Raw genomic sequence first — 72,089 nt, 5'->3', positions numbered from 1 at the left:
CCAATAGGGATTGTCCAAAATGGAGAACCCCTTTAAAACTCAATTTGCTTCATTTTATTAAGGATCCACTATATTTTAAAAAGTCTTCTCTAACCCCAAAGTCATCCATACTTGTCAACATCCATAGAAAACATCACAGCCTGGACAATTCCAGAACAGTAAGAAGCTATGTCCGAAAAGTGAAGACAGGATGAGCTTAACCTGTCAGCCACAATCACATCTGACGAGGAACGCTCGTACCTGCTATTAATCGCAATCCCACCGTATGATGACTATGGGGTATTAATTACAGCGACCTGTGCCAGCTCTGGAAAGCAGCCAGACTGCGAAACTGACACCGACTGCGGGCCCGGCACATTCTTCCATGGTTACTACGGCTCCTCTTTTTACAAAGCTGTTTTTGCTTCAGGTTTGAATTTCATGAGTAAAATCCTCGTTATCCCTGATGATGACATCACAAGACTCTGAAATCACTTCTGCCCTTACAAATTAACATTCTTGTTCATGAAAATCCCATCACAAAGTAGACTGGATCTGAGATAATTACTGGATTTGTGGGGAACGGTAGCGATATGGAGGGGGGGGGGGGTTGAGGCATCTACTGTTTCGGGACAGCAGCTAGTATTACGGGGCATATATCTCCATAGAGTGGTGGGATTACTTCTCATTGTTACGTTTCAGACCTTCATAGTTTAAAGGGGTTGTCTCGGGATAGACATTGGTGACATCGTTAGGTCAGACGCGTGGTACCACCACTATCTGTCCTAAGACAATCCCTTCTATCAAGACCAGTTTGTGCCCGTAATCATGGTCCGCGGTTACAGGCATGGCTGGCCGCGGACAGCCACCCGCATTTTACCTCGTCCTCCCATACAAAGTATGGGAGCACGGTCCGTAAAGAGCAAAGGATAGGACATGTCCTATCTTTTGCGGAGGCTTTCTACGGCCCGGACACCTTCCCGCAAATATACGAGGCAGTGTCTATGGTCAATAGAAGTGAATTGGTCCGTAATTGCGGACCGTAATAAAGGATATATTCTACGGTCATGTGCATGGGGCCTTAGTGCGAGACATTTAGTCACTGGAGCAAAAAGTCCTCTCCACTAACCATCTTGGACAATGGTCGTTTGATTGGGGGCCCTTAGTTACTGAGCCCTTAGACACTGCCCATTGTTCTGACCACTGTATCCTGTCTCTCAGCCTGGGAAGAAGACACAGATTTTTATCCCCCTCCCTCTCCATTCTAGAATGGTGCCCATTAAAATGTGTATGGTCATGTATGGACCTGCGTGTGATGGCGGGCAAATGCAGGTCGTATAAAGACTTTTTGCAATGTGCCATCCCTCGTCTATTTCTAAAAGCCGCAATACCCCCGATCAAGCGTGGTGGTCCCTTCGTTCTAGGCATCGATCACGTTCCCAATGGTCCTGGAGGGAAATCTAAGACATTTACATGCCATCCAATTGAACTGCATTAGGCAGCACTTACTATAATACCCAATTTTGGGCATTGACCCCCTTCTCAGATATACAACATGGTGACAACTGCCCCGTATTCTGCACAGCGGTGCCGGAAAACATCTGCTAGCCAATGTTTAAATACAACATTTTGCTGAAAAGCATCATGGTCCTGAAGTTTGGGGACAAAAATACCCCCTCCCCCATTAATATGCCATTTGAATTTACACATAATTGTCCCTGTATCTATAGTATATCTGCTGGACCTGTATATTAAAACTACATTACCAGCTCCCCAAAAATAAATGCCCCCCTCCTCCACCCTGCATTGGCCTCCGGTTCAAAGATGTCACTGTCACACCCCTTCCATTTGTCAGGCTGTCACTTGTGTCTGTGGCGCAAATCAATTACATAGGTAATGTAATAACTCTGGGCCAGACTCCACCATAAACATGCCTGTCATCACCCTCTAAAAAGCCCAACACGTTTATTGAGGTTAAAGGCTGGAAAATGGGGACCCGAGGCTCAGTGACTGACATCCCCTCTATATGGCGCAGAATAATGAATGCGGGGGGGGGGGGGGTGGGCGGAACTAGGTAGGGCAACCAGGGGTTAAATAAGTGATTGTCAGCCGGATACCAGATAAAAGTGAGGACATGAGAAATGCAAAGAATCACATGCCAAAATAGACATTATAGGGCCCAATGTACAGTCTGGACGTTGACTGGCTTCTTAACCCTTCACCTGCTAAATTAAAATCTGCTGAGTGTAAGCTCTTTTGTCTCGGGGGTCTTCCATAGTTTGTGATGGAGCTAGAGTAGAATCAAACTTGGCAGTAGTGCTGTAAATTGCGCAAAGACTAGGCATAGCATTATTACAGAACAATACACTATTGCCACCTAGTGGTCAAATTGTTATGAAATGATGCATTCGAATAGCCTTTTTCTGGCATATCGGTAGTCGGCAGTGAGGAGGGAAGGTGACATAGCAAAATAAAAATGTGGACTCGCTCCAATTGACTACATACAGGGCGGGCTTATTTAGAGGGGTACAACAGACTATAGTCATGGGATATAAAGAAGAAAGTGGCAGAGATTCTTGTCTTTCACGGAGCCCTCAGGCACTTCCCCGGCTCATAGTCTGTCTCTATGGCATGTACAGTACTAGTAATAATTATTAGTCAGATATACGTAATAACTTTGTATCCCCCTCATGAACTATCACCTCCATACACCCTAATAGGACATGTGGACGCCTCACTGTCACATGAAGGATCGACAGAAATAGAAGATGAGAGACAGGTGTTCTCTAAACAAACCTCCCCAAAACATATGGATGGTCCACAGTATAGCAACCCCCCCCCCCCCCCACCACCACACACAGTCTAATTATACTGCACTAATATATTAGAGAAACGCATACGTAGCAACTCCCAAATGTCAGATATGTGCTGCTTCTGAGGTATTTAGCTCATCAGAGAGTTTAATGCAATTGTAACAACCCCTCAGATGTGTAAGTAGGTCTGTAGAGTTTTCAACCTCTGGATGTTAAAAGAAAAAAAAACAACAATAGTGTTTCCCGTTCACTGACAGCAAGCAGAGATCCTGTAAATTATACAAAATTGAAATAGAAAGGAAGGAAATTTATTTACAGGTTTGCACCAATAAAAATCTGCACATTTTGGTGCCGGTCTTAGTAAATCTGGCACAAAGTTTATTAGAAAGTTGCAGAACTTCTCATGATACGTCATTTACATAAAACCAAAAATCGCTTTGTTGTCATTTCAAATAGACAGGACCATGGGAAAATTGTGTGAAAAACATTTTTAAGAAAAAGAGAGAGCGCATAATACAAGACAGTAGTTGTGACTTTAAGGGTTTGTTGCCCTTTAAATCTCAATGCTGGCAATTGTTTTTAGGGCACAGTGTCAGAACTTGTGTGAGTGTCTCCCTGTGACCGGCCGCCACCTGCACCCTCCTCTGTATCTGCGTTCAGAGACCCATTGTCCTGCATTGGCCATGTCCAGCGCAGCTGCAGTATCCCTCGCAGGCTGACGAACGAAGCTCCGATTCATATTTAAAGAGGCAGATGTCACAGAAAGGACCCGTTGTCCCTGCAGCTTTTTATCCGGCTGCAGCACTATACGAGGCTTTGTTAATTTTGTCATGTTAATTAGCGGTTAACAAAATATTGTTATGTAAATAAAAATGTAAACCGATATAAAATTTACCACCTGAGGAGCCCAGACATGTCACATTGTATTATTATATTAAATATAAAATTAGCATTCCCCTTTAAATATATATATAAAAACAAAAAACAATAAGTGCGCCCCCTATTGTCCAAATATTATAAATTAAATCCAGCTGATTCCTGAAAAGCAGAGTGACAATATGGCCACCATTACAGTTCTGACCTTGGTGGTCACCCAGCTTTCCCAGACTGCCTAGTTCTGCAGTGACTTGGAAGCAGGTGATGTAACATAACTGTGCCATTCAGGACTAGAAAGCAGAGTGACAATATGGCCACCATTACAGTTCTGACCTTGGTGGTCACCCAGCTTTCCCAGACTGCCTAGTTCTGCAGTGACTTGGAAGCAGGTGATGTAACATAACTGTGCCATTCAGGACTAGAAAGCAGAGTGGCATTGGTTGCTTTGGGCAACACGGACAGTTTTTCCGGTTTTGTTATTCACTACAGTTTTGCAGAAAATAACTGTGATTAATATAGACATTTACAAAAAAAAATTGGCGGATGATTTGGGACAATTCAGCAGCTCACAAATAACTCAAACCATATACCACACGAGACACTGCCAAGAGCTGGGAGAGACACTCAAAGATCTGCACTCTACTGCACCTTCCTGGTCAGACAGCATCATATGTGATGATATTACTACAGAGGAATCTGAGGACTGCCAGCAACCAGGGAATAATCATGCCCTAATAATATAATAGTCATATTCTTCTCCATAGGGGGCAGTATTATAGTAGTTATATTCTTGTATATAGGAGCAATATTATAGTAGTTATATTCTTGTATATGGGGGCAGTATTATAGTAGTTATATACTTGTATATAGGGGGCAGTATTATAGTAGTTATATTCTTGTATATAGGAGCAGTATTATAGTAGTTCTATTCTTGTATATAGGGGCAGTATTATAGTAGTTATATTCCTGTATATAGGGGGCAGTATTATAGTAGTTACATTCTTGTATATAGGAGGCAGTATTATAGTAGTTATATTCTTGTATATAGGGAGCAGTATTATAGTAGTTATATTCTTGTATATAGGGAGCAGTATTATAGTAGTTATATTCTTGTATATAGGGACAGTATTATAGTAGTTATATTCTTGTATATAGGCGCAGTATTATAGTAGTTATATTCTTGTATATAGGGGCAGTATTATAGTAGTTATATTCTTGTATATAGGGGGCAGTATTATAGTAGTTATATTCTTGTATATAGGGGCAGTATTATAATAGTTATATTCTTGTATATAGGGGGCAGTATTATAGTAGTTATATTCTTGTATATAGGGGGCAGTATTATAGTAGTTATATTCTTGTATATAGAGGGCAGTATTATAGTAGTTATATTCTTGTATATAGAGGGCAGTATTATAGTAGTTATATTCTTGTATATAGAGGGCAGTATTATAGTAGTTATGTTCTTGTATATAGAGGGCAGTATTATAGTAGTTATATTCTTGTATATAGAGGGCAGTATTATAGTAGTTATATTCTTGTATATAGAGGGCAGTATTATAGTAGTTATATTCTTGTATATAGAGGGCAGTATTATAGTAGTTATGTTCTTGTATATAGAGGGCAGTATTATAGTAGTTATATTCTTGTATATAGGGGCAGTATTATAGTAGTTATATTCTTGTATATAGGGGCAGTATTATAATAGTTATATTCTTGTATATAGGGGGCAGTATTATAGTAGTTATATTCTTGTATATAGGAGCAGTATTATAGTAGTTATATTCTTGTATATAGGGGGCAGTATTATAGTAGTTATATTCTTGTATATAGGGGAAGTATTATAGTAGTTATATTCTTGTATATAGGGGGCAGTATTATAGTAGTTATATTCTTGTATATAGGGGGCAGTATTATAGTAGTTATATTCTTGTATATAGGGGGCAGTATTATAGTAGTTATATTCTTGTATATAGAGGCAGTATTATAGTAGTTATATTCTTGTATATAGGAGCAGTATTATAGTAGTTATATTCTTGTATATAGGAGCAGTATTATAGTAGTTCTATTCTTGTATATAGGGGCAGTATTATAGTAGTTATATTCTTGTATATAGGGGGCAGTATTATAGTAGTTATATTCTTGTATATAGGGGGCAGTATTATAGTAGTTATATTCTTGTATATAGGGGCAGTATTATAGTAGTTATATTCTTGTATATAGGGGGCAGTATTATAGTAGTTATATTCTTGTATATAGGGGGCAGTATTATAGTAGTTATATTCTTGTATATAGGGGGCAGTATTATAGTAGATATATTCTTGTATATAGGGGGCAGTATTATAGTAGTTATATTCTTGTATATAGGGGCAGTATTATAGTAGTTATATTCTTGTATATAGGAGCAGTATTATAGTAGTTATATTCTTGTATATAGGAGAAGTATTATAGTAGTTATATTCTTGTATATAGGGGCAGTATTATAGTAGTTATATTCTTGTATATAGGGGCAGTATTATAGTAGTTATATTCTTGTATATAGGAGCAGTATTATAGTAGCTATATTCTTGCACATAGGGGGCAGTATTAGACCAAGAATTTCATACTTACCGGCCGTTGTCTTGGTAACGCGTCCCTCTTTCGGCATCCAGCTCGACCTCCCTGGATGACGCGGCAGTCCATGTGACCGCTGCAGCCTGTGATTGGCTTTAGCCGTCAACTGGACTGAAACGACATCTCGGGAGGCCGGACTGGAGGAAGAAGCAGGGAGTTCTCGGTAAGTAGGAACTTCTATTTTTTTGACAGGTTGCTGTATATTGGGATCGGTAGTCACTGTCCAGGGTGCTGAAACAGTTACTGCCGATCGCTTAACTCTTTCAGCGCCCTGGACAGTGACTATTTACTGACGTCGCCTAGCAACGCTCCCGTAATTATGGGTGCACACACGTAGTCACCCGTAATTACGGGTGCCCCATTGACTTCCTCAGTCTGGCTGTACACCTAGAAATACATAGATCCAGCCAGAATGAAGAAATGTCATGTTAGTAAAACCAATACGCTCCGCAGCACACATAACATCTGCGGACTTCATTGCGGAACTTAGAATCTCTATTGAAGTAAATGGAGAAATTCCGCAACCAGTCCGCCACACGTCCGCAACAACCATTGTATGCTGCGGACACCAAATTCCGCACCGCAGCCTATGCTCCGCAGCGGAATTGTCCGCAACATGTAAACGAACCCTACTAAAAAGCTGTGGAAGGCAATGGAGAAACGGGTGCGCTGCGGATTTCCGCCACGTCTGGCCATGCCCTTAAAGTCCGCTTCTTCTCCACAACATAATGAGCATGCTATGGAGGGAAAATTCTGCACAGTTATTTTCCGCAACGTCTGAACTAAGTTTCCTAAAAATGTATAGCAACAAATGTAAAAAACGGTCGCTGCAGAATTCCACTGCGGACTGTCCGCAGCGGAATTCAACAGCAATTCCGCCACGTCTGAATATGCCCTTATAGTAGTTATATTCTCGCACATAGGGGGCAGTATTATAATAATTATACTAAGCAAAGCTGGACGTGATGAAGGGCTGAGATAGTTTGAAAAGCATAAACAAGTTATTTTCTGTTTGGATATTGATATGTGATGTAATAAAGATATCAATCAGCTACAACCCATTGTTGATGTGCTGGACACAGTTCATTGTTTGTAAATATTTTTTGTAGTATAGTCATGGAGCCTGTCAGCTGATCTCTCGTAGCTAATCAGATGAGAGAGATGTGCTGCTGTGCACACAGGGTGTATGACCTAGGTGCTATTCTTTTCTAGGAGTACGAGCTATATGCTCAATGTGAAATGTTTTGGGTAGGGGCTGTCTGATCTTAACTATACAGGATCATCACAGAATGTTCTGTATATCAATCATTGTCACCGTTTGGATCTCTCGCTCTTGGCTCTTCTCTATGTTCATTGACTTTCTCTCTGTCCGCTCTTCAGCACCATGGTTCCTGGTGACAGCTGCCCCGTCACCTGTTCGCGCTCAGACAGCGCAGCTGTGCCAGTCACCATCCCTGTGATTTCAGAGCATCCAGCGCTGGAAAAACAAAACTCATCACATTTGTGCTGCGGCCTCCAGCTGCCCTCTTCCCTCTCCAAATAGCGCTCTGCCTGCATACATTACACGATGTGTTCTAGACCGCTTCCCTGATTGCCATACAACACGTTATGTAAAATGTCAGGTTTGTTTTAGGGAGCTACTTCAGTCAGATATGACATTTCTCCTACCTAATTAGGGCCATATTTTTGCACATAGGGGGCAGTATTATAGTAGTTATATTCTTGTATATAGGAGCAGTATTATAGTAGTTATATTCTTGTATATAGGGGCAGTATTATAGTAGTTATATTCTTGTATCTAGGGGCAGTATTATAGTAGTTATATTCTTGTATATAGGGGGCAGTATTATAGTAGTTATATTCTTGTATATAGGGGGCAGTATTATAGTAGTTATATTCTTGTATATTGGGGCAGTATTATAGTAGTTATATTCTTGTATATAGAGGGTAGTATTATAGTAGTTATATTCTTGTATATAGGAGCAGTATTATAGTAGTTATATTCTAGTATATAGGGAGCAGTATTATAGTAGTTATATTCTTGTACATAGGGGCAGTATTATAGTAGTTATATTCTTGTATATAGGGGGCAGTATTATAGTAGTTATATTCTTGTATATAGGGGGCAGTATTATAGTAGTTATATTCTTGTATATAGGAGGCAGTATTATAGTAGTTATATTCTTGTACATAGGGGCAGTATTATAGTAGTTATATTCTTGTATATAGGGGGCAGTATTATAGTAGTTATATTCTTGTATATAGGGGGCAGTATTATAGTAGTTATATTCTTGTATATAGGAGCAGTATTATAGTAGTTATATTCTTGTATATAGGGAGCAGTTACATATAGTTACATAGTTAGTACGGCTGAAAAAAGACACATGTCCATCAAGTTCAACCAAGGGAAGGGAAAAGGGAAGGAAAAATTTCTACACATAGGAGCTAATATTTTTTTGTTCTAGGAAATTATCTAACCCTTTTTTAAAGCCATCTACTGTCCCTGCTGTGACGGCTCCTGCGGTGTCTACTGTCCCTGCTGTGACGGCTCCTGCGGTGACTATTCCATAAATTCACCGTTCTTACAGTAAAGAAGACTTGTCGCCTCTGCAGCTTGAACCTTTTTTTCTCCAGACGGAGGGAGTGCCCCCTTGTTTTTTGAGGGGGTTTTACATGGAACAGGATTTCACCATATTTTTTGTATGTGCCATTAATATATTTATATAAGTTAATCATGTCCCCCCTTAGTCGTCTTTTTTCAAGGCTAAATAGGTTTAATTATTTCAATCTTTCCTCATAACTTAGATTCTCCGCGCCCCTAATTAGCTTTGTTGCTCTTCTTTGTATTTTTTCCAACTCCAGGGCATCCTTTCTATGAACTGGAGCCCAGAACTGGACTGCATATTCTAGATGAGGCCTCACTAATGCTTTGTAAAGTGGTAATATTACATCCCTGTCCCGCGAGTCCATGCCTCTTTTAATACACGACAATATCCTGCTGGCCTTTGAAGCAGCTGATTGACACTGCATGCTGTTATTGAGTTTATGATTTACAAGTACACCCAGATCCTTCTCAACAAGTGAATCCGCCAGTGTAGCTCCCCCTAGGACATATAATGCATATGATGCAGTATTATAGTAGTTATATTTTTGTATATAGGAGCAGTATTATAGTAGTTATATTCTTGTATATAGGAGAAGTATTATAGTAGTTATATTCTTGTATATAGGAGCAGTATTATAGTAGTTATATTCTTGTATATAGTGGGCAGTATTATAGCAGTTATATTCTTGTATATAGGGGCAGTATTATAGTAGTTATATTCTTGTACATAGGGGGCAGTATTATAGTAGTTATATTCTTGTATATAGGGGGCAGTATTATAGTAGTTATATTCTTGTATATAGGGGCAGTATTATAGTAGTTATATTCTTGTATATAGGGACAGTATTATAGTAGTTATATTCTTGTACATAGGGGGCAGTATTATAGTAGTTATATTCTTGTATATCGGGTGCAGTATTATAGTAGTTATATTCTTGTATATAGGGGGCAGTATTATAGTAGTTATATTCTTGTATATAGGAAGCAGTATTATAGTAGTTATATTATTGTATATAGGGGCAGTATTATAGTAATTATATTCTTGTATATAGGGGGCAGTATTATAGTAGTTATATTCTTGTACATAGGGGGCAGTATTATAGTAGTTATATTCTTTTATATAGGGGGCAGTATTATAGTGGTTATATTCTTGTATATAGGAGCAGTATTATAGTAGTTATATTCTTGTATATAGGAGAAGTATTATAGTAGTTATATTCTTGTATATAGGAGCAGTATTATAGTAGTTATATTCTTGTATATAGGAGCAGTATTATAGTAGTTATATTCTTGTATATAGGAGCAGTATTATAGTAGTTATATTCTTGTATATAGTGGGCAGTATTATAGCAGTTATATTCTTGTATATAGGGGCAGTATTATAGTAGTTATATTCTTGTACATAGGGGGCAGTATTATAGTAGTTATATTCTTGTATATAGGGGGCAGTATTATAGTAGTTATATTCTTGTATATAGGGGCAGTATTATAGTAGTTATATTCTTGTATATAGGGACAGTATTATAGTAGTTATATTCTTGTACATAGGGGGCAGTATTATAGTAGTTATATTCTTGTATATAGGGTGCAGTATTATAGTAGTTATATTCTTGTATATAGGGGGCAGTATTATAGTAGTTATATTCTTGTATATAGGAAGCAGTATTATAGTAGTTATATTATTGTATATAGGGGCAGTATTATAGTAATTATATTCTTGTATATAGGGGGCAGTATTATAGTAGTTATATTCTTGTACATAGGGGGCAGTATTATAGTAGTTATATTCTTGTATATAGGGGGCAGTATTATAGTGGTTATATTCTTGTATATAGGAGCAGTATTATAGTAGTTATTTTCTTGTATATAGGAGCAGTATTATAGTAGTTATATTCTTGTACATAGCGGCAGTATTATAGTAGTAATATTCTTGTATATAGGAGCTGTATTATAGTAGTTATATTCTTGTATATAGGGGAAGTATTATAGTAGTTATATTATTGTATATAGGGGCAGTATTATAGTAGTTATATTTTTGTATATAGGGGCAGTATTATAGTAGTTATATTCTTGTATATAGGGGCAGTATTATAGTAGTTATATTCTTGTATATAGGAGCAGTATTATAGTAGTTATATTCTTGTATATAGGGGGCAGTATTATAGTAGTTATATTCTTGTATATAAGAGCAGTATTATAGTAGTTATATTCTTGTATATAGGGGGCAGTATTATAGTAGTTATATTCTTGTATATAGGGGCAGAATTATAGTAGTTATATTATTGTATATAGGGGCAGTATTATAGTAGTTATATTCTTGTATATAGGGGGCAGTATTATAGTAGTTATATTCTTGTATATAGGGGCAGTATTATAGTAGTTATATTTTTGTATATAGGGGCAGTATTATAGTAGTTATATTCTTGTATATAGGGGGCAGTATTATAGTAGTTATATTCTTGTATATAGGGGGCAGTATTATAGTACATATATTTTTGTATATAGGGGCAGTATTATAGTAGTTATATTATTGTATATAGGGGCGGTATTATAGTAGTTATATTTTTGTATATAGGGGCGGTGTTATAGTAGTTATATTCCTGTATATAGGGGGCAGTATTATAGTAGTTATATTCTTGTATATAGGAGCAGTATTATAGTAGTTATATTCTTGTATATAGGGGGCAGTATTATAGTAGTTATATTCTTGTATATAGGAGCAGTATTATAGTAGTTATATTCTTGTATATAGGGGGCAGTATTATAGTAGTTATATTCTTGTATATAGGAGCAGTATTATAGTAGTTATATTCTTGTATGTAGGGGCAGTATTATAGTAGTTATATTCTTGTATATAGGGGGCAGTATTATAGTAGTTATATTCTTGTATATAGGGGCAGTATTATAGTAGATATATTCTGGTATATAGGGAGCAGTATTATAGTAGTTATATTCTTGTATATAGGGGGCAGTATTATAGTAGTTATATTCTTGTATATAGGAGCAGTATTATAGTAGTTATATTCATGTATATAGGGGGCAGTATTATAGTAGTTATATTCTTGTATATAGGGGCAGTATTATAGTAGTTATATTCTTGTATATAGGGGGCAGTATTATAGTAGTTATATTCTTGTATATAGGGGGAAGTATTATAGTAGTTATATTCTTGTACATAGGGGGCAGTATTATAGTAGTTATATTCTTGTATATAGGGGCAGTATTATAGTAGTTATATTCTTGTATATAGGGAGCAGTATTATAGTAGTTATATTCTTGTATATAGGGGGCAGTATTATAGTAGTTATATTCTTGTATATAGGGGCAGTATTATAGTAGATATATTCTGGTATATAGGGAGCAGTATTATAGTAGTTATATTCTTGTATATAGGGGGCAGTATTATAGTAGTTATATTCTTGTATATAGGAGCAGTATTATAGTAGTTATATTCATGTACATAGGGGCAGTATTATAGTAGTTATATTCTTGTACATAGGGGCAGTATTATAGTAGTTATATTCTTGTATATAGGGGCAGTATTATAGTAGTTATATTCTTGTATATAGGGGGCAGTATTATAGTAGTTATATTCTTGTATATAGGGGGAAGTATTATAGTAGTTATATTCTTGTACATAGGGGGCAGTATTATAGTAGTTATATTCTTGTATATTGGGGGCAGTATTATAGTAGTTATATTCTTGTATATAGGGGGCAGTATTATAGTAGTTATATTCTTGTATATAGGGGGCAGTATTATAGTAGTTATATTCTTGTATATAGGGGGCAGTATTATAGTAGTTATATTCTTGTACATAGGGGGCAGTATTATAGTGGTTATATTCTTGTATATAGGGGGCAGTATTATAGTAGTTATATTCTTGTATATAGGGGGCAGTATTATAGTAGTTATAGTCTTGTATATAGGGGGCAGTATTATAGTAGTTATATTCTTGTATATAGGAGCAGTATTATAGTAGTTATATTCTTGTATATAGGGGGCAGTATTATAGTAGTTATATTCTTGTATATAGGGGGCAGTATTATAGTAGTTATATTCTTGTATATAGGGGCAGTATTATAGTAGTTATATTCTTGTATATAGGGGCAGTATTATAGTAGTTATATTCTTGTATATAGGGGGCAGTATTATAGTAGTTATATTCTTGTATATAGGGGGCAGTATTATAGTAGATATATTCTTGTATATGGGGGCAGTATTATAGTAGTTATATTCTTGTATATAGGGGCAGTATTATAGTAGTTATATTCTTGTACATAGGGGGCAGTATTATATTAGTTACATTCTTGTATATAGGGGCAGTATTATAGTAGTTATATTCTTGTATATAGGAGGCAGTATTATAGTAGTTATATTCTTGTATATAGGGGCAGTATTATAGTAGTTATATTCTTGTATATAGGGGACAGTATTATAGTAGTTATATTCTTGTATATAGGAGGCAGTATTATAGTAGTTATATTCTTGTATATAGGGGCAGTATTATAGTAGTTTTATTCTTGTATATAGGGGCAGTATTATAGTAGTTATATTCTTGTATATAGGGGGCAGTATTATAGTAGTTATATTCTTGTATATAGGGGCAGTATTATAGTAGTTATATTCTTGTATATAGAGGGCATTATTATAGTAGTTATATTCTTGTATATAGGAAGCAGTATTATAGTAGTTATATTCTTGTATATAGGGGGCAGTATTATAGTAGTTATATTCTTGTATATAGGAAGCAGTATTATAGTAGTTATATTCTTGTATATAGGAGCAGTATTATAGTAGTTATATTCTTGTATATAGGAGCAGTATTATAGTAGTTATATTCTTGTATATAGGGGGCAGTATTATAGTAGTTATATTCTTGTATATAGGAGCAGTATTATAGTAGTTATATTCTTGTATGTAGGGGCAGTATTATAGTAGTTATATTCTTGTATATAGGGGGCAGTATTATAGTAGTTATATTCTTGTATATAGGGGCAGTATTATAGTAGATATATTCTGGTATATAGGGAGCAGTATTATAGTAGTTATATTCTTGTATATAGGGGGCAGTATTATAGTAGTTATATTCTTGTATATAGGAGCAGTATTATAGTAGTTATATTCATGTATATAGGGGGCAGTATTATAGTAGTTATATTCTTGTATATAGGGGCAGTATTATAGTAGTTATATTCTTGTATATAGGGGGCAGTATTATAGTAGTTATATTCTTGTATATAGGGGGAAGTATTATAGTAGTTATATTCTTGTACATAGGGGGCAGTATTATAGTAGTTATATTCTTGTATATAGGGGCAGTATTATAGTAGTTATATTCTTGTATATAGGGAGCAGTATTATAGTAGTTATATTCTTGTATATAGGGGGCAGTATTATAGTAGTTATATTCTTGTATATAGGGGCAGTATTATAGTAGATATATTCTGGTATATAGGGAGCAGTATTATAGTAGTTATATTCTTGTATATAGGGGGCAGTATTATAGTAGTTATATTCTTGTATATAGGAGCAGTATTATAGTAGTTATATTCATGTACATAGGGGCAGTATTATAGTAGTTATATTCTTGTACATAGGGGCAGTATTATAGTAGTTATATTCTTGTATATAGGGGCAGTATTATAGTAGTTATATTCTTGTATATAGGGGGCAGTATTATAGTAGTTATATTCTTGTATATAGGGGGAAGTATTATAGTAGTTATATTCTTGTACATAGGGGGCAGTATTATAGTAGTTATATTCTTGTATATTGGGGGCAGTATTATAGTAGTTATATTCTTGTATATAGGGGGCAGTATTATAGTAGTTATATTCTTGTATATAGGGGGCAGTATTATAGTAGTTATATTCTTGTATATAGGGGGCAGTATTATAGTAGTTATATTCTTGTACATAGGGGGCAGTATTATAGTGGTTATATTCTTGTATATAGGGGGCAGTATTATAGTAGTTATATTCTTGTATATAGGGGGCAGTATTATAGTAGTTATAGTCTTGTATATAGGGGGCAGTATTATAGTAGTTATATTCTTGTATATAGGAGCAGTATTATAGTAGTTATATTCTTGTATATAGGGGGCAGTATTATAGTAGTTATATTCTTGTATATAGGGGGCAGTATTATAGTAGTTATATTCTTGTATATAGGGGCAGTATTATAGTAGTTATATTCTTGTATATAGGGGCAGTATTATAGTAGTTATATTCTTGTATATAGGGGGCAGTATTATAGTAGTTATATTCTTGTATATAGGGGGCAGTATTATAGTAGATATATTCTTGTATATGGGGGCAGTATTATAGTAGTTATATTCTTGTATATAGGGGCAGTATTATAGTAGTTATATTCTTGTACATAGGGGGCAGTATTATATTAGTTACATTCTTGTATATAGGGGCAGTATTATAGTAGTTATATTCTTGTATATAGGAGGCAGTATTATAGTAGTTATATTCTTGTATATAGGGGCAGTATTATAGTAGTTATATTCTTGTATATAGGGGACAGTATTATAGTAGTTATATTCTTGTATATAGGAGGCAGTATTATAGTAGTTATATTCTTGTATATAGGGGCAGTATTATAGTAGTTTTATTCTTGTATATAGGGGCAGTATTATAGTAGTTATATTCTTGTATATAGGGGGCAGTATTATAGTAGTTATATTCTTGTATATAGGGGCAGTATTATAGTAGTTATATTCTTGTATATAGAGGGCATTATTATAGTAGTTATATTCTTGTATATAGGAAGCAGTATTATAGTAGTTATATTCTTGTATATAGGGGGCAGTATTATAGTAGTTATATTCTTGTATATAGGAAGCAGTATTATAGTAGTTATATTCTTGTATATAGGAGCAGTATTATAGTAGTTATATTCTTGTATATAGGGGCAGTATTATAGTAGTTATATTCTTGTATATAGGGGCAGTATTATAGTAGTTATATTCTTGTATATAGGGGCAGTATTATAGTAGTTATATTCTTGTATATAGGGGCAGTATTATAGTAGTTATATTCTTGTATATAGGGGCAGTATTATAGTAGTTATATTCTTGTATATAGGGAGCAGTATTATAGTAGTTATATTCTTGTATATAGGAGCAGTATTATAGTAGTTATATTCTTGTATATAGGGGCAGTATTATAGTAGTTATATTCTTGTATATAGGGAGCAGTATTATAGTAGTTATATTCTTGTATATAGGAGCAGTATTATAGTAGTTATATTCTTGTATATAGGAGCAGTATTATAGTAGTTATATTGTTGTATATAGGGGCAGCAGTATTATAGTAGTTATATTCTTGTTTATAGGGGGCAGTATTATAGTAGTTATATTCTTGTATATAGGGGGCAGTATTATAGTAGTTATATTCTTGTATATAGGAAGCAGTATTATAGTAGTTATATTCTTGTATATAGGGGGCAGTATTATAGTAGTTATATTCTTGTATATAGGAAGCAGTATTATAGTAGTTATATTCTTGTATATAGGAGCAGTATTATGTTAGTTACATTCTTGTATATAGGGGCAGTATTATAGTAGTTATATTCTTGTATATAGGAGGCAGTATTATAGTAGTTATATTCTTGTATATAGGGGCAGTATTATAGTAGTTATATTCTTGTATATAGGGGGCAGTATTATAGTAGTTATATTCTTGTATATAGGAGGCAGTATTATAGTAGTTATATTCTTGTATATAGGGGCAGTATTATAGTAGTTATATTCTTGTATATAGGGGCAGTATTATAGTAGTTATATTCTTGTATATAGGGGGCAGTATTATAGTAGTTATATTCTTGTATATAGGGGGCAGTATTATAGTAGTTATATTCTTGTATATAGGGGCAGTATTATAGTAGTTATATTCTTGTATATAGAGGGCAGTATTATAGTAGTTATATTCTTGTATATAGGAAGCAGTATTATAGTAGTTATATTCTTGTATATAGGGGCAGTATTATAGTAGTTATATTCTTGTATATAGGGGCAGTATTATAGTAGTTATATTCTTGTATATAGGGGCAGTATTATAGTAGTTATATTCTTGTATATAGGGGCAGTATTATAGTAGTTATATTCTTGTATATAGGGGCAGTATTATAGTAGTTATATTCTTGTATATAGGGAGCAGTATTATAGTAGTTATATTCTTGTATATAGGAGCAGTATTATAGTAGTTATATTCTTGTATATAGGGGCAGTATTATAGTAGTTATATTCTTGTATATAGGGAGCAGTATTATAGTAGTTATATTCTTGTATATAGGAGCAGTATTATAGTAGTTATATTGTTGTATATAGGGGCAGCAGTATTATAGTAGTTATATTCTTGTTTATAGGGGGCAGTATTATAGTAGTTATATTCTTGTATATAGGGGGCAGTATTATAGTAGTTATATTCTTGTATATAGGAAGCAGTATTATAGTAGTTATATTCTTGTATATAGGGGGCAGTATTATAGTAGTTATATTCTTGTATATAGGAAGAAGTATTATAGTAGTTATATTCTTGTATATAGGAGCAGTATTATAGTAGTTATATTCTTGTATATGGGGGCAGTATTATAGTAGTTATATTCTTGTATATAGGAGCAGTATTATAGTAGTTATATTCTTGTATATAGGGGGCAGTATTATAGTAGTTATATTCTTGTATATAGGGGCAGTATTATAGTAGTTATATTCTTGTATATAGGGGCAGTATTATAGTAGTTATATTCTTGTATATAGGGGCAGTATTATAGTAGTTATATTCTTGTATATAGGGGCAGTATTATAGTAGTTATATTCTTGTATATAGGGAGCAGTATTATAGTAGTTATATTCTTGTATATAGGAGCAGTATTATAGTAGTTATATTCTTGTATATAGGGGCAGTATTATAGTAGTTATATTCTTGTATATAGGGAGCAGTATTATAGTAGTTATATTCTTGTATATAGGAGCAGTATTATAGTAGTTATATTCTTGTATATAGGGGCAGCAGTATTATAGTAGTTATATTCTTGTTTATAGGGGGCAGTATTATAGTAGTTATATTCTTGTATATAGGGGGCAGTATTATAGTAGTTATATTCTTGTATATAGGAAGCAGTATTATAGTAGTTATATTCTTGTATATAGGGGGCAGTATTATAGTAGTTATATTCTTGTATATAGGAAGCAGTATTATAGTAGTTATATTCTTGTATATAGGAGCAGTATTATAGTAGTTATATTCTTGTATATGGGGGCAGTATTATAGTAGTTATATTCTTGTATATAGGAGCAGTATTATAGTAGTTATATTCTTGTATATAGGGGCAGTATTATAGTAGTTATATTCTTGTATATAGGGGCAGTATTATAGTAGTTATATTCTTGTATATAGGGGCAGTATTATAGTAGTTATATTCTTGTATATAGGGGGCAGTATTATAGTAGTTATATTCTTGTATATAGGAGCAGTATTATAGTAGTTATATTCTTGTATATAGGAGCAGTATTATAGTAGTTATATTCTTGTATATAGGGGCAGCAGTATTATAGTAGTTATATTCTTGTTTATAGGGGGCAGTATTATAGTAGTTATATTCTTGTATATAGGGGGCAGTATTATAGTAGTTATATTCTTGTATATAGGAAGCAGTATTATAGTAGTTATATTCTTGTATATAGGGGGCAGTATTATAGTAGTTATATTCTTGTATATAGGAAGCAGTATTATAGTAGTTATATTCTTGTATATAGGAGCAGTATTATAGTAGTTATATTCTTGTATATGGGGGCAGTATTATAGTAGTTATATTCTTGTATATAGGAGCAGTATTATAGTAGTTATATTCTTGTATATAGGGGCAGTATTATAGTGTTATATTCTTGTATATAGGGGCAGTATTATAGTAGTTATATTCTTGTATATAGGGGCAGTATTATAGTAGTTATATTCTTGTATATAGGGGGCAGTATTATAGTAGTTATATTCTTGTATATAGGAGCAGTATTATAGTAGTTATATTCTTGTATATAGGGGCAGTATTATAGTAGTTATATTCTTGTATATAGGGGGCAGTATTATAGTAGTTATATTCTTGTATATAGGGAGCAGTATTATAGTAGTTATATTCTTGTATATAGGGGGCAGTATTATAGTAGTTATATTCTTGTGTATAGGGGGCAGTATTATAGTAGTTATATTCTTGTATATAGGGGCAGTATTATAGTAGTTATATTCTTGTATATAGGGGCAGTATTATAGTAGTTATATTCTTGTATATAGGGGGCAGTATTATAGTAGTTATATTCTTGTATATAGGGAGCAGTATTATAGTAGTTATATTCTTGTATATAGGGGCAGTATTATAGTAGTTATATTCTTGTGTATAGGGGGCAGTATTATAGTAGTTATATTCTTGTATATAGGGGCAGTATTATAGTAGTTATATTCTTGTATATAGGGGGCAGTATTATAGTAGTTATATTCTTGTATATAGGGGGCAGTATTATAGTAGTTATATTATTGTACATATGGAGCAGTATTATAGTAGTTATATTCTTGTATATAGGGGCAGTATTAGGGCATGACCACACATGGCGGAATTCCTCCGCAACTGTCCGCATCAATGCCGCACCTAATCCGGGTTGCGGATTACGGCTGCGGATCTGCACAAAATGTGCAGAAAATTGATGCGGACTAGCTGCTGCGGACTGCGGGAAAAGTGCTTCCCTTCTCCCTATCAGTGCAGGATAGAGAGAAGGGACAGCACTTTCCCTAGTGAAAGTAAAAGAAATTCATACTTACCGCCCGTTGTCTTTATGACGCGTCCCTCCTTCGGCATCCAGCCCGACCTCCCTGGATGACGCGCCAGTCCATGTGACCGCTGCAGCCTGTGCTTGGCCTGTGATTGGCTGCAGCCGTCACTTACACTGAAACGTCATCCTGGGAGGCCGGACTGGAGACAGAAACAGGGAGTTCTCGGTAAGTACGAACTTCATTTTTTTTTACAGATACATGTATATTGGGATCGGTAGTCACTGTCCCGGGTGCAGAAACAGTTACTGCCGATCGCTTAACTCTTTCAGCACCCTGGACAGTGACTATTTACTGACGTCTCCTAGCAACGCTCCCGTCATTACGGGAGCCCCATTGACTTCCTCAGTCTGGCTGTAGACCTAGAAATACATAGGTCCAGCCAGAATGAAGAAATGTCAAGTAAAAAAAGCAAGACGCATCCGCAGCACACATGACATGTGCATGACAGCTGCGGACTTCATTGCGGAACTTTGAATCTCCATTGAAGTCAATGGAGAAATTCCGCCATGAGTCCGCCACTGCTCCGCAACAGACAGAGCATGCTGCGGACACCAAATTCCGCTCCGCAGCCTCTGCTCCGCAGCGGAATTGTACGCATCGTGTAAACGAACACTGCTAAATTAAAGTGAAAGTCAATGTAGAAACGGCTCCGCTGCGGATTAACGCTGCGGAGTGTCCGCAGCGGAATTTAAGTGCAATTCCGCCATGTGTGAACCCGCCCTTATAGTAGTTATATTCTTGTACATATGGAGCAGTATTATAGTAGTTATATTCTTGTATATAGGGGCAGTATTATAGTAGTTATATTCTTGTACATAAGGGCGGTAGTACTGTAGTTATATTTTTGTCCACACGGGAGATGTTGTGGGCTATACCTGCGGTCACACTTTTACACAGTCTTTGGCAAATAACATGGGATTGTCTTGATTGGATGCAATAGTAACACATTTTCAGTTATAGGTATTCACATGTTTTGGATAATAACAAGAATGTTTCCTTCTTAATCTTGAAAATTAAGATCTCGAAAATCTTGAGGAATTGAAATAGAAAGTATATTTTTCCCATGTTTTCTAGTGATGGCATTTCGCTAGGATGTGCCATCACTTTATGATTGGTGGGTGTCTGACCTCTGGGACCCCACTAATCCTGAGAATGATGGGGAGTCCCTTTCACTGTTTTTGTGCTCGTAGTGGCGCCTTGGCCGGGTTGGCACAGTCGGGTGGTCGGGTGCTCGGCTGTGCAGGTAAAACTTAGGTGGGTGCACAGCACTGCGGCCCCATCAATCTCAGGATTGGTGGGGTTCCATATGTCGGAGTCCCACTGATCATAAAGCGATGGCATATCCTAGGGATATGCCCTCACTTTATAAGATAACAGCCGTTGTAAATTCACTTTCCTTATAGAATATTTTTTATGTGGTAGGAATCTATAACAACGTTCATCCTGAGCCTCCTAGTTACAAAGGCAGTGCAATAGGAAAGAGAAAGATATGGAGAGCCACAGGGCATGCTGGAAGTGGTAGAGCATGCTGGGAGTTGTAGTTTTACAACAGCTGAAGAGCCAAAGGGCATGCTGGGAGTTGTAGTTTTGCAACAGCTGGGGAGCCACAGGGCATGCTGGAAGTGATAGAGCATGCTGGGAGTTGTAGTTTTACAACAGCTGGGGAGCCACAGGGCATGCTGGAAGTGGTAGAGCATGCTGGGAGTTGTAGTTTTACAACAGCTGGAGAGCCACAGGGCATGCTGGAAGTGGTAGAACATGCTGGGAGTTGTAGTTTTACAACAGCTGGAGAGCCACAGGGCATGCTGGAAGTGGTAGAGCATGCTGGGAGTTGTAGTTTTACAACAGCTGGAAAGCCACAGGGCATGCTGGAGGTGGTAGAGCATTCTGGGAGTTGTAGTTTTACAACAGCTGGAGAGCCACAGGGCATGCTGGAGGTGGTAGAGCATTCTGGGAGTTGTAGTTTTACAACACCTATGCGCAACAGGTTGGAGTTCATTACTTTATAGACTCTCAGTGTGATCTCCTGACTTGTCTTTATGGCATTTTTGGTTGGACTTCCCCTTTAAATCTTGCTATAATGTGCTGGGCTCTCACCCCCTCACATGTGACCATTAATATCTGTTTTCTCTATTTGTATTGGGTCTTTACATTAGTAAAACCTCCGAGTGTTCGGCGTTTTATATTAATTCATACAAGATGTGAGTCCGGGGAGCTGAATGACTGCGGCTGCTTTTCTCTGCAGGGATGTACATAAGCGATTTGATAATTGTCCCTCTGCCAACGACCAGGCTTCCACCTCATGGCGGGCCCCATACTGACAAACACTCAGCGCCCATGTGTGCCAGGATACGGGAAATCTATCCCTGTGTTTATTCTAACACAAATGTGGGATGGCGCTGGGCCAGAGTAAAGCCCTGACTACAGAATGCCATATATACTGTCCCCGCTGCAAACATCTGAGCCGGTATACATAGAACGAGCCATGTCAGGGACCACGTAAAGCGCTGCGGTGGTTTCACGGTCACATGGTTAACCCTTTATGGGCTGGATGCCACAAAATACCTCAGCCGATGTAGCAGTGCTGAGATTATTTACTGTAATAGAGCTAAGATTTTGCATAACTCATGGGGTTTTCCTTGACAAAAAACAAATAAAGACTCCATAGATCCTTTAGGACGAGGCTAGTTTTGGACTTTAAAGTAAATGTTCCTCCTTAAAGATTTTTTTGTTTTTTATCTGTACGGATTCAAAATGATATTATCATGACTGTCCTAATATATCTTTATAGCGGTCGGAGCTCCATTTTCTGATACAGAGCTCCAAATCGCCTGCATAGGTATACAGTGAAATTATTACATTCTGACTGCCACCACTAGGGGGAGCTTAGGAGCTTGCTGCATACTGATTATACATTAAAGTGTACGTATACTTTTTTGACATGTCAGAAGTTTTGATCAGTGGGGGGATCCGAGCACTGAGACCCCCAATAATTGCTAAAACGAAGCGGCAGAAGCGCTCAGGTGACGCTTAATTTCGGATTGGCTCTGCTCGGCTTGCCTCGGAGCAGTGTACAGACTGATAGACTTTCTATTGAGCCTGTACACCGCTCTGAGGAGAGCCGATCAGAAACGAAGCGGCACACCGTTCACCAAAACGCTTCTTCCCCTTCATTTTAGCGATCGGTGGGGGTCTCCGTGTTCGAACCCCCACTGACTGAAATTGATCGTGATGGAAAGTGGTCCCTTACGAGTATTTACACTTGGAGATGATTGTAAGCGACGATCGAAATTAGTCGAATCGTATGCATTTTCAACGCATATAAAGGCACCTTATGATTTGCCATTCAGGAATCTGGGAAAGCTGGGTGACCACCCCTCTAGCGGTGACTATGTTTTTCACCCTGCTTTCCCTAAAATTGTTGAACATGTTAAGGGTGTATTCACACACCACAGTTACGCAAAATACACCCTAATAGAAGACAACGACAGGGCAGGTCCCAACGCCACGCGCCAATCGCCCTGATATGGTATAAGGTGAGGCCTGATAAGACAAGAGGAAACCCGTAAGAATGGGGCCTGGCAGAGCTGTAGCTGCGGGGCTGATAAGATACCGACCATTGTCAGGAGCTCTGCCCCCGCACAATCACAGGATGATAGGAGTTCCTCCCCACAGTCCCACAACTATCTGCTCTTCATTATTAAATCAAAGACTCTTTACTCAAACAAGGCCGAATATGAGGGAAGAAAGACCAGATGTAGCGAGCACTCACCCTATAAAACCCCAACTCCTGGATTTATCCTCCTGGGAAATTTTAATCAGCAATTTCTTACTTTTTTTTATCTGTTTCTGGGAACTTGAATGGTAAAATTATACATCGCCCGCCCCCCTTAAAGGGTTAACTAAACTTTAAAAAAAACGTTTGACATGTCATAAGTTTTGATTGGTGGAGGACGGAGCATTGAGACCTTTACCGATCACTAAAGTAAAGCGGCAGAAGCGCTCGGGTGAGTTTTGTGCCGCTTTGTTTCTGATCGGCTTTCCTCAGAGCGGTGTCCGGACTCAATGGAAAGTCAATCAGCTCGTACACCGATCGCTCGGCTTTCCATGAAAGCCAATCAGAAATGAGGTGGCGCAGCACTCACACCAGCGCTTCTGCCGCTTCGTTTTAGCCATCGGTGACGTTCTCAGTGTTCGGACCCCCAACAATTAAAACTTCTGACACGTCACTATGACATGTCAAAAGTTTTTTTTAAAGTTTAGTTACCATTTAATTAGGCATATGTGCCAGTCAAAAGCCAAGGAAAAGTGCGTAATAATTGATATGATGGTGGTCACCCAGCTTTCCCAGTGGGGAGTGGCCAGAGGATGGAGAGCAGGAGATTTGTCATTTAGGAGTCTGGGAAAGCAGAATGACAACTTCTGGGATGGTGGCCTGAGCCTGGAAAATATCCTTCTTCCCCCTCAATGTCAACCTCACAAGGATCCCAGAAGCTGAGATATTAGGGGCTGTTTAATGGGTCAACACAAATCCATTTGTGACTCCTTGATCTGCAGAGCTGCTATTCTGCTTGTCAGGGAAAGAAATATGACTGTTGACCACAGGTTCTTTCCATGTCACAGACAGCTCAGGTACAGATATTCCAGCAAACAGCTCCTCGTACCTCAGCTTCGTGGACTCCTGTGAGTGCGATATAGAGGGAAGAAGGGTATTGTGGTAAACCCCATTTATGCAGAGGTTGGGAAACTGGACATGTATCCTTACATAACTAGACAGATTTGTCATTTAGGAGTCTGGGAATGCTGGATGACAACCTCTGATGGTGGCCTGAGTCTACTTAAAGCCTGACAAGGATCCCGGAAGCTTAGATATGAGGAGCTATTTGGTAGGTCAACACAAATCCATTTCTGACTCCTTGAGCCCACAGAGCCGCTATTCTGCTAGTCAGGGAAATATGACAGGTGATCACAGGTTCCCTCCATGTGATCACAGGTTCCCTCCATGTAAGGGTATGTGCACACACACTAATTACGTCCGTAATTGACGGACGTATTTCGGCCGCAAGTCCCGGACCGAACACAGTGCAGGGAGCCGGGCTCCTAGCATCATAGTTATGTACGATGCTAGGAGTCCCTGCCTCTCTGCAGGACAACTGTCCCGTACTGTAATCATGTTTTCAGTACGGGACAGCAGTTCCACGGAGAGGCAGGGACTCCTAGCATCATACTTATGTACGATGCTAGGAGCCCGGCTCCCTGCACTGTGTTCGGTCCACTACTTGCGGCCGAAATACGTCCGTCAATTACGGACGTAAATAGTGTGTGTGCACATACCCTAACAGGCAGCGCAGGTACAGATAATGCAGCTGTGGTGAACTGGACATGTTTTCCAACAAAACTAGGTAGATTTGTCATTTAGGAGTCTAGGAAAGCTAAATAACACAACGGCCATATTAGTTGTCACCCAGCTTTCTCAAAAACAGATAAAACAAAATCGTCAGATTACAATTTTCAGCTTAACAGAAGAAGACGACTCAAGGATTCAATTATAAGAAACTGGTCTAATCTGTGGCTCTCCAGCTGTTGTATAACTATAACTCCCAGCATGCTAGTAGTTGTAGTTTCACATCGACTGTAGTCACAGGTTAGAGACGATAATAATCTATTAAATGAAGGGGAGCGATTATGATAATTGGGGTATATTGAGGAATTGCGCAATTCCCTAATCAGAGGCGTAAGTTGAAGCTCCTGGGGGGCCCCAATGCAAAATTGTAGCATCCCCCACCTACCTACCATGTGCCATGTATAATACTGGTGTCTTCTTGTGTGGCACCAGGGCTCAGGGGCGACTTCTACCTCTGCACCCCTTATAGCTCCACCACTGTCCCTAATATACATTGGTGCCCTGGAGTTCTGCTTGGAGGACAGAGGGTCAGGGCTCGGACACAGGTCCGTGATTGACATTGTTGGGTTCGCAGTCCCTGGCTTGAGTTGGCAGCTTGGCCCAAAAGACCAGGAGGCATCACACAAAGAGAAGCTGATCGAGCGCCAGGCACCTGATACTGGGGCGAACGTATCTGTGCCTGACTGGAGTTCAGCGGAATAATCACTTGGCTGCTCTGTAAAGCCCCTTCTTGTAGTCTGGCCAGCAGCCCCGGGGTTAATGGTCTTACAGAAATGGCGATGGCGACAGCTGCACTTTCCACGGGATGAACTCATGAACAACTGTTGGGAATAACTTTATTGAAGCAGCGGTAAGAGCAGCCGTCTGCAAATGAGGAGTAGATGTGGGTCACCGCCCGGACCACGGGGTGCCTAAGGGATGTCAGCCCCTCCATGTAGAAGTGGTGGAGGGGGTCTACTGTTATGGGGTACTGACCCATGGTACCAAATATGTCCAATTTGCTGATCCGTAGAATTACAAAGGCCAAATCGCCAATCAGATATACAGCAGATCGATTCACCCATGCCAGGGGGTTAATCAGATTGGCAAAACTAATATCAGATCACCCACATTCAAAAATTAAAGGGACCACAGCACTTAATTGACCGTCAAACCCTTTCCCTCAAATGCTAATCTCTGACACAAGTCTCGTATTCTGTACACAGCCCAGCAGCTCTTCAGTTTCTAAATCTTCTGTTAAAAGGAGCACTCCAAGCACAACTGATACACTGGGTTATGCTTAGTGCAGGACCTGAGGGGCGGAGCTTGACACAAGGGTTCCCGCATTGGTGTTCATTGAATCTGTGTCATGCTCCGCCCCCTCAGGCCCCGCACTAGGCATAACAGAGTATATCAGATTTTCCAGGGTGTTCATTTTACTGACATGTAAGATGATGAGTTTAAGCTGGACTTCCCCTTTAAAGCCTAAGCGTATATTCACACAGTGCAGTTTTGGTGCAGTTTTTGAAGCAACAACCAGGAGTGGATCGTGATGGGAGGGTAAGTATATAGGAGGCCTCAAAACTCCTGACCGGTCGATATAGGGGTGGGAAGGGCATTGTATACTGATGTTTGATTCCTCTGGCGTGGCGGTCGCAATTGCCATTCTCTTCTCTGAGTGACGGCTCTAGCGGCCAATCAGGAGACCTCTAGAGCCGTCATTCTGAACAGAGGCGGGGCTTTAGGAGCACTTTCACTTTAAGTCCCGCCTTAGTGGCACTTGCGATCGCATCACCTGGGAATTAAGCAACAAAGGATATGTTTTCAATGCCATCCCCCTCCCCTTTAGGTTCAGTGCCACCCCCTCCCCTATAGGTTCAGTGTCATACCCCTCCTCTATATTGCTCTGTCAGCAGAATTGAGGCATCAAAACTTCTGACAAGTTCCCTTTAATCCACTCCTGGTTGTGGCTTCAAAAACTGCACCGAGACTGCACTGTGTGAATCTACACTTGCTGAGTCTTCTTAAAACCTGACAATTCAGATGTAACTGCAGTCAAGCCCGCCTCCCCCTCATGTCACCCAGGAAGCTGAGATAGGAGGAGCTGTTTGATGGAGTCAAAACAAATCCATTACTGACCCTGCATGGGGAAGAAAAATCACCGGTGACCACAGCGATCCCTCCATAATCACAGGAAAAGCCTAAAGCCCAGTGTGAAGACCCTACAAACAGCTCCTCATATCTCAGCTTCCTGAGTGTGATATGAAGGGAAGAAGGACAATGCAATGAACTCCACTAACTGGCAGACAATGAGGGTGATCCCGGTCCCTCAGCTTGGAGATGTTGGAGTTCGGACCCGGTCATCATTTCTTTCTTGTAGTATTTGTGTAATATCTGTCATTGCTGTGAGAACATCGCAGACAGCAGCGCCCCCCAGTGTCCGTGCACCATATTAACATTTAGGCTATGTTCACACGCTTACTAAAAAAAACGTCTGAAAATACGGAGCTGTTTTCAAGGAAAAACAGCTCATGATTTTCAGCCGGTTTTTTTAGCAACTCGTGTTTTTTGTGCCGTTTTTTATGGCCGTTTTTGGAGCCGTTTTTCTATACAGTCAATCAAAAACGGCTCCAAAAACGGCTGAAGAAGTGGCATGCACTTCTTTTTTGCGGGCGTTTTTTTTATGCGGCCGTTTTTCAAAACAGCCGCGTAAAAAAACGCCACGTCGGAACAGAACGCCATAATTACCATTGATATCAACAGGCAGATGTTTGGAGGCGTTCTGCTTCCGATTTTTCGACCGTTGTATGCCCGAAAATAGCCCGTGTGAATATACCCTTACAGAGAAATAATACTTCGGGTCGGGGTCGGAATTATGTTTCGTCCGCGATGGCCGCTTTCACCGTGGTCCACGTATTAATCTTGCGATGGCAAAAAACTGGCGCAGTCGTCAACATAAAATCAAAAGTTGTCTCTATAAAGCAGTCACCTATTGCGCCACATTTACCATCCCATTCATTGGCGCCCAGAAATGGCGTACACGTGAATCTAGTCCCGGCTGCCCTTTGCCGGTTCTAGCTGCGCCAATTTTTTTTCAAATTGGGTAATTAGATTCTTGGTGTAAGTGGGAATAGCGAGGCGGGGTGTGACGTGGAGATTTGTACCAGCTGTTAACCCTCTCAGCGCTGACGTGACCTAAGGAATGTGGGGGTGGGGGGTACATAGGAGGGTCACATGTCTGGTGTGGTGATGCAGGAAGCCTGTCACATGGGACAGGGCCCATTTAGCAGCGTGAAATCAGGCGAGTAACGGGCAGCGACATGTGTGTGTGACACAAGTGCTCCCCAGCGACCGCTTCACCTGCTGCTGCCCACGACGGGGGAAAGTTTCCCTCCTTTTTTTTTCGGGGCCAGATGTCCAGCGTGTGAGACCGGCCAAAGACGCTAATAAAAATATAATGTTCCTATAAGGGCAGAAGTCGCGTAACATCCGAGCGATTGTCCGTCGTCATTTAAATAAAGTTTGATTATTGTATAATGAAAAGTTTGCCTACTTTCTAATATACTTTGGGGCAGATTTACTGACGCTGTTTAACCCCTTTAGGACCGGACGATTTTGGGTCTTTAGGACAAAGTATCTTTTTTCATCGTCGCATTCCGAGAGTCAAAACGTTTTTATTTTTGCGCCGCTGTAGCTGTATCGGCTTGTTTTTTGCGGGACGAGTCATATTTTTTAATGCAGTAAGAAAAAAATATCATTTCCATCATTGTTGTTTTTCTGTTTTTTGGTTTTTTTTTACGCCGTTCAACGTCCTTTTAAAATAACATGTTGACTTTAGCAACCGGGTCGTTACGCTCGTAACCGTGTGTCGTAATGGGTTAAGATTTAGACAGCGTAAATTTAGACCAGTCATAACAGACGAGGCGCCAAATTCATCACAGTAATGCACGCTGTATGATCAATTTGGCGCATTTTTCTAGACCTGATAGACGCTTTTCTCTTCCCCTCTTGGTTGACGTAGCTTTCAACTATTTTGTTGCGCCAATATTGCCGCGTTTTCAGCTGCACACCGTTTCCGCAAAGCCACACCCCCTTTTCTAGACACTTTTAAAAAGTGTCTAGTGAGGCGCAACCATTGGTTCTTTTTGGCGCATAAATAGGTCTAAAACTTGATGCATCATTATGCGCTAGAAATGCGGATTTTGGCGCATTTTACGTCAAGGTCTAGGCGCAAATATAATAGTAAATCTGCCCCTTTGTGTTTTAATTAATCAAGAACCCTGCTTGATGTCAGTGAATGGGAACATTCTTGTGTACATCCAGAGGCTGAAAACCGGTCCTAAGTCTTTGTTCACACCTGTGTCGGGGCTTGAGTTGTTCTCCTCCGTCAGAGGATCGGAACAATTGAAAGCCGGAAGCGACGATTCTCTTGAACCACGGACACCACCGGTGGCCGACGGAAGCCATTGATTTAAATGGGTTAATGGAACTCGGCGCTTCCGGCATTTTTGTTGTTCTGCTCCTCTGACGGAATGTCGAACGCAGATGTGAACAGGGCCTTATACTTGTCACAGCTGAGGATTTGTTACAATTGTAATCAGTCTAAACACTGGTCTGTGTCTTACCTGCACTGATACATTGTAACAAACTGGACAGGAGAGATATTTGTGCTGCTGATGTATTTAGCTTACCGGAGATTGGATACAATTGTAGCAAACCCTCAGCTGTTATAAGTATTAGGTCTTTGCAGGTTTTCGGCCTCTGGATAGAAGCAGTGATATTGATAATGGTGAGAAATTGAAACACAAAGTATATTAGAAAGTTATCATTTGCTATAAATTCTCCATCTTAGTCACCTGTCAGAGCTGACAGCTACCACAACTGTGTGACAACCCCGTAACATTGCTCGGAGGAATGAAAGCAATGTTAATCAGCATTGTCATGGTCCCTAATGTAATGCAGTCCCTACAGAATACTCCGTACACAACGTGTTCATTAACAGCTGCCGGCAAGTGCCAGTGTATCAAGCCTGACACCTGCTGGCCACTCTAGGTAATGCAGATTCACAACTGGATTACAGTCTTTCCGATGCAGTAGTTGTGCGGCTTGTATTTTAATTCCTTGCTATTTTTCAAGAGCTCTGCTTTCTTTCAATGGAACCTGAAACCCAGCTCTGATCGTGTCCTGCTCACACAGAAACAAGGTTCTTAAGGCCGGGTTCCCACGTAGCGTAAGCGCTGCGGAATTCCCGCAGCATTTACAGTAGCAGCAAGGAGAATGAGATTTAGAAAATCTCAGGCCCTCGCTGCGGAAAAAATGCAAGCGAAAAACTTCATAAATGGACCAGCGGTGCAGATTTTAAGACTCGCAACAAATAGCCAAGTGTTGCAACTTTTGCGGCGGAATCGTAGCAGAAAAAAAAAAAGTTTATGCTTACCACCCGGGCGTTGTCATAACGACGCTTTCTTCTGTTCTTCTTAGACTGGATTCACACGAGCATGTTCGGTCCGTAAAGGACGGAACGTATTTTGGCCGCAAGTCCCGGACCGAACTCAGTGCAGGGAGCCGGGCTCCTAGCATCATAGTTATGTACGATGCTAGGAGTCCCTGCCTCGCTGCAGGACAACTGTCCCGTAGTGTAATCATGTTTTCAGTACAGGACAGTAGTTCCACGGAGAGGCAGGGACTCCTAGCGTCGTACATAACTATGATGCTAGGAGCCCGGCCCCCTGCAGTGTGTTCGATCCGGCACTTGCGGCCAAAATACGTTCCGTCCTTTACGGACCGAACATGCTCTTGTGAATCCAGCCTTAGGGTATGTTCACACGCCTATTTTCGGGCGTTCTTTTCCGACGGGCCGTTTTTTTACACGGCTGTTTTGAAAAGCGGCTGCGTAAAGAAACGGCTGTGAAAAAGAAGTGCAGGTCACTTCTTGGGACGTTTTTGGAGCCGTTTTTCATAGACTCTATTGAAAACCGCTCCAAAAACGGACGTAAAAAACGCAGCGAAAATCTCGAGTGGCTTAAAAAAGCCGGAAAATCAGGATCTGTTTTCCCTTGAAAACAGCTCCGTATTTTCAGACGTTGTTGAGTTTGCGTGTGAACATAGCCTTACAGGTTGGCCTCCTGGGATGACGTTTCATCCCATGTTACTGCTGCAGCGTCATCCCGGGAGGCCGAACTGCACGTCAACAGAGGAACACGTTGCCATGACTACGGCCAGGGTAAGTATGAACGTGTTTTTTTCCTATTGCTGCTTTCCGCTGCGGAAGTTCCTCCCCAAAAACTTCACCACAACGTAGTGCGGTTTTTCAGACGGAATGTGCTGTGGGTTCCAGGTCAGATACGCTGCGTCGTTTTACGCAGCACATCAGACCCATGGGAACCCGGCCTAAGAGTGAGCACTCTTAAAGAGTCAGTTGGACATGGTTAGGATGTCTGGACGTAAACTGGAGTGTTTCCAATTACTGACAGCAAGCAGAGATCTTGGAAATAGTAAGGAATTGCAAAACAAAGTATATTAGAAAGTTGCAGAACTTCTCATGATTGAGCTTTATTTACATAAAACCAGAAAACTGCTTTAGGGTTTATTCACATGTTGCGGTCATAGTGCGGTTTTTGAGCAATTTTTACAAAATTGTGGTAAAGCCATTGCGTTTTAGTAAAAATCGGTGCAAAAAAGGCCATACGACTGCGACATGTGAATAGATCCATAATGTCCCATCACGCGGTAGAGCGCAGCTGTGAATATACTGTCAGGCTCCGCCCGCTAGAACAATGTAATCCGTTATTATGGGGAGGGGGAGATGACGAGTTGCTGATGGTTTCTAATCCGTAGATTGTGTCCGATCGTAACAAGATGGCGGCCGGTAATTGATTCAGCATGTCCAGGTGGCGACTCTGTCCAGGATGATGGGAGGCTGACGGCTTCTCCACACGCTGAGAGACGGTTAAACTAACACTCAGCCGCCACGTCCTGGAGTCTGCGGGATTTAGACGACTGCTTTTCATTTGTGCGGTAATGATTCTGCTCGAGACAAATCCAGAGACCAGCGATTGTCCGAGGATTGACATTGCTGGACTCACGTAGATCCGGTATATTTACACGCGGCAGGCTTGTTGCAGAAATTCTCAGACTAAGGCCGGATTCATAGGGGCGCTGCACATCTCGGACATAAAAAACGGCTATTTTTCACGCTCGAGGTACATCTGGGCTCTGCGCTGCGGGACGCGTTATCACACCCCCCCCACCCACCCACAGACTAGAGTATGGAGAGATACGTGAAGCGTGAAAAAAATGGGACAAATCCTATTTTCTCTCGGACCCTTGACACGCTCCATTGAAACAACGGCCGTGTGAATAAGGCCTAAAAATCAGTTACATTCATAATGTGCGTCCATCACATGACCATGTAACGAGCCACACTCCTGTGTCCATCACATGACCATGTAACGAGCCCCGAACCTGTGTGTCCATCACATGAACATGTAACGAGCCAAGCTCCTGTGTCCATCACATGAACATGTAACGAGCCGAGCTCCTGTGTCCATCACATGAACATGTAACGAGCCGTGCACCTGTGTGTCCATCACATGACCATGTAACGAGCCATGCACCTGTGTCCATCACATGACCATGTAATGAGCCATGCACCTGTGTGTTCATCACATGACCATGTAACGAGCCCTGAACCTGTGTGCCCATCACATGACCATGTAACGAGCCGTGCACCTGTGTGTCCATCACATGACCATGTATCGAGCCGTGCACCTGTGTGTCCATCACCTGACCATGTAACGAGCCGTGCCCCTGTGTGTCCATCACATGACCATGTATCGAGCCGTGCACCTGTGTGTCCATCACCTGACCATGTAACGAGCCGTGCACCTGTGTGTCCATCACATGACCATGTAACGAGCCGTGCCCCTGTGTGTCCATCACATGACCATGTATCGAGCCGTGCACCTGTGTGTCCATCACATGACCATGTATCGAGCCGTGCACCTGTGTGTCCATCACCTGACCATGTAACGAGCCGTGCACCTGTGTGTCCATCACATGACCATGTAAAGAGCCGTGCACCTGTGCATCCATAACATGACCACGGACAGAATTTTATCCACTGAAAGTAAACAATGAATGTTCCTAAGGAATCACAGCAAGCAGAGATCTTGAAAACCGCGAGGAATTAATACAAAAAGTATATTGCAAAATTGTATAACTTTTATTTATCCAAAATAAAATATCATAAATTTACTGAAACCGGACAACGCCTTCAAATAGCAAAGTTCTCCCAGACTCCCGGCAGAGCAGGCAAAAGGCAGTTGAGAGCCACCACTCGGGGGTGGTAGTTGCATATGTATTCATATCGCTCGCATTCAATAGGAGCTGTTTAGATATGTATGTAGTGAGCTCCCCCTAGTGGCGGCTGCAGACTGTCAGAATCTCATCATTGTATTCTATAGCTGCCTGAAGAGACGCATTCTGCTGGCGATGTTTATACTGACGCTGTTTATGTCATTGTGGCTGTTATATTGGGGTGTAGGCTGCACTGACGGGGGAGGTTTACTAAGAAATAAAAAAATTGCATTTCCAGTATCCACAAAATTGATTCTTAAAAGTAGACAAGTAAAACATGCCGAGCAATTCCCTGATATACATTAATGATTAAACATTGGATAATAGGGGAGAGCACAGCAGAAAGGAATATGTCATTGAGCCACGTCAAGAGCCGGGACAATCCTCTGAGCTAAACACATCCGCAGCACAAATATCTGTCCTGATAGTTTGTTACAATGTATCAGTGCAGGTAAAATAACTCAGCTTGAAGTCCAGACAGGTCTGTACAGGGTTTTCAGCCTCTGGATGTAGACAAGAATGTTCCCATTCACTGACAGCAAGCAGAGATTGCAAAAATGTTGAGGAATTGAAACACAAAAGTTTATTTATTCATGGAAATGGAGAAGAAAGTCAGCCGGGCATGAGGCGGAATCCGAGGTGTGGCCTTGTAGGGTCCGACCAGCCGCTCCAGGGAGGGATATTAACCCTTTATGGTCATTATAAGTCTCCGCTGGACGCCGCCATAGCTCCCACATAGGCCCTTACCCAGCTATCCTGGCAGTTATTGCAAAACTACTACTCCCAGTAGGCTTTCGGGGAATACTGGGAGTTGTAGTTTGGCATCAGCTGGGCAGCCACCGGTTGGAACATGGACCCTCATTAATAAATCGGTCCCCATTTCTCGCCGTCAGGTTTCCACTCCCCGGCCCGGTCCTCAGTCACAGTCCACCTGTGACACTATGATAATCCTTACGGTGCTTGCAGGGCTCCCGCGTACCCCATAAATTAGGCCGAGGTTATTAAACGTCAATGCTGGTGAGCAGGAGAGGGGTTGTGGGACCAGGGACAGCTGACGCGGATTAGCTCTTTATTAACACAGCACGTCTTCTCCCAGGATTTACAGGGACTTATTGGGACGTTACTATTACAGCGGGGACGAGGGGGCCGCCTTCTCCCCCAAGAATAAAATCCAATATCCACAGATCCCTTCTAGGGTTTAATCTCTCGCTGCTCATTCCTGATCTTTGCCCCATGCACATTCCTGGTGTCCATTCCCACTAAGATTAAAACAATATATAAGTCCTTGAGTCGCTTTCTTAAAAATCCCTTTCAGCTGTTTCTTAGTCCTCCTATCTGTTTCTGGGAAAGCTGGGTGACAACCAATATGGCCGCCATTACAACTTCCACACCCTATCTGTCCAGTAATACTTCCATACATCCAATATTGCTGTATAACTGGGCAGAATTGCCGTTCAGGAACCTAGAAAAGCTGGGTAAAAACAATCATGGCTGCCATTAGAGGGCACACACCCCAGCGTCCTGACCGGCAGACCTGCCTCGTTGTACGTTAATACATCCCCCCCCCATTGCCATATTGCTACATAACTCAGTAGAATTGCTGTTCAGGAATCTAGAAAAGCTGGGTAACAACCAGAGAGCTCACACACCCTAAGGTCTGGAAATCTGCCTAGTAATACATTCTTACATCCACCATTTTCATATCACGGCATAACTAGGCAGAATTACCATTCAGGAACTTGGAAAAGCTCTACCAATATGATGCCAGTACAGCTCCCCAAATTTATTGTCACCCAACTTTCCCGGCTAACAACACAAGATCTACCAAGTTGTACAGCAATATAGAAACACGTTCAGGACTCTAGGAAATCTGTGTGACAACCCTGAATACTATTCATCCGTTTCTTCTTTTTTCCTGTTTCTGGGAAAGCTGGGTGAAAAATATGGCCGCCATTACTTACACAAATATCAGCTTCCCGTTGCCACCACTAGAGGGCGATCTGTTTGTCAATCCTACTCAGGTCAATAGGAGCCATATACAGATCGCCCTCTAGTGGCAGCAATAGGCAGCTGAGATTTCCACAAGTGTGTGGTGGGGATTGAGGAACGGTGCTCTGTACTAAAGTAACGAATTTAGGATTTAGCGGTTGGCAGGCGCTTTCTGTGTCCTATCGGGGAAACCGCTTTGTGCTGCGGTTGCTACTAATGAAAAGCAGCCGGTAATGTCTCAGGACGAGAGATTTACGGCAGCGAGGGCACATGGGCACCGCTCACCGGCAAATCGCCCAGTTTGTAATGCCGCGCTGTCTCCTGGTCCTTCACCTATTCCATCATTTATAACACTGGGGAATGGAGATCTGACCGCGGTAATCTACGGAGGAAGTCATCACATATAGAATGGATGTTTCTCGCTATTACGATGGCCGGGATATGGGAGGATTGAAAGCAGGCGCTAGCATATAACACTGCAATATTATACAGAGTCGCAGTCCACACTGCTCTGTTTCTCTACTGCTTTCCCTGTGTGTCAGTCTTTACTGTAATTCTAGCATTCTATTCACAAATCAGAGACAAGGATAAGCAGCGCTAGAAGTCCTGCCCATAGAGAAGTGGCTATACAGTGCGAGGAATTGAAGTAAGATGAATCAATTCTTGTCAATAAAACTTGTGATTATCTTGTGACTATTGCCCTGCGGATCTCCTCTGCATAACAGTTCAAAATAGTTAAGGGTACGATTTTGTGGTGCCCACTGCGGCCTTCAGCTATATAGAAGTGAGGAGGAGTCAGGATGCTGTGCAACGTTGTTACCTGCACCCTGTACTGATTCAGCTTTCGGGTTGTGCAGCGCCATCCACATTCCCCCATGATAGGGCTAGCCAGATTGGCCCCATATTAGTGCTGGCCACATGCCCCCTTGATTACGCCAGGAAAAATGGCTTCCATATCATTGCCAGCCACTTACCCCCATAAAAGTGCCAGCCAGATTAGCCCCATATCAGTGCTAGCTTTATGCCCCCATAATAGTGCCAGCTAGAGTGGCCCACATATTACTGACAGCCACTTACCCCCCATAAAAGTGCCAACCAGATTATTCCCATATTAGTGCTAGCCACATTCTCTCATGATAGTGCCAACAAGGACGGCTTCCATATCAGTTCTAGAAACATGCCCCCATATCAGTACCAGCCACTTAACCCCATAATTTCACCAACCAGAATGGCCTTATATTAATGGCAGCCACTTACCCCATAATAGCACCAGCCAGAGTGCCCCCATATCAGTGTCAAAAAATATCCCCATAGTAGCACAAACCAGTGTCCCCATATCAGTGTTAGAAACATGCCCCCATATCAGTACCAGCCACTTACCCCATAATAGCACCAACCAAAATGGCCCTATATTAATGGCAGCCACTTACCCCATAATAACACCAACCAGTGTCCCCATATCAGTGTCAGACACATATCCCCATAATTGCACCAACCAGAGTGTCCCCATATCAGTGTCAGCCACATATCCCCATAATTGCACCAACCAGAGTGTCCCCAAATCAGTGTCAGCCACATATCCCCATAATTGCACCAACCAGGGTGTCCCCATATCAGTGTCAGCCACATATCCCCATAATTGCACCAACCAGAGTGTCCCCATATCAGTGTCAGCCACATATCCTCATAATTTCACCAACCAGAGTGTCCCCATATCAGTGTCGGGCACATACCCCCATAATAGCATCAACCAGAGTGTCCCCATATCAGTGTCAGCCACATATCCCCATAATTTCACCAACCAGAGTGTCCCCATATCAGTGTCGGGCACATACCCCCATAATAGCACCAACCAGAGTGACCTCCATATCAGTTCCAGCCACATCCCCTCCTAATAGCAACAACCAGAGTGACCTCCATATCGGTGGAGATCTGAGACCCCCATAATCGCGGGGACTGGGAGGTTTTAGACGTGTTTGCACAGCTTCTCCTCACTGTTTTGTGGAGGGATCATGTGAAAACACGTCTGTGCACTCCAGATAGAAGAAACTCCTGTGACTACTTTACACATGTCAGATACATGTAATGAAACGGTGGTCACCCAGACAGGAAGTCAGCTGGTTGCTAGGCAACCTGTAATCACACCCCCTACAGAATACACTAAGGGGAGGATGAAGACGAGAAATAAACAGATCCTGCTTAGTGATGTCACGCTGATCCCGCTGTGAGCCCCGCCGCTGCTGAGGTGGAGTTACACTTTAATTACTATCACAAATCCCTGCTAAAGCTGCAGCAAATATAACGCTGGATTTTTACTTGTACTTATAAGTCGATAAAAAAAATAACCTGAGTATTCAGTGTAATCCGGCGCGGAAAGACACAGGACGCTTTATCACAGTGAATGGACTGTCTCATCTCCTACGTATGTCCCCCTCCCCCATAGCTGTGCCCGCTCCTGTGTGAGGTGACGCAGCGTCTGCGCGGTATTTATAACCAGTCTGATGAGGTCACACAGACACAATGACCGATCCCGGGAGACGGCAGACAGGTCACCACCCGCTTATACCCACTTCATCAAGTCCTGACGTCGCCCTCTGCCCAGTTCTAGTCCCACATTTTTTTATATCTGTTCCTGGGAAAGCAGAGTGACACAACCAATATAGCTGCCTTCACAGGAGATTCCACCCAGCTTTACCAACATCCGGAATGGCAAATATGCCTAGTTATACAGATAAACATCCCTGTGCCCACATTATATCATCATAATAATAACATTTACTGCATTGCTGCCCATCTGGAGATGCCCTCACCAGCAGACCCAGGAATCTAGGACCGAAATCTCCCTCTATTCTCGTACTCGGACCAACATTGTTATGGAGACACTGTGGATGTGGCTCTCACTGTCATGGTAGTGCTGTGGCTGTCACTCTAATCGAGACACTGTGGTTTGGGCTCTCACTGTTAAAGGGGTATTGTGGTGTCACTGTCGTGTCATTGTTATGGGGACACTGGTTCTCATTATTATAGATGTACTATGGTGCCACTGTTATGGGGACACTGTTGCTCTCTGTTACAGGTAGCGCAGTCGCTATCACTGTTATGGGGACACTGTTGCTCTCTGTTACAGGTAGCGCAGTCGCTATCACTGTTATGGGGACACTGTTGTTATTATTGGGGCACTGTAGCTGTCACTGTTATGTGGAATCGGTGGCTCTCACTGTTATGGGGGAATGTCGCCACCATTGTCATGGGGATATTTGTAGCTATTACTGTTATGGGGTGACTGTCACTGTTATTGAGGACTGTCGCTGTCATGTGGGCACTGAAGCTATCACTGTTATGGAGGTACTTTAGCTATCACTGTGATGGGGACACTGTCACTCTCTGTTATAGGGAGTGCTGTAGCTGTTACTGTTATGGGGGTATCTGTGGCTCTCACTGTTATGGAGGTATCTGTGGCTGGCACTGTTATGGAGGTATCTGTGGCTCTCACTGTTATGGGGGAATGTTGCCATCATTGTTATGGGGATATCTGTAGCTGTCACTGTTATGGGGGTATCTGTGGATCTCACTGTTATGGGGGACTAGTTGTTACTGCTATAGGGGACTAACACCGTCATGGGGATATCTGTAGCTGTCACTGTTATGGGGGTATCTGTAGCTGTCACTGTTATGGGGATATCTGTAGCTGTCACCGTCATGGGGGTATCTGTAGCTGTCACTGTTATGGGGGTGTCTGTAGCTGTCACTGTTATAGGGGTGTCTGTAGCTGTCACTGTTATGGGGGTGTCTGTAGCTCTCACTGTTATGGGGGTGTCTGTAGCTGTCACTGTTATGGGGGTATCTGTAGCTGTCACTGTTATGGGGGTGTCTGTAGCTCTCACTGTTATGGGGATATCTGTAGCTCTCACTGTTATGGGGGTATCTGTCACTGTTATGGGGGTATCTGTAGCTGTGACTGTTATGGGGGTGTCTGTAGCTGTCACTGTTATGGGGGTGTCTGTCACTGTTATGGGGGTATCTGTAGCTGTCACTGTTATGGGGATATCTGTAGCTGTGACTGTTATGGGGGTGTCTGTAGCTGTCACTGTTATGGGGGTGTCTGTCACTGTTATGGGGATATCTGTAGCTGTCACTGTTATGGGGGTATCTGTAGCTGTCACTGTTATGGGGATATCTGTAGCTGTCACTGTTATGGGGGTATCTGTAGCTGTCACTGTTATGGGGGTATCTGTAGCTGTCACTGTTATGGGGGTGTCTGTCACTGTTATGGGGGTATCTGTAGCTGTCACTGTTATGGGGGTGTCTGTCACTGTTATGGGGGTGTCTGTCACTGTTATGGGGGTGTATATAGTTTACTGTGTCTTACACGGGGGGTTTCTCTTTGATTTCACAATATTGGGGGGCAGGCTGGTAGATGCAGTGTTATGAGTAGATCAGTGCCCCGTCAGTGACTGGCGCGGGGTCATAGAACTGACGTGCCAATAATCACCATCAGATTTCATAACAAGCTGCAATGTGTCACACAAGAGGCCGCAGATAAATCTCTCACAAGCCGGAACAGCTGACAATGTGCCCCAGATCCCCCGACGACAGCTGGCGCGCCTGGCACCGTGTCACCCTCTATCCAGTGCCCGGCTTGTGTGCGCCGCGGTTCAGCTTCACAGCGATATCCCCCAGGACGCAGGGAAGAATCCGCGGCGCGTTGTTGATGGACAGCGGCAACAGATGAAAGTCCAGACCAGTAACAGCTCGTGTTTCCATACCGAACCCGTCATGTACGAGCGCCACAGACCACGCGCTAATCAACCCCAGCAAATACACTCAGCTTTCCCAGATCCCTGACAGGCAATGATACAGGAGAGGGGGTGCACTGCTGCCTATCAGGTGCCTGGGAAAGCTGGGTGACAACCCCTGTGAGGGGGACATATCAGTTGTCTTACCAGAAACAGATAGAACTAAGAAGCTGCTGAATATGACGACCATTATAACTCCCAGCATGGCACCCAGCTTTCCTAGAGTCCTGAATGGCAAATCTGTCTGTCTATTCAGCGATTTGGGACTGTTTCTCTGCAGAAACAAAGCAAATCCGCAGGGGCGCAGTTATGGGGGTGCAGGGTTAGTCCGGGCCCCGGTACATGAGGGCCCTCCACCATGTAGGACACCAGTATTACAGAGGGTAGGTGGGGGCCATGGTACAGATTTTGCAGCGGGGGCCAGAAACTTCACTTTACGCCAATCTAGTAGACTTCGCCTATAATGGCGGCCACTCAGCTTCCCCAGGAAGAGATGTAACTAAGGAACAGCCAAAAAGAAGACGATGAAATAAGTTTCCTTGGCCATTCTTGTAATTGAAGCCGGTCTGGATCCCCCCTCCCTCCCCCTTTCGACGCTGCTTAGATAGTTCCGTAACTGGCAATATTACAGACGCGACTGATTAGACGAACAGCGATGGCGGGGGGGGGGAAGGGGACCCCATAAATCCATTTTTTTTAGGAAAAGGCAGGAAACCCCTTTAAGTTAGTGACCACCAATATGCCTTTTCACGTTCGCCTAGTCTAAGTCCTGCAGGCGGGAGCCGGGGCTCTGATGACAGCCGGGGCTCTGATGACAGCCGGGGCTCCGGCTCCAACACCCGCGATCGAAGTTTAATTCGATTGCGGCCGTTTAAACCGTTAAATGCCGCCGTCAATAGCGTCCGCGGCATTTAACTTGTTTACAGAGGGAGTGCGCTCCCTCTGTCACCCATCGGCGGCCCGCAAATGCAATCGCGGGTCTCCGATGGGGTGTCATGGCAGCCGGGGGCCTGATAAAAGCCCCCAGGTCTGCCCTGGGCATATGCCTGTTAGGATGTGCCGGATTTAGATTTACACTGACAGGCAATAATGCTCTGGTATACGAAGTATACCAAAGCATTATAGCAGCGATCTGAAGATCGCACAGTAAAGTCCCCGAGTGGGACTAATGAAATAAATAATAAATGTGAAATAAAAATGACTAATAAAAATGACAGTAAAAAAATAAAAGTACACATATATGGTATCGCCGCGACCGTAATGACTCCATTAATAAAGTTAATATGTCATTTAAACCGCAAGGTGAACACCGTAAACAAAAAAACGCAAAAAACAATGGCGAAATTGCAATTTTTTTCCATTGCCCCCCAAAAAAGTCATAATAAAAATGAATCAATAAGTCCCATGCACCTCAAAACAGCACCAATCAAAACTACGTCTCGTCCCGCAGAAAACAAGCCCAAAAAATCACAACATTGACGGAAAAATAAAAAAATTACGGCTCTTGGAAAGCGACGAGGCAAAATCAAAAGTCGTAAAACATAAAAAACCTCTACATATGTGGTATCGTCGTAATCGTACCGACCCATAGAATAAAGGTAACATGTTATTTACGCCGCACAGTGAACGGCGTCAATTTAAAACGCATAGAACAATGGCGGAATTTCAGTTTTTTTTCTAATCCCCCCCCAAAAAAAGTTAATAAAAGTTAATCAAAAAATTATATGTACCCTAAAATGATGCCATTAAAAGTACAACTAAAAAAACAAGTCCTCATACAGCTATGTAGACGAAAAAATAAAAACGTTATATCTCTTTGAATGCGACTATAGAAAAACGAATAAAAAAGCTGTCATTAGGGCCTAAAATAGGCTGGTCACAAAGGGGTTAAGTCCTAATAATAAATGACTTATACGCCCAACTCTTCAACCTGTAGCTGCTGAGGAACTACAACTCCCAGTATTTCCTGACATACATGCAGGGAGTTGTAGTTTCAACAGGTTGCAGGTCACTAGTGCCCCAGCATCCTCGCATGTCATTTCAGTTTATACACGGCAGAGGGCGCTCTGTCCCCCCCTTCTTCTGCGCAGGCATCTGTTGTCACGGCAACGTAGCCGGAAGTGCGTCACGGCTCGGAAACGGAAGACCGGCGAACCGCGAAATTTCATCTGAAAGGTGAGAGGGAAAGTGATGTGACCGGGACAGGGAGGGCCGGGGCCCGGGAGGTGAGCGCCATGCACGGGGTCGGTGGCACTGCTCTGTATACACTCACCACTGACATGTTTGCTGGTGTAGCAGCTTAGCTATACAGGGGTACTACAAGTCCCAGCAGCCGGGTAGACGCTCGTTTATAGGTTATTGCCGCATGCTGGGGCTTGTAGTTCTACAGCAGGGGGCGCTAGAGGTGTTATGTCCGGGTTCTCCTGATAATTGGCGCTCTTATCGATAACCACATGATGGTCTCCGGGTGATTCGCGTCATTCGGAGACTTTATAGAACGACCCTAAAAATGGATCCACGATCGGATGAGTGTTTTGCACGTGGCGCGTCTATCCGTAGCGGTTTATTCTGCTATGTTCTCGTGTCCAGCGGGCAGCAGACTGTTTGTTCCGTTTTTCTGGCAGGCGCCATTCAACAATAAACGGTCTTCCCCCGGCAGGCGGTCAGTTTGAATCTTCCGCGTTGTCCGCACTACAGACCGGGTTTTATAGGGTGAATGTTACACCACGAGTTCGGGCGTTTGCCTGGGTTATCTCGCGGCGTTGGTTCGGCGCTAACATAGACGTTGATGCCCGCCGGTCCAAAGGAAGTCACAAGGGGCGTTCCCTCCTACAAATCGCCCTCCCCCGGCCACAACCACCAGAACAGATTTTTATATATAATTTTTTTTTGTATCTATTTCGTAGCCGTCACCATGAGGTCTGGAGGCGAGGGACCCTGCGGTGAGAACACGTCCCAGGAGGCCGCCATCCCGGAGGAGAGCGTAATAATAATCAGCGATGATGAAGCCGATGTGTCCTTGGGGCTGGGGAACTCCGTGCTGTTAATAGAAGACCCGAACGGTGAGGACTTGGGGGTCGTTCCGCTCCTTTGTACCTTTAAATCTTGATTTTCTGGACAGTGGCCATTTTTAATCGCTTCCCGACCGACCACCGTAAAGTCACGTCGGCGCTTGCTGGGCTCTGTGCAGCGCCGACGCGAATTCACGGTGGCTGGTAAAAGCGCGATCCGGGTGTCTCAGAGTAGCGCTGACAACCGGATCGCGCTGTGAACCCCTGCCTGTGGTTCCGGAGAAATGATCGGGACCTGATTGGTTCAGGTCCCGATCATGTGATCGCAGGGAAAATTTGTTGTAGCAACGAACTGGAAAGTTTGTTGCTACAACAAACTTTCCCGGGGACCGATTGCGGGTGCTGCCGTCGGTTATAAGGCAAAACCGGAGGTCATACAACAGCCCCCAGGTCTGCCATGCACGGCAGCCTATGAGAACCAGCCGGAGGCCGGTCCTCATATTCTTCCTGTCAGTGTGAGGCCTCATTTACACGAGCGTATTATACGCGCGTGCTTTTCACGCGTGTCGTACGCACCTATAATAGTCTATGGGGCTGTTTAGACGATGCGTGAATTTTGCGCTGCGTGAGTGCGTTGCGTAAAACTCACGACATGTTCTATATTCTTGCGTTTTTCACGCAACACGCACCCATTGACTTCAATGGGTGCGTGAAAACAACGCATGCCACACGGACGGTCCTGCGTTGCATGCGCGAAAATCACGCAAGAGCTGTCAAAAGGATGAATGTAAACAGAAAAGCACCACGTGCTTTTCTGGTTACAAACATCCAAACGGAGTGTCAAATTAGAGATGAGCGCCCCGAACTTCACCGGGTTCGGCCGAACTCGTTTTGACCGAACCCGGCAAAAAATGTTGGGGTACGCGACGTCAGGAGACAGTCACTGCCCACGGTGCTCATAGACTTAAACTGTTTCAGCACCATGGACAGTGACTTTCGATCACAATATACATATACGTGTAAAAAAAAACAGAAGTTCGGACTTACCGATAAGTCCCGGCTCCTTCCTCCAGTCCGACCTCCCGGGATGACAATTAAGGCCAAGTGACAGCTGCAGCCAATCACAGGCCAAGCACAGGCTGCAGCCAATCACAGGCTGCAGCGGTCTCATGGACTGCCGCGTCATCCTGGGAGGTGGGGCCGGATGACAAGAGAGGGACGCGTCACCAAGGCAACGGCCGGGAGACCGGACTGGAGGAAGCAGGCAGTTCATGGTAAGTTTGAACGTCTTTTTTTATTCACAGGTTGGTGTATATTGTGTTCGGCATTCACTGTCGAGGGTGCTGAAAGAGTTACTGCCGATCAGTTAGCTCTTTCAGCACCTTGGACAGTGACGGGCGTTGACTGGCCTCATCTCTATGATGGCGGCTGCGCGAAAATCACGCAGCCGCGCATCATACACGGATGACACACGGAGCTGTCAATTGCCTTTTGCGCACGCAAAACGCAGCGTTTTTTTGCGCGCGCAAAACGCACACGCTCGTGTAAATGAGGCCTGACTCTCAGCGTCGCACTGACAGTTTATAACACGTTACACTACCCAGGTCTTATAGCGGCGATCAGAGCTGCAGGTCTACAAGTAAAAAGTAATAAAAATGTTTTGTAAAAATAAGTTACAAAAACAAAAAATTCTTTTTTACTATAATAAGTCTTTTATTATAGGATGAAAATGTTAAAAAAAAGTAGACATATTTGGTATCACGGCGTTCACAACGACCCCAACTATAAAACTATAATATTATTCTTCCCCCCGCACGGTGAACACCGTAAAAAAAATAATTAAAAAACAAAGTCAGAATCACTAATTTTTGGTCGTCAACCCTCCAAAAATATAGAATAAAAAGTGATCAAAAAGTCGCACGTACCCCAAAATAATACCAATATAAACGACAACCCGTCCCGCAAAAAACAAGCCCTTACACCGCTTTTTTTGACTGAAAAATAAAAAAGTTACGGCTCTCAGAATACGGGGACACAAAAAATAAAAACCCATTTACATCTGGTATCGCCGTAATCGTATCGACCCGCAGAATAAAGTAAAATGTAAAAGCAAAAAATGGATCAGTCCTGAAAGGGTTAATTAATTTCGCCGTACTCGGGAGAAATTGCGCTACACGTGTTGGGCGACTTTTTCTCCTTTATCCTTTGTGAAAATGAAAAAATGCAACATTTTAATGGAAATAATGTTGATATTAATTTTCAGGCCTAATTCTAATAAATTCTGTGAAAGACGTGTGTGGTCTAAATACTCACTATATCCCTAGATAGATTCCTTAAGGGGTGTAGTTTCCCAAATAGGGTCACTTGTTGGGGGTTTCCACTGTTTTGGTACCGCAGGGGCTTTGCAGACGCGACATGGCACCCGAAAACCATTCCAGCTAAATTTGAGCTCCAAAAGCCAAATATTGTTCCTTCCCTCCTGAGCCCTGCCGTGGGTCCAATCAGCAGTTTATTACCACATATGGCGTATTGCTGTAATCAGGACAAATTGCTTTACAAATTTTGGGATGATTTTTCTCCTTTATTCTTTGTAAAAATTACATATTTCTATGTTTTTTCAGAAAACAGTAGATTTTAATCTTCACTGTCTAATTCCACTAAATTCAGCAAAAAAAACTAGGGTCAAAATTCTCACTATACCCCTAGAAAAATTCCTTGAGGGGTGTAGTTTCCAAAATGGGGTCACTTTTAGTGCATTTCCACTATTTTGGCACCACAAGAGCCCTTCAAACCTGACATGGTGCCTAAAATAGATTCTAAAAAAGGAGGCCCCAAAATCCTCTAGGTGCTCCTTCGCTTCGGAGGCCGGGGCTTCAGTCCATTATCACACTAGGGCCACATGTGGAATATTCCTAAAAACTGCAGAATCTGGGCAATAAATATTGAGTTGCATTTCTCTGGTAAAACCTTCTGTGGTACAGAATTTTTTTTATTACAAATGAATTTAAATTTGTAAATTTCCCCTCTACTTTGCTTTAATTCCTGTGAAACGCCTAAAGGGTTAATAATCTTTCTGAATGCTGTTTTGAGTGCTTTTAGGGGTGCAGTTTTTAATATGGGGTGATTTATGGGGACTTTCTAATATATAAGGCCCTCAAAGCCACTTCACAACTGAACTGGTCCTTGTAAAAATCGCCTTTTGAAATTTTCTTGAAAATGTGAGAAATCGCTGCTAAAGTTCTAAGTCTTGTAACGTCCTAGAAAAATAAAAGGATGTTCAAAAAACGATGCCAAACTAAAGTAGACATATGGGAAATGTGAAATAGTAACTATTTTGTGTGGTATTACTATGTGTTTTACAAGCAGATACATTGTTTTTCACAAATTAGCAATGAATTTATTGACCAAATTTTTCCACTAACATAAAGTACAATATGTCACGAGAAAACAATCTCAGACTCGCTTGGATAGGTAAAAGCATTCCAGAGTTATTATCACATAAAGTGACACGTCAGATTTGAAAAAATGAGCTTGGCCCTCAAGGGGGTAAAGAGGGATTCGAAGGCCTGCGGGGGGTTGTAGTTTTGTATCAAAAAGACAAACAGTTGTCGTGTCATACAGTAGGTTGTCACCTCCTTAAAGGGTAACTAAACTTTAAAAAAAAAAAAACTTTTGATGCGTCATAAGTTTTGGTGGCAGTCCGAGCGCTGAGACACCAACCGATCGCTAAAACGAATCGGCGGAAGTGTTTAGGTGAGCGCTGTGCCGCTTTGTTTCTGATCCGCTTTCCTCGGAGCGGTGTACAGACTTTCTATAGAGCCCGTACACTGCTCGGAGGAAAACCGTTCATAAATGAAGCGACACCGCTTCCTCTGCTCTGTTTTAAAGATCGGTGGGATTCTCCGTCCTCGGACCCCCACCGATCAAAACTTCTGACATGTCAAGGTTTTTTAAAAGTTTAGTTACCCTTTAAAGGAACTCTGCTGGAGACTAAAGCTGCGCCAAATTAACCCCAGTGGCGTACGAAGAGAAGTGTGTCAAAGTGGGATACGTGGTGTGCGCTGGTTTTGTGTCAGGCTGGGTTCACACGACCATGTTACGTCCGTAATGTACGGAACGTATTTTGGCTGGAAGACCCGGACCGAACACACTGCAGGGAGCCGGGCTCCTAGCATCATAGTGATGTACGATGCTAGGAGTCCCTGCCTCGCTGCAGGACAACTGTCCCGTACTGTAATCATGTTTTCAGTACGGGACAGTAGTTCCACAGAGAGGCAGGGACTCCTAGCATCGTACTCCTAGCCCGGCTCCCTGCAGTGTGTTCGGTCCGGGTCTTCCAGCCAAAATACGTTCCGTACATTACGGACGTAACATGGTCGTGTGAACCCAGCCTCAGACACTTTTTGCGCTTTCCTCAATAGTACCTAGAAAAATAGGAATGGCTGACGAGTCACCAAATTTTATTAACTGGGTGCGCCCAATTTTTGGGGCACAGCATATTGGTGTCGAGTATGCCGGCCATGAGGGGGAGCAAAGAACAGGAAACTTTATTTTCCTATGTGCTCCGTTTTATAAAATTTGGTGCAATTTGCACCTTTTTGGCCGTCTGATAAAATGGTGCATTTCCTGACACTATTGATAAATCTCCTCCAATAGGTTGCAGAAAGGGGGGGGGGGCTTAGGTTGTGACGGCCCCCGGTGCGTCCGTTATTACAGAGTTCTCCTTTAGAGAGGTATTCCCATCTGAAACATTTATGGCATATCCACATGATCATGTCGTCTGATATGGGGGTCTCAGGAACGGGATTCCCACTTATGTCAGCAGATTGGGGGTCCGTTGACACCCTGCTCTGCCCTCCAAAGAGGAGACCATGCTGCCCTCTCTATGGTAGATTATACATATGTGCAAGGTCTCCTCCTCTTTGGTGTGCAGGATCGGGGAGCAGGGGACCGCCGTTCTCCCACCTATCAGACATTTAGGACCTATACCGTCATTATGCCATAAATGTCCCAGATGGGAATACCCGTGTAGGTTTAATTGCGGCCCTTTGGGGTGGTGTCGTTTGACATTGTGGCCCTCGGACCTGTAGAGGTTGTGCACCCCTGATCTTACCCCACTCGGAGATCTTCAGTAACTTCCTTTTTTTTTTTTTTTTTTTTTTTAAATGTTTCCTTCTTTACTTTCAGAGGATTCAATTTTACAAGAGAAGAAAACATTAGAGGTTGTGGATGAAGAACTTGCCATAACCTTCAGCAGACGGGCGAATGTGATGCCCCATGCCAGATACGACTGTTCAACGCACGCCTTCAAGTAAGGAAGAGCCGATCACCGGCGGGGCACCACGTGGCCCATTCACTGATCACCGGCGGGGGCACCACGTGGCCCATTCACTGATCACCGGCGGGGCACCACGTGGCCCATTCACTGATCACCGGCGGGGGCACCACGTGGCCCATTCACTGATCACCGGCGGGGGCACCACGTGGCCCATTCACTGATCACCGGCGGGGGCACCACGTGGCCCATTCACTGATCACCGGCGGGGGCACCACGTGGCCCATTCACTGATCACCGGCGGGGGCACCACGTGGCCCATTCACTGATCACCGGCGGGGGCACAACCTGGCCCATTCACTGATCACCGGCGGGGGCACCACGTGGCCCATTTACTGCGCCCTGTAACTCTCGCACTTGTTTCTATCTCTTTTAGCCGGATGGAGCAGGAGACTCAGGTCCCCGTAGAGAAGAACGCCAGCTTCTGTGACGAGTGCTACTGTTACCTGTGTGACAAGCCCGCCTCTGAGGTATAGCAGCGGGCACATGGTGACGTGTATATACCCAACAGGCAGCTGTGTTATGAAGAGCGTTGCCCCTTTAAAAAAAAATAAAAACCGCCTGTAAATCAGTCCTTAGGTAACCTTGTATATCAAATTCTGTCCAGATATTTCTCAGTGATCAGGGAGAGCTGGGTGACATTAAACATGGCTGCCGTTACAGCTACCAGAGGAATGATCACTCAGCTTTCCCAGATACGCTATGCAGGATTTCGGGAAAGCTGAGTGGAATCTAGGAAATTGCCCCATATACAGCTGCCTGTCGTCCCTTTAATCTCTTGTAACCTTCTGTGTTTTGTGCTGATCTTGCAGCTCATTAACCTGTTCTTCCCCATTAGTGTTCATACTGGTCAACCATCGGATCTTGCCACTGCAATGCCCACAACAAGAGCAAATTCTGGAAGGATCAGAGAGACAACGCCCTGGTTGGAGTTCTCACCATATTCAACCTGGATCTTACGGAGATTGACACGGAGATGAAGGAGGGCGGTCAGTGCACGTTCTGCCTCGTTTATGACACCGGTAGAGAATGAGTTAATTTTGCTGTTGTTGCAGTTTTCCTTTTTCTTCTAGGAAACAAGTTGCAGCTCTTCTTGTTGGCGTTATTGCCGGTGTACCACAAGTATTTAGCGGGCACGTTGATGACGCGTGAGAGCATGCATGGATGTGTCTGCGCCTGTCATAAAGAGAAGGTGGCGAACGCCAAATGTAACCCGTGCTCCATGAATCACGTGCCAGTCAAATTTCACAGGTAATTACCACCACACTGTTTTGTGTTACCTGCACGTTTGCTGGTTTAAAGGGGAAGGGCGCCTAATTCACTGAAGAGCTGAAAGTTTTGTATTACAATTAGCCTCAAGATTTGGAATGGATCTTGTCGCAGCTCCTGAGGTGGGGGGGGGGGGCTGTCGCAGCTCCTGAGGTGGGGGGCGTTTACATTGCCAGGTCTGAGTTCACGTCTATAATGATCTACAGAAGAGACCCGAGCATGGCTGGTCCCTGTCGCTGGTTTATTGTGATCCGCCTACATTTGCTGTGATATAGAATATAAGTGTATGTGGTTGGCCAGGGCTGTGGCGCCACCTTGTGGCCCAGCCATTACTGTGTTTGATCGCCAGTGAACCGTTTCTTACTCGAGTGTTTTGTATCATTGACGTGTCTGCTGAATTGTCTGTCTCGTTTCCATTGCAGTTACGCTGACGTGCATAAGATGGTCACTGACTATTTAAATCAGGTCGACGAGGAGAGTCCTAAGGCTGCCGCAGTTATGTTGCTTGGCACCGCTAAACAGCTGGTGTTTCATAAGGCAATACCTAAGTAAGTGCCGCCTGTCAGGGATGACTTTGAGGATAAGCGTGTAAGAGAACCTTTAAAGGTGTTTCCCGAGTCATTTAAAAAAAAATTGGCCCAGATCAAAGTGACGCAAAAAAAAAAGTCCCATTGGTCAACTCGCAGAGCGCTGCCTGTTCCGGTTCTCCCCGCCGCTGTTTATTGACATAATTGCAGCGATGGTATGCCTGTATACCCACATGATCGCTGCAACCAATCACTGGTCTCGTGGATATACGTCACAGGATCGCTGCAGCTCTATGTCAATACACAGCGGCGGGGCGGAATGGATCGGCGGCTCTGGATCGTCTGGGAACTGTGGGGTAAGTTATTGACCCCCCCCCCCCCTCTCTCATTTAAGTTTGATCAGCTCCTCATCAGATTTATCACTTTTCGGCCGTTTCATGTTTTACTGTCAATATTCTGAATATTAATCTGATGTTTTCCTTCCTCTATAACAGCCCATTTACCTCGAAAGATTCAGTTGCAAATATTAAAGCGTCGTCTGTTGTGTTGATGACGAGGTAAGTCGTATGAGAGGGTGTGAAGTTTATTCCACCCAGATCACCTCGTGTAGGTCTGAAGGCTTTTGCCGTGTTCGTTGAAAAATTAACTTGATTAAGGACTTGAAGTTTATAGCCGTGCCTGTGTTAAAGGGGTTGTGCAGGATTAGAAGGACATGGCTGCTTTCCTCAAAAAACAGCGCCACACCTCTCCACAGGTTGGGTGGGGTATTGCAGCTCAACATCATTTGCTTTATTGGCGCTGAGCTGCAATATCGGGCGTAGCCCCTGGAGAGGTGTGGCGCTGTTTTCTGGAAGGAAGCCGTCATGTTCTTCTAACTCTTTAACATTGTGGACTTTGAAACTATCAATGTTTGATCGGTGGGGGATGACCTCAGGGACCCCGGCGATCCACACACTGAAGGGGCCCTTTCACTGCTAACATAGGCACAGCTGCTTGTACGGACGATCCACTAATGATTGTGTGTATTTTCAGGATCGTGTCCACTCTACAAAGGCTGCTGGTCCTGAAGGATTATCCGAAAACTCTTTTTGACAAGTTTGTCATCTTCTTCCAGTCTCTTCCGCTCCCCCCACACTTCTACGGCTTTACATCCAGGTAAGTCTCTGTGTACACGGGATACAAAAACCTCTGGCGCTGATCTGCACCTCTGCGGCTGTGGTGACACAACTGTATCTGACTAGAGATTTTCTCCATTGCTTGTTTTGGGCTACTTTAATGGGTAATGGGCAAGTTCTGCTCTCAGGACGTCTTCGTATGTTTTATAAATGTTGTTGTTGTTTTTTTTGCTTTTTTATTTCCAGCTTAACTGGTTGAAGACGCAGGACGAGAATACTGAGCCTGAGCGGCGGGTGTGACAGCATGCCGGCACGATCCGGATCAGGGCAACCGCTGTAATACACAGCCACAACCCCGCTCTAACGGCGGAGAGAAGAGAAACCTTTTCTCACGGTCGTTAGCCCCTTGAATGCCGCGATCAAAGCGAGTAGGGAGACTCCCCTTTGATCACGTCACGTGAAATCACTGTGACGCGATTGGGGCCCATAACTTGTATGGCAAGACTGCCCAGGGTCCATCGAAGGACCCCAGGGCTGTCTGACCATATTCCCTGTTAGGGCATATTGAGGTATGTATACAATTAGTACACATGCCAATGTACCGGTATACAGATATACGCCAGTACATTCAAATAAAAAAAATCAACATGAGAAATGGAATAAAAAAAAAAAAAGTAATGTTAAATAAAAAAATCTGTAAAAAAAACAGAAATGCACATTTTTACAATTTAATAAACTTTACAAATTATAAGTCCCAAAACATGAAATAATATATGTATATTTGTTGTTGCCACGAACGTAACAACCTGTACAACAAATGTATAACGTTATTTCTGGTGATAGGTGTATAAAATAAATCCATTGAAACTGCTTTTTTTTTTATTCTTTTTGCCAAAAATCTAACAAAAAATGATCCCTAGATAAAGTACAACTCGTCCCTCCAAAAAAACATATCTCGTACAACTACGTCGTACAAAAAATAAGTTATGAGCGCCGAGACGCAAAGAGGGAAATCTAAAAAAAATTGTTCTGTCCTTAAAGGGAATGTGTTGCCAGAAAAACATGGTTTTTTTTTAAAAATTAAACATTTAGTGTGTGGGTGATTAAACATTGTTCAAATTTTTTTTATTTTTTTCACGAGTCAGGGAATAGTCAGGAAATATTATAAATTAATTCTAATTTATAATACTACCCATTTTTGGTCACTAGATGGAGCTATTCCCAAAATTGCAGCATTGCAACAATGGGTTAAAAGCCCTCGCTCTAGTGAGCTCTCAGCATCCCCCCCTCCTTTATCCTGGCTAGTGCCGGGATAAACGAGGGGTTTGAACGGTGTAACCTCCTACGCTGTGTGTCGCCATTTTTTGAGCTAACACACAGTGTAGTAGGTTTACATACAGTAGTAAACACACACGAACATACATTGAAATCTCTTACCTGCTCCTGCCGCCGCGGCTCCCTCCGGCCCGTCCGCTCCATTTGCTGCCGCTGGTCCAAGTGCACAAATCCGGAAGCCGCGACCGGAAGTAGTAATATTACTGTCCGGCCGCGACTTCCGGTCCACAGAAAAATGGCGCCGGACGGCGCCAATTTCGAATTGGACTGTGTGGGAGTGGCGCATGCGCAGTTCCCACACAGACGCCGTACACTGAAGTCAATGGGACGGGAGCCGTTCGCAGTCCCTATGGGACTGTGGCTGCCGTATTCCATGTCTGTATGTGTCGTTAATCGACACAGACAGAAATGGAACAAAAAATGGCAGCCCCCATAGGGAAGAAAAAGTGTAAAAATAAGAAAAAGTAAAACACAAACACACAAATGAATATAAACGTTTTTAATAAAGCACTAACATCTTTAACATATAAAAAAATAATTTGTGATGACACTGTTCCTTTAAAGGGAATGTGTCGCAAATGAAACCTTTTTTTTTTTAAGTGTCGTTACTTATTTCTATTATATTTTTTACGTTTTTTGCTGTATTTTTTTTTTTTTTTCCGGATGGTGGAAAGTATTAAAAATTAAATAAGAATTTGGCATGTTTTCCAATGTTGGCCACCAGAGGGAGCACTTCCCAGAATTACAGCAAGGTGAATAAGGCAAAGCAACCTGACTCACAGCTACTGTAAATGTGGGAGGGAACCTCACCCCCCTCTCACAAGCCAGGTAAAGGTGTCTTCAAATTGCTAAGCAGTGTCCGGCAGCCATATTGGGTGTGATTCTGCAGCTGGCAGAAGTTCTAGGACACACCAAAAGGCTAAGTGTATGTTCACACGCTCACTAAACAAAGGGAAAACCGCTCCTGATTTTCAGCCATTTTTTAATCAAACTCACGTTTTTTAACGGCTGTTTTTGGAGCTGTTTTTCTATAAAGTCAATGAAAAACGGCTCCAAAAACGTCCCATTTTGGTCGGGCGTCTTTTTACGTGCCGTTTTTGGAAAACTACCACGTGAAAAACGCCCTGTCGGAACAGAACGCCGTATTTCCCATTGAAACCAATGGGCAGATGCTTGTAGGCGTTCTGCTTCCGATTTTTCAGCTGAAAACATTGTGTGTGAACCTACCCCTAGGGTATGTGCACACACTAACTGCATTTACGTCTGAAATGACGGAGCTGTTTTCAGGAGAAAACAGCTCCGTCATTTCAGACGTAATTGCTCGTACTCGCTTTTTGCGAGGCGTCAATTACGGCCGTAATTTGGAGCTGTTCTTCATTGAATTCAATGAAAAACTGCTCAAATTACGTCCCAAGAAGTGACCTGCATATAATGTATATAAGTGTCCTGCACTTCTTTGCCGAGGCTGTTATTTTACGTGCCGTCTTTTGACAGCGGCGCGTAAAATTACAGGTCGTCGGCACAGTACGTCGGCAAACCCATTCAAATGAATGGTCAGATGTTTGCCGACGTATTGGAGCCGTCTTTTCAGGCGTAAATCGAGGCGTAAAACGCCTAGTTTACGCCTGAAAATAGGTTGTGTGAACTCAGCCTTACAATGATGAAAGTGAAGTGAATGACTTTTCAGTTGACCGGTTCACACGCCGTGTATTTGACATTTTTTTTTTTTGTTGCACATTTTACGTGCAAAAAAACCACATAAAAAACGCTTGATTACACTTGATTTTGCGTGTTTGGGGGATGTGTGTGTTCTCGCCGCTGATTCTTCAAAACAGCTGATAAGCGGCTATGAAGTATCAGCGGCGCCCGTGCACACTCCGCTCTGCCACACACACACGGGAAAAGTCTTAAAGGGGTCGTCCAGGAAAACATGGCGCCGCACCTGTCCTCAGGTCGTGTGTGGTATTACAGCTCTGTCCTATTCACTTCAATGGAGGTGAACTGCAATACCAGACAAAACCTGAGGACAGGTGCGGCGCTGTGTCTCCAATCCGGACACCCCTTCTGTCCTGAGATGACCCGACGGGGGAGGCGGGTGTCAGAGCCACCCACCGCCATCACCGCAGACAGAACCACACAACTACGGCATGAGGGCAGGGCTTGTCCTGAGTGCACTGTCTCTTGTTATGGACAGAGTTATAGTCACATGAACCCCGTCTGATAAACCGGTAACCTAGGTCCGATCACATGACAGAGGGGGTCACCAAAAATCCTGTGCACCCTCAGCCCGTCCATCCAGCCCTTTCCTGGTTATATCTGCGTCTGGGAAAGCTGGGTGACCACCATTACCCCTCATACTGGAGTGTGTTTAGGGATGTGACTAATGAACCTCTTCACACTCCAGTAGGAGGGGTAATGGTGGTCACCCAGCTTTCCCAGACCCCTGAACAGTAAATTTCTCTAGTTGTCCTGAGACTGTTTGGGGATGTGACTAATGAACCTCTCAGTCTCAGCACAACTAGAGAGATTTATCATTCAGGGGTCTGGGAAAGCTGGGTGACCACCATTACTCCTACTGGAGTGTGTTTGGGGATGTGACTAATGAATCTCACACTCCAGTAGGAGGGGTAATGGTGGTCACCCAGCTTTCCCAGACCCCTGAACGATAAATCTCTCTAGTTGTGCTGAGGCTGAGAGGTTCATTAGTCACATTCCCAAACAGTCTCAGCACAACTAGAGAGATTTATCGTTCAGGGCTTTCCCAGTACAATTTCATCGTGTGTCCTTCACACGAGGGAGGGGGGGGGGGCCGTTTCGGGGGGGGGGGTCACGAGAGCGGGGGTCTGTGAGGTAGAGAGTGGGACATGCAGAGACACACATCTTACCTGCAGTGCAGCTGGTCTTCAAGATGGCGCCTGCTCTCTCCCTGCAAACAGCTGCTCTGCTCTGTGTGACTCTGACCTGCGTCTGCGCAGGACAGAGCCATAGTGCAAAGTCAATGGGACGGCTCCCGTTCATTGACTCCTATGCACTGGAGCTGCCGTATTCCATCTCTGTATGTGTCGTTAATCGGCACATACAGAAATGAAAAACAAAATGGCAGCCCCAATAGAGAAGTAAAAGTTAGAAAAAAGTAAAAAACAAACACACACATAAATAAAAGATTTTATAATAAAACACTAAATGCAAATTGATATCACATTTTTTTTTTTTCGTGACACCTTTCCTTTAAGGCTAAAATTGGCCGGCCCTTAAGGGGTTGACGGCTCCCACGTGTGGAAACGAACCCCATAAATAAGGATAATTCAACAAACTAAACCAGAGGAAAATAATCCACATAATACACCGTTGTGAACGTCTGCAGGGAGTAAGGAAGATTCATCTAGATCTATGCAGACGTTCTTCTATGTGGATTATTTTCCTCTGGTTTCTTTTCTTCGTTGAATTATCCTGATTTCTGGGGTTCGTTGCTTCTGCATAGTTTGTCTTCTGCTGACGCTGGAAATTTTTTTTTTCTTCACCAGCATGAACGTTATCCGATGGGACAACTGTTTATTGACGTCTGTGTTAAATGGTCAGAACGTGACGGGGATCCGAACAAACAAAGGCAAAAAAGAATTCCTGTGGGAAGCGCTGCCTGTGGTGCAGTCCAGGGTGAAGAGGCTCGAGGATGAGAAAAGGTTAGTATTTAAAGGGGTTCTCTGCTGTGAACAACACCTACCTGTTAGAACGATCCCTGGACAATAAGCGGATCGCGGCTGTAATCTTTGGGAATTCTGTCAGTAAGTGTCCAATTTCCCTGGAGCGCCACCACACGGGAGGTTAAAGGGGGGGTTACTGGGCGGTTTTCCATGCTCATGACCTATCCACAGGAGGTCATCAGTATATGATCAGTGGGGGTCAGACACCTGGACCCTGCACCAATCGGCTGTACTGGCTGCCTCTGGGCACCGGATGTTATCCAGGGTATGCAGTGTTGGAAGCAGAAGGCTCCGTGCACTGCATAGTGGTTGTGCTGCAGTCCTGCAACTCTGCTCCTATTCACTTGAATTATGAGCAGAGCTGCTGTACAACAGCACGGCCGTTACCCTATGACTGGAGTCATCTGCTTCCGGAATGGACTTTCAGTGCCCAGAGGCAGCTGAAACATCTGATTGGTGCAGGGTCCAGGTGTCTGACCCCTACTGATAATATACTGATGACCTCCTGTGGATAGGTCATCCATATGAAAAACCCTCCCGTACCTTGACAACCCCTTTAAGTATTACACAGTGTTCATTCATATCAATGGGTTGTCTGTATAAGACCGGACGGGTCCTCCAGCGAGAGACGCTCTTTGTAACCGCTCTACCCTCTTGCCGAGAGATGAAGATCCCGAACAGAAGAAGACCCCCCCCCCCCCCCCCGTATGAAAATGGGTTTTTCTAAACTGAACATTCGCTTTATAGGACATTCTTAACAAGTATCAGTATCCATTACAGATTAACAGCAGAAACCTACTGGCTCCAGCTGACTATGGTGGGCATGAGACCACCTCCTTAAAGGGGTTTGCAAATAATTATTTATCACCTATCCACAACTACTATACATGTCCTTTTACAGCATATGTATAGGTGGCGGACCTCCACCCAAAGAACGGCTCTTCCTCTGGAAGACGACTGGCCCATGTATTACACGAAGGGTCCGTTGATTACAGTGTAGTCATGTAATGCTTAATTTGCTGCAGAGGTAACAGTGGGAGCCCCCATTTAGCTCTTCTTTGTTCCTGGGGCTACACACAGATTTCTTGGTCGGCTGCAGTTGCTTTATTTTTAGGCTGGGGCTACATGGCGACTTCGGCTGTAAAACAGATCGCAAGGCTAAAGTTTGCCGTCACCTACTGGCTGCACCGCAGATAATTAAAGGGCGTGTGGTCGCTTTAGGACACGCAAATTACCGCAACACGACAGTCCCAAGAAGTCTAGCAGTATTCCTTGTGACTGGTGTTGCGGCAACTTGTGGGTCGCAAAGCGATCACGTTCATTTTGACTACCTGTGTCGCAGCCAAAGTCGCCTTGTTGCCCTAAATCATAACAGATTGAAGTCTATGATGATACTTGGCCGCTCCTGACGGGTGACCTCTGTTTCTGTCCTCTAGTTACAGGCAGTTGGTGCGCTATTTGAATGCGGTGCGGTGTTCGGAGTATGCCGGGTAAGTCTCACGTCCGGCGTCGCGCTGTTCTTTAGGTGCTGATTGCAGTCTGTCCTTTTATAAACCGTTCCTCTGTATATTGCAGGCTGAACTCCCTGAAGCAGAAATTGTGTCTTTATATGTGTAAATGTGGAGACTACTCGTCAGCCGCCAATTCACTCCTGACAACAAAGGGGTTACAGGGCAGCATCTCCAAGTTCTTCACTCCCGCTCTCTTGGAACTCCACCTTGCCATGCTGCGAACGAGGAGTTGCCCGCCAGGAAACAAGCTGGAATTGTCAGATGTATGGGTACCGCAAGAAGGTGGGTGATTAAACCTAGCTGTGGGCATGAGGTGACTGATGCTGATCTCGGGTAATTGGGAGAAGGTTTGTGGTCGGTTTAGACCTGAAAATCAAGCATGGTGCCCTAAGAGTGGGCACTCAAGTGGTTGACCACCTCACCATTCACATTAGATTGCTGTGCCCTCCAACCTTCTCATGTAGTTAGTGTGATGGGTTCATGTGTGTAGAGGATTGCGCCCCTGGTGACTGCGTACCTCCCCTCTGCTCACACAAATCGTAACCCATAGCAACTACTCGGAGGTCGGTTCTCGTTTCTTGATTTGCTCTGAAAGAATGAAAACTGAGCTGTGATTGGTTGCCATGGGCTACAAGGCCAGGTTAGACCGTTTAGATAAATGACGCTCCCTGGGGACAATTTAAGACTGGCGTTTTAAACGCCAGTCTTAGGGCCTCTTCATATCTGCGTCAGGGTTTACATTGTTGTGCTCAGTTGGAGCATACCAACGAAAAAACACCGGAATTGGCGGTTCCGTTGCATGACTGACACCATTGACGCCCAACAGAATCCATTGACTTTAATGAGTTCTGTGGGGTTTGCGTCAAGGTATCTGGTTTTACTGGATAAAAGTGCAGCATGCTACGCTATGGTTTCGGTTTTTTTGGGCTGGATCTATGACGGAGGCCCCTAATGGAGCAGATGCGTACAGACCCTTAATCTAAAGAAAGTTGGAGTAAGATGCGCACAAGGAGGAGCATCTCTGGCTATCCGTGCTCTAGAAAAATGAATACCTTTCAGCTATGAGCTGGAGTAGATTTGCGCTATTATTTACGCCAGTTTTCTGACGTAAATTAGATGTATCGGGCCACTGTGACCCCGCCCCTCATACTAAGTCACACCCACTTTTTCCAAAGTAGACCTAAAAATAGAAAAGTCGCAAAGTTTTTGTGCAAGCGGTAATTATTTTTTTTTTTTTTAGGCCGAGAGCTTCATAAATTCCCCCCACTGTATATAGGATTTCTTTTTCTCCCACTCCTTGTGTTGACGTTGGTGTATTACTGGCAGCGCAGTTCTCCTCTCTACTAAACCTGCTTCTTTGACATTTGTTCTCTGTCAGGTTTGCCGTTGAAGAAGGGGGTTTTACTTCGGACTGCACTTCGAGTACTTTACTGTAATAACAACCTGTTTCAAGAGGTGAGTCGTTTACTATTGATCGTGACAGTAACCAATGAACAGTTTATATGTGGTGTAAAGATTTAGGCTCGATCTACGTCTGTGGCTTCCGTTTATAACTGGAGCCAGGGTGCAGTGCCGGAGCCATCGCACCTGATTACCAAAGTCGTTTCCTTAAAGAGTCTCTCTCTTGTACATGATGTGATCGGCGCTGTAATGTAGATTACAGCAGTGTTCTTTATTTAGAAAAACAATTATTTTTGACGGAGTTATGACCTATTTTAGCTTTATGCTAATGAGTTTCTTAATGGACAACTGGGCGTGTTTTACTTTTTGGCCAAGTGGGCGTTGTACAGAGAAGTGTATGACTCTGACCAATCACTTCTCTCCATTCATTTACACATCACATAGTGATCTAGTTAGATCACTATGTGCAGGCACATTTTTTTTATGTCTATTCACAATCCTGACACTTCAGTAACGTTTGTGTGAGATTTACAGCAAGGCAAGCGTAATCTCGTTTTAAATGACAGTTTGCAGCGTAATCTCGCCAGATTACGCTTGCTGTGCTGTAAATTTCACACAAATGTTACCGAAGTGTCAGGATTCTGAATAGACATCACATCCTGGCTGGTAGTGATCTCTATTTACTGTCTGGACACTTGAGTAACGTTAATGTGTGAGTATGTGGCTGCACATAGTGATCTAGTAAGATCACTATGCGCTGTGTAAATGAATGGAGAGAAGTGTATGACGCTGATTGGTCACTGATTGGTCAGCGTCATACACTCCTCTCCACAACGCCCACTTGGTCATATAGTAAAACACGCCCAGTTGTCCATTGAGAAACTCATTGGCATAAATCTAATATAGGTCATAACTCCGTCAAAAATAATCGTTTTCTAAATAAAAAACACTGCTGTAATCTACATCACAGCGCCGATCACATCATGTACAAGAGAGGCCACTTATAATGTGGGGACAGAGACTCTTTAAGCTCATGTGAGCGAAAAAAATAGAGCGGCATGCATCCCATACAATTCAACCAAATCTTCAACGGAGCTTCCGACGCAGATGTGATCATAGCCATAGGCCTCATGCATACGACCGTGTTCGGTCCATGGTATACGGAACGCATGTCGGCGGAATTTCCCGGACCGAACACCGTTAAGGGAGCCGGGTTCCTAGCAGCATAGTTATGTGTGACGCTGGGTGTCCCTGCCTCCCTGCGAAAATACTGTCCCGTACTAAGACATGTTTTCAGTACAGGACAGTAGTCCTGCGGGGAGGCAGGGACTGTCATATATTAGTGTGATGCCAGGAACTGTCACGGACTGAACACTGTCGTGTGCATGATTCCTTCTTTACATTCACATACATGGATGTGGTTTGTGTATCTGGAGGTTCTTTGTATGCGACACAATGTAGTGATCAGGGAGGCAGGAATTTCCCTGTGTTTGAAGATCACTGCAGTCATCCTCCCAACCTGAAGTGGCTGATAACAGGGAACAAAGGCTTGTATCTAACTGCACAACAAATGGAGAAAAAAATAAGTATTTAGTTCTCTATTTATTTAAATAATAAAGTATAGATTTCTTCTGAGGTCTGCGGAGCTTAGGGAATCCATCCAACGCTCCAGTTTTACCTAGATCAGAGTACGGCCGGTCACAGACATAGATGTTGTTGTTTATCTGAACAGTTTTATATGATCCGTTCCAATGGACACGGTTTACTAATGTGATGTAGAAAAAACTAACCGCCCTATAGGAGCTCGGCTACGCATTTAGGGACCTGCCTGACAACAAGCTTATTGAAGATGAGCATTCACGACCTTGTGTATTACAGACTCTGACCCCGCTTGTCACTTCTCTGGTATACAACCATAACCACATCAAATAAATTAGAACCTCTATTTTAAACAATACTAGGGGGTCAAGAATCTTCGGCATTCCAGCTGTTGAGACTACAACTCCCAGCATGCACCGACAGCCAAAGGCTTTATTATTCCAGCCAGACGCTGTCAGGGCATCCTGGGAACTGTAGTTTCACAGCAGCCGGGGTGACGAAAGCTGCTGACCCCTGGTCTAGGTGCAGTTTAAGGTGTTCTTCCGCTATGCACAAAAAAAATGCAGAACGGCTGCTAATCAGTAATGACCTCTATTAGGAGGACACATCTGTCCTGCGCAGCATTTTGTTGGTACATAATTGGAGATTCATATTCACTATAGATGAAATAGAGATCGACTTTATTATTTCTTTTTCTTCAGACAAAGTTCTGGAGCGTTCTTGTCCGAATCTGGTGTATGAGCGAAACCTTGTCAAAAGAAGGGAGACTCCTGCCTCTGTGTCTGTTTGAGCCGGACAAAATTCTACAGCAGGTAATTCACAATATGTATAACACGTGACGACTTCTCAGCAGACCATCCATAACGTCCCTGTAATGTGGATCCGTACACCACCTCTATATTACATTCAGTACAGTGCATGAGCGCCACGCACTGACACCCGCGCGCTTACACGCCTTGGCATGCGATCAATGAGGTTATTAATGGTGATCTGAGGAATGTTAGACCGCGCTGAATGCACTCGGGAATGGAAATCATCAGGATTGGCTGCTGGCAGCTCCCTTTTCAATTGCCGACCAATGACTTGCCAGATATGCTCGACAGGAGACGCTGCAGGCCATGGTAGAACGCTTCGATCACGCAGGCTGCTCACAGTAGCACGAGCAATATCCAGCCTGGCGCTGACCTGTTGAGAAACGTCTTCTGGGACACTGGAGAAATGGCCGTACCACTGATTCCATGACCAAGCCGGTGTAATGCCGAGCGGTTCGTGTACCTAAAATGAAGAGTAGAGCGGTCCGGCTACCGTATCTTCTGCCACCCCACACCATAATCCTGGACGTAGGACCGGTGTGACGTTCCCTTGTGAAGGCCTCTTCATGGTGTTGCCCACGTGGTCTCCAGACAAATCTCCGGCTAGCGTTGTGTTCGAGACAAAAGCGGGACGCATCGCTGAAGAACATAGACCTCCATTCCAGCCTCCATTGTCGTCTTGCTGTGCGCCATGATCTCTGTTTGCTATAAGTGGTGATAACTGGCACGTCGACAAACAGGAGGCTCAGCACAATAATCTCGCACCACTTGATGGGATTTTTGAGCTGTCATGTGGCTAGCCTTCAATCTGTGTCTTTTATGGCTCCTACATGCCACATGATTGTGCTTGAAAATTCATAATTTGCAGATCCCGGCGACACCGGCTAATTCCTGGGTTTGCAGAACCTTCCGGCTTGGCGTTGCAATTTCAATGTTGAGACGTGTGGATGTGTGTGTGTGTGTGTGTGTGTATCTCTGTGTGTGTGTGTGTATCTCTCTGTGTGTGTGTGTGTGTGTGCGTGTGTATCTCTCTGTGCGTGTGTGTATATGTATTTCACCCGACTCTCCTATACACGTGCACACTGTACTTGGTCGAGCCTGCATGAGTTTTAATGGGGAGACTCCTCTGACCGCTGCCCTGTAGGAACAAAGGTTTGGGCATGTTGAAATCTAAATTGCCTGATCCTCCTTTTCCCCGGCCCCCCCCTTGTCAGTGTAACGTCCCTATGCAATGATCTGTCCATACAAACTGCAGTTTTGCTCACAGTAAACCTAGAGTTTAATGTATTCTAGTAATACCGGCTATAATGGATCGTTACTCGCCTGGTCCCCGGACTGACTCCAGTAGATCACGTGCTGGTTTATTTTTATTTTTTTTATACTATTTTATATTTGTGCCTCCTTTTGGTTGGAATATTTCCGTCAGTTACAGGTTTAGGGCTCTGCAGATCCTCGATATCTCTGCTGACATCTCTTCATGTTTCTTCCCTCTAGACGGTGATGGGCATGTCGTGTACGATCCTGGACGAGCTACAGAGACAGACCAACGTCCATCTACCGGAGCCTTTTCATAAAGTATGGCCGAGCTTCATTCTTTTTTTTTTTGTTCCCGGTTCTTTTCATTTTAGAAGGGTTTTCCCCCTAGACTTTGGCATGTTGACGACATCCTAGGGGTCCGACTACTGGAACTCCTTGGATCCTAAAAATGCGAATGTCCAAAGTTGAAACCGGCTTTAAAGGAGTTCTCCGGGTTTAAAAATTCAAATTCTAATTTTTTTTTTTCTTTTTAGTAATGGCTGCAAATAAACTGAAAACAAAACTCAAAACTTTAAAAACAGTCCGTACGCTCCTATGACCGCTGCAGCCGATCAGTCAGTCATGTGTTGTATTTCCGGCATTATGGCAGAAATACGAATAGTTCGTCCTGAGCCCTCTGATTGGCTGCAGCGGTCACATTCTGCCTGCGTGTAAACAGTCACCGGGAGCGCTGCCAGTGCGTACGTGCTGGTTCACCGCAGGAAAGGATCGGCAAGTACTTTTAAATTCAAGTCGTTTGCAGCCATTACTAAAAAATGTTAGGAACGTCTTTAAAGAAAAAAAAAAAAAATGGCCACAGATGAGCAATGATGGCAGTAGTACCGTGCGTGACCACTGATTGGCTGCAGCGGTCTTGCAAACAAAAACTGTAGGGGCCGATGGACCGCCTGCGCTGCATCGGCAGGGAATCGGAAGGAGTATCATTTTTATTTTATGCCATTTGTTTGCTTTTAAACTCTGATAACCCCTTAAATCGGACATGCATGTAATTTATGACTCTATAGGGGGAGGGGGGGCTACATTTACACCCTCCATAAAATCTGAACATTCCCTTCTCCTTTTACTGTTCATGTCCGTGATGTAATATCCACATGTTCCCTTGTTATCACAGTCCTATTACAGCACAGCGGAGCTGATCCTCCTCGTTCAAGCCGTTGTCCGTTATATGATGGCCACAAATCCCCCTCTAAGAGGCATGTTGGAGCTCGTTGCAGGATTCGGGGTAAGGTGACCTTTTTATTAGTCCTGTGGATTCCGAATATCCCATAAATTCATCAATAATCTGTAGCCGTACCTATGACTCCTTGCATTACTGTCATTTAATGGGCTTTACTGTGACAACCAAGTGTGGTTACTAGTTGAACCCCACACAAATTAAAGCGTCCCTCAATTTCCAAATACACTTGTATATGTGCTGGCAGTAATGGAAGCTGCTTTGCATATACTTCACTATAGGACTATGCCACTCAATGCCCACCAGATGATGCCCACCGGACCACCCTGCTGCCCGGCAGCAGAAATGACTATCTCCTAGGCACTTGTGACCACTCGGAGGTCTCGACCACAAAACACCTACAGAATCGAAGGCTTCCGGTGGGTACAGAAACCTAGGAGACAGAGTGCGTGTCCTGCAGGGTAACGCAGCCGTGCAATTAGGGGTGTCTGGTGCGGATTGTTACCGGAGCGAAATCCAAAGCGGCTTCTATTAGTGTCATCAAGTATTAGAAACCTGAACTGCGAGAGGAGAGAGCCAAACACACGTCACCGATATGGACCTGGTGTGGAGACGTTCATGAAACTGGTGCAATAAAGGTTTAGGGGACGTGAGTTCTGTCAATCTGGAGAAGTATATTATAGGCTATGTACACATTAGAAAGATATATATATATTATTTTTGGTGTAACTTTGTAAATACAATATATTAGAAATGTATACTTTAACAGATACAGCTGCTTTGTATCCTGTATATAGAGCAGCTGTATCTTACACTGAGCTCAGAATTCGTCAGGTCAGTGACAGCGGGTCCACAGGATCGAGCGGTTATCCATCACAGGTAAGTTCATAATTTAGATGTGATGGATAACAGGTGTATCCTGCATGTCCGAGACACGCAGGACCCGCTGTCACTGGACCCGTCAGTCCCGCTGACCTGGCTGTCAATGGTATACATGGCCTTTTAAATATTCAAGAATAAGAAAGCAATAAAAGATGCATTTTGGCTGCAGATTCTATTTAACCCTGTTTGGTTTATTTGCTGCCACAGCTTAACCACTGGGCCCTATCACTTCTCATTGAGGGGATCAGTCCTATGCGGGAGCTGCTATTTCAGTTTGTATCCAGTGTTAACAAAGATCTGTACGAGGATGAGCCACGTATATTAGGATTGTAAGTCCCAAAAACGTTTTTTTTTTATTTCTCGTCTTTTTTTTAATGTCACGGATGTACTGAGAGTGCATTATATCAGGGGTCACCAACCTTCAGCACTCCAGGTGTTAAACTACAATTCCCAGCATGCCCTGACAGCCTTTGGCTGTCAGGGCATGCTGGGAGTTGTAGTTTCACAGCAGTTGGAGTGCCTAAGGTTGCTGAATCCCTCATTATATGCTGTATATATGTGTCTATATCTCGTGCTGCCAGTGCTGGTATATACGACCGATCACGTGGCATCCACAATTGTAGTTCAGAAACCCATGACGAACTTGAATATTGACGTGTCTTTGCCATCTTCTTTAATGGTCTTTTAAGATTTAAAAGCCGAGGACCCAATTACGTGTCGCACCTCGTGCCTGTGTTCTTTTTGCATCCAAATGAAGGCGTTCGGTCAATTGGCTTCCATTTAATTGATGTCGTCTTAAGGAACATAACAGGGTAAGATTAAAGCAAAATTGTGTGGGGGGAGGTGGGGGGGTCCAAAAGGCTACAAAGTGCATGTGTTACTGGAGGACCCGATACATGTACACCGACGGGGGGATCATTGTGAACCGGCATCACTGGGTCTTCAGAGTCTGCAAGTCTTATGGGGAGGCGCAGTCTAGTGTTCAGTGTAGAAATATAGAGTTGGGAGAAAGGGATTTTCTAGGCTTTTATAGGGTAACGAAACTTTCAACAAACTTCTGACATGTCACAGTGACCTGTCAGAAGTTTTGATCTCTGGATGCCTGAGCACTGAAACCCCCACCGATCGCTAAAACGAAGCGGCAGAAGCACTCGGGTGGGTGCTGAGCCGCTTCGTTCCTGATCCGCTTTTCTCGGAAAGCCGATGTAACGGGGTACGGGCTTTCTATTGAGTCTGTGCACCGTTAGATCGACTTTCTGAGAAAAGAAAATCCGAAACCCAAGCGGCTCAATGCTCAACCGGGCACTTCTGCCACGACTAGTGATCGGCCGGGGTCTCCGTGCGCGATCAAAACTTATGACATGTCAGATGTTTGTTGAAAGTTTAGTTACACTTTAAGGACCGGCTGCAGTGGAAACTCCAAACTAATTATTATTCTAATTCTTTATATTCCTTCAGTCTTTCTTGGTCAGGAGCTGTTGGCAACTCCCTGAAGATGAAAGTAAGTAAATACCATCAGCCAGCAGAGGGCGCCGTGTGCTGCTGTTTAAAAGGAAGCTCTAAAATTGAAGGGTTTGTTGTATTTCTAGGTTAAACGCCTTGGGGGAGGGGCTGTTTAGCGGCTGTCCGTGGATTTACTAGTAGAACTGTATTGACTGATGACCGATGTCTTTAGTAGGTCTGGCAGGTTCTCTTTAACCTGATCTATTCCTCTCTTCTGGCATCAATGGTATCTGACCGGTGCCAAATTATTGAAAACTATGGAAGATCAATGATAAATGTTTTTAGGGATTTTAAAAAAGATGTAAAGAAGGTGTCTGGTAAGGTTTGGCCTGTAGATTGAGTTTTGCTTCCCGTTACTGAATGGCACTCCAACAAGTGGTAATGATGAGGGGGCTGTCTCTGTGACACCCCCTTTTATACACTTACTGTTGCTTTTTAATAGGGACTCGTAGATTATGGTTGGATATGCCTCCCTCTGCTATACACTGACTTGCTTCCCCCCGCAGGTTCTCCCCTTCACCCACATGTACATGATCAGTTCCATAGAACACCAAAAATTGATGACAAGTATCGGAAGATTGACTGCAAGATCCTAAACTCCTGCCGGATCCTCCTCCGGGTAAAGAATGCAGACGGAATAATCGCACCAAAGAAATGCCACTTTCAAAGTGACACTGTGATCGATTTCTTATTTGACATTTGCACACTTCCTATTGGTCGCTGCCTGCTCTGTTTTTATAGCTGACGATCCGGTCTTTTTTGCTTCCATCTATTTCCCGGCCCTCACTGACGCCACCTAGTGGACATATGCAGATTCATCATGGATTCTAGATGTCGGTGGCTGCCGGGAATTTGTTAGAAATACGGCCTTTACTGGACAGCGGGGATTAAGATACATAATTTATCACAGCGACAATCTGATAAGTCTCAGTAACATTCATTTATTTAAGTGTCTCTGGCAATCGCAGGAGCTGGCACAAGTTCATGTCGAGCAGGTGGTTTCAGCATTAAACGCTTGTCATTTTTACAGTGTTCCAGGCGAATATTGTAAAGCGATCCCCGTTCTTCAGGACCCTGACAAGGGCAGACCTCAAACTACTTTTGGAAACCCCACCTAATATTACAAAACTACTATAGCAAACCCCTTTAAAGAGGGCCGGTCCGCTCTCCTGACAGGTCTGTTGTAGCAAATATTTGTATTCCACGTGAAATAACAATTCTGAAGCATCTTTTCTTAGAATTCTGCTTTGTGCTATTCCTCTGTTGTTCCTCCTGGAAATGTACTACTTGACAACTGGGTGTTACCATTCCTCTTATTGGGGCGTGTCCCTGCAGTCTGACATTGTCCAATAAGTGCTGACCGTGTTAAGAATAATGGTAATGTCCAGTAGTCTCTTTATTCATACGTTTCCAGGAGGAATAACAGAGGAACGTCACAACACCGAGTTCTAAGAAAAGCTCCAGAATTGTTGTTTCACCGGGAATCCCAAGTATTTACTAAAACAGACGTGTCGGGAGCGAGCCGGTCCTTTTTAAATTCACTTTTCCATTCTTTGCAGGTATTGGCTGAAGGGACGGAATGAATTTAAGTCTTTTTCTAATGCCCCGTGAGCACTTCGATATCCAGTAAGCCGCTGCGCCCCGTATTCATGTTCTCACCCCGTCCGATAGGTGCGATTGTCGATGGAAGTAGAATTGTTACCGGCGGGATCATCCGTTGTGGAATTCAATCCTTCTAACCCCCTGTGGAGGGAAGGGCTCGGGTTAGAGGCCTCCTTTATGACTGTGGCCTGATCTACAGAACTGCGCAGTCATCGGAGGACGTCACGCTCGCGATATTTCTGCCTCCGTTCTTTTTGGAAGTGGACAAAGCAGAAAAACCACGCACGGCAGGAATCCCGCGGGTCGTCTTAATACGATCAATTGAAGTCATTTCCGTCTATATCTGCAGACATCATAATGTCTATCACTGCAGACACGGGCCGTTCCTGCTGCCCGAGAGCCCTCCGCGATGCCGGTCCTGCTGCCTGAGCCCTCCGCGATGTCATCCTGCTCCATCTGCTGAAATAGACGTAGTGATCTATTTTTTTAATCTGTTAGAATTTCGCTGCCTCGTGTGCGCGCGGAGCTGTAGAACTACATAAAGAGCACATTACCTTGATGTGGGTTCACGTTTGAACAGCATTTTACTGTATAGTTTTAAGTTATGTTGCCTCATTCACTTGTGCTGATCTTTGATTTACATCTTGCCTACTCTAGTCCCTTCCGAAGCTGCATTCGGAAGCTGCAAGCTGTTTTTTTTTTGTTCGTTTGTTTTTTTAAAGCTTTTTTTTTTTTCTTTGACGTCACATTCACTGCTGGTTCAGTGTCTGTATCGGGGTATGCTCTTGTCAATCTAGAGTGTTTTACATTAGGCACAGTATATTAGAAAGGCACTTGTCAGTTCAGAACTATAGCGATCTATTCAGTTCAGAAAAAGGCAAAATGAAAACCAATGTAGAAGGAAAAATGGCGGTGTATAATAAGAGGTCAGCTAAGCTGTTAGGGGGGTGTCTGTTAGCAATCAATTCTGAATGCAGCTCTGGGTGTAACCGGAGTATAAGGGTAAGATCACACACCGTTTTGATGCACTTTTTTTGGTGCAGTTTTTTTTACCCCAAGCCAAAAGTGGATCTAAAGGAAAGAAAAGGTGTAGAGATAAGACTGAGGCATCTCCAATCTTTGGTGTCCATTCTTGTGTTTGGCTCAAAAACTGCATCAAAACTCTTGTGTGTGATCCTGGCCTGAGACCGGATGTAAAACCTACAAAAGAACTAACGCAAAGGATGAAATGTAGATCCGATATGAAGACGTGGACCTTCACTTCACATCAGGCCTGCGTCGTGAGGATGAGCCCCACGTGTATCTTTTTGTTGTTCCTTATTGACTATTACTGGCCGGTTGCTCCTTTGTATCATTTTTCAGATTGTCTTATTGTACATATCATTATATATTTGTATCTGTTCAGAAAAGTATAAATAAAGTTGCATTTAAAGGGTTAATGTTTTGAGGATATTTTTGGTTTTAAGTCTTTGATTTTTGATGAGTTTAAAAATTTCAGGAGACCGAGATCGAAGGCTGAAGTGTCCGTGTCCAGTCTGTCTCCAGCCCTTAGGGTCATGGACGGGATCCTGCCCTCTGTTAGGGGCTTCTCAATGACTCGTTTGTGATGGTCGTCCCCCAGTCCTGTGCGGTTCAGATTTTCACTATGGGGCCTCCTCTGGTTTTCCATTTCATCTCTTCCCACCTTAGGTCTTCTCCTCCTAAGGCCTCATGGACACGACTGCATTACAGTCCACATATAATCTGCAATTGCGGGTGGTATAGGACACATTCTATTCTATGGGCCAATTCACACGACCGTGTTCTCAAAGTCATTTTAAGGGCCGCATTTGCGCTTCCGGGCTACTACATTTTGTGTGTGCGCGCAGCGTATCCAACCTGGAACCTTCAGTACATTTCGTGCAAAAAATCGCACCGCATTGTGGTGGAATTTTTCTAACGGATTTTCCAGTGCAGGAAAAAAAAGCGCTTCTACTTACCCCCTCTGTCTTCTCTGCGTGTAGTCCGGCCTCCGGGGATGATGCTGCAGCGGTCACATGGGATGAAACGTCATCCCAGGAGGCCGGACTCCAGGAAGGAGAGACTTCTGGGTAAGTGATTTTATTTTCCGAAGTTGTGATTTTTTTTTTGCGGCGTAATCGCTGCGCATCCGCCGCAAGTCGAAACACTTGGCTTTCTGTTGCAGGATTTGCATCCCCATTGAATTCAATGGGGAAAACCCACAACAGAAAAGCAACGAAAATGCAGCATAAACTGATTTAAATTCCGCATCGCAGGTCAATTAACGTTTGCGCTGCAGGGTTTTTTCTGCCGCCTGGGCTTGAGATTTCCTAAATCTCATCCACTTTGCTGCTACTGTAATTTCTGTGGAATGTCCGCACAGAATTCCGTTGCGGAAATTCCGCAGCGTTTACACTACATGGGCGCAAAAGCTTTCGTGGGTGGTCGCAAGATCCATGTATATCTGGATCAGACAGCTAGATCTCCATTTAACAAATTAGACCGCTAGGGATGAGATCATTGAGACATGGCGTTCCTAACAGATGCATCGACTGAATCCATAAGACTCGCGACAAGGAAAGGAGTTCTGACAAATCCGGCAAGAAGATCTCTATGGGTGAAATCTTGGTCGGGAGATTTTCACCTCTAAAATTTATAGAACGGAATTTTTTTAATTTTTTTTTGAAGGGATATATGTGTGTTCGGCCCGTAACTAGACAACATTTTAGAATAAGCTGTGGACCGAAGGAAAGATTTCCCCAAAGAAAAAGTCCCAAGAAAGAAGCCGCAATTTTGTGGGCCTAGATCTCCGAGACAGGACTGCAAGTGCAAAACGGGATGTTGGAGTTATCCCAAAGAGGAAGGGAGGTCCTGCTCAAGCCTCACACCAAACCCAATACTAAACAGCCAGAGTAGGTGGAAGACCATCCTCAGAAGAATGGGAAAAGATTATCCAAACCGGTCCTGGACATCATTCACAATTGTCACCGGATAGAATTTACATCTCTAACACCCTCAAAAATTGGTCACCAAACTATCCTCAAAATTTCTAACCTCAAAAATAATAGAAGATATTTAGACATTACTCAAGACCGGGGTGGTGGTTCCAGTAACTCTATTACCACGTAACCGCAGGGCAAGGGCCGTTATTCATCCCTATTTCTTGTGTTAAAAATCTAATGGGACTTATGAACCATCGTAAACCCTAAAGTTCCTCCACAAATAGATCGTATGGACTTCAAGGTGGGATCTTTATAATCTGCCGGGCCTTTAATAGATGGAGAGGCAGTAGTGTGCACCTTGGATCTAAAACCCACATACTACCAAGTACCCATTCACACTTCTCCTCAAAAATTGCTCAATCTGGACAGCCATGAATCTACTTGGACAAATGACGGCCTGGAGCCAATCCAACACTAGACGACCGATTCGAAGTTGGATCCTGTCTACTTGAAGAAGAAAAAAAGACTTCTCTTTAGAGTCCAAAGTAAAGATACCATCAGGAGTAAAAGCGTCCCGGTCCTGGTAGCGCAAAAAGGTAAATCTGCAGACAGGAGTGGTTTGGGACCAGACTCCAGTCCTTGCAGTTCAGACGGATGCCAGCCAAAAGGGAGCGCGACTGTTAGATATTTTCAGGGGACCTGGTCCAAGTTTGTAAGCTCCCAATCTTCAAACTATCGATAACTTTTTGTAGTCTGGGAGACCTTAAATCCAGCTTCTCTTCCAAATCAACATTTACAAGTACTGTCTGACA

The 72,089-nt window shown here is 43.2% G+C and overlaps 1 protein-coding gene across 2 annotated transcripts; it reads left to right on the top strand.

The window, feature by feature from the left end:
- The first annotated feature begins 42,332 nt into the window (after positions 1-42,332).
- On the top strand, positions 42,333-69,774 carry LOC142655912 (uncharacterized). Of its 2 annotated transcripts, none has more exons than XM_075830591.1 (20): positions 42,333-42,416; positions 43,148-43,303; positions 48,440-48,563; positions 48,964-49,057; positions 49,426-49,576; positions 49,661-49,838; positions 50,279-50,404; positions 50,878-50,940; positions 51,416-51,538; positions 56,358-56,513; positions 57,971-58,024; positions 58,110-58,327; positions 59,424-59,500; positions 61,747-61,857; positions 63,352-63,432; positions 64,286-64,396; positions 65,438-65,559; positions 65,920-66,042; positions 66,689-66,731; positions 67,240-69,774. In XM_075830591.1, the coding sequence occupies exons 2-20, from the start codon at positions 43,156-43,158 to the stop codon at positions 67,327-67,329; spliced, it is 2,193 nt and encodes a 730-aa protein (XP_075686706.1). In that variant the 5' UTR covers positions 42,333-42,416; positions 43,148-43,155; the 3' UTR covers positions 67,330-69,774. The 2 variants fall into 2 exon arrangements, with proteins under 2 accessions (XP_075686706.1, XP_075686707.1); XM_075830592.1 differs by lacking the exon at positions 42,333-42,416 and adding an exon at positions 42,419-42,466.
- The last annotated feature ends 2,315 nt before the right edge of the window (positions 69,775-72,089 follow it).

This window comes from Rhinoderma darwinii, chromosome 6 (assembly GCF_050947455.1).
Source record: "Rhinoderma darwinii isolate aRhiDar2 chromosome 6, aRhiDar2.hap1, whole genome shotgun sequence".
In the NCBI taxonomy this organism is placed as follows: Eukaryota; Metazoa; Chordata; class Amphibia; order Anura; family Rhinodermatidae; genus Rhinoderma; species Rhinoderma darwinii.
The sequence above is the reverse complement of the archived record's forward strand: the minus strand, read 5'-3'. Positions and strand labels throughout refer to the sequence as shown.

Coding starts and splice junctions, on each gene's coding strand:
- LOC142655912 (XM_075830591.1), top strand. CDS start 43,156: ATGAGGTCTGGAGGCGAGGGACCCTGCGGTGAGAACACGTCCCAGGAG. Junction 50,405..50,877: donor TTTCATAAGGCAATACCTAA/GTAAGTGCCGCC, acceptor CCTCTATAACAG/CCCATTTACCTCGAAAGATT. Junction 66,043..66,688: donor GTCTTAAGGAACATAACAGG/GTAAGATTAAAG, acceptor ATATTCCTTCAG/TCTTTCTTGGTCAGGAGCTG.